The following is a 72,089-nucleotide window of genomic DNA, read 5'->3' on the forward strand; positions in this document are numbered from 1 at the left end:
TGAGAGGAGTGGTCTGTCTGCAGGGCCTGCTGGTGACAGAGCTGGAGGAAATTTGCCTTGGCAGCCAAAGCAGTGAGTCATGGCCTCATGGAATGATTTAGGTTGGAAAAGAAGACAACAACAGCAAAATAAACCCTTCACTTGCAGAAAGGCCTGGAGAACAGCATATGGGTTCAGTCAATTAAAATAAACATGTTTTTCACTTGTTTAAAGAAAAGAAAAAAAAACCAAAGGCAAGCAATCAGTAACCTCCATCCAAAGCAGCCACAAAGTCTATGTCTCTTTCACTAACCACCAACAATGCTAGGCATGTCTTAAAATTCAGGGGATAGCTTTAAAAATCTACAGACTAATTTTTTTTTTCTCTTTCTAGTTTTTAAACCTGTTAAAGGTCAAACTATTAAGCTTTGGTTTTGATTTATTTTAAAAGAGTACCCCTGTAATCAAGAGTCTAACAAACGGCCCCAGCCAAGAGGACTCGAGAGAGATCTTCTCCTAGACTTACGTAGATAAGTAAATATAAAAGGAAAAAGAAATGCAGAAAATGAGAGATGGGTCTATTCCTTCTCCCCTTCTGGCAGGGTGGGGTGGAAGATGATCTTTTATTCCTCGTCACTACCGGCTGTGAATTTGCCACTCTAAAGCAGATTCTCCCCCAGCCATGGAGCGCTTGGCCCACCAGCCTGGTTGGTGGTTTGGCTGTTGCTGTTCCTCATGCAGTTATAAGCTACTGCAAATGGACTAAACAAGTTCTAAAATGAAAAGGAAAAAAACATCAGGTTTTGCATTTGGCAGTTAGAGAACTCACAAGGACTTTGATAACCTCAGGTTTAATCCCCTGACCCAGTTAATATTTAATTATTTATAGAACACAAATTGGCTTCAACGGAGAGTCTGAAAGACTCTTGAAAAGGAGACTTCTGTGACCTGGAAAGAGGTCTTAGAGTCACACACAGTACAAGCAAGTCTCCCCCTCTTTGGGCATCCGTGTTCTCTTTCTTTCCATGGAGAAACCTGAAATGCTGCCTGTGCTGCGCAGACACAACCCACCACCTCGCTCCAGGAGACGGGAGGTCGCGGACATCGGCAAAACCCATTGCGCGTATGCACACATGAAGTTACCGTGTCGTACGTGGCAAAGCTGCTGTCTGTGCCTGAGGTCGTAGCTTCGGCACTTCCTCTGCTGTGAGAAGGCAGAAGACCGAATTTTGGAAGCCGGGCTTGCAGTTACTAAGGGAGGGAGTGACAAATGCAGAGCTGAAGCTGGTGAGCGGGCAAGGCCCAGGGCTTTGTGCAGAGCCACGAGAAGCACGTCTTTCAAGTGACTACAAATCTAAAAATCTCAATTGAGAAGAGCTCAGAGTTGGTAAAAATTGTTCTTCTTGTGACTCGGGTATTCATGGCCAGCCCAGCTTGGTCAGTCCAGGATTTGAAACAGCCTTCCTTATCAAATGCTGTGATTAGTGATATTGAATAATAGAACATTTGTTCACTATGCCTGGGCATGGAACTGGGTCAAACTGGTCGATCCCCAGTCTCAGCCCAAATCAGTGAAAACAATAGCAAGGACCTGCATCTAATCCTGACAAACTCACTCATTCCCTTACACAAGCCATTCCTTTTTATTGTGGTTTTGTTTTGTTTGTTGGTTTTTCTTTTTTTTTTTTTTTTTTAAACAGAATGTAATTCTGGTGCTGATTGTTCAGCTTTGGTTACAGTAGCTCCGTATTTCAATCAGTCACCAAAGTGGAAACCTGCACAGTGTCCACCTAGATTTTTGTTTACGGAGTCTTTCAGTAAAAGCACGTAATTCTGGGGATTCTGCTGGATGGGGAAGTCATAAAAGAATTCCGGGCTTTTGGGTCGCAGAAAGCCAAGGCTGCCTCTTTAGGAGCCTGATTTAAATTCCCTTTCTTCACTTTTTCCTTATGCTTATCAGCACCAACGTTGTAAAATTCAGCATTTTATTTTGTTGGTCAGTCAACAATATGGAGCCAAGAAAACATGCAAATTATCTAAAAGCTTTTCCCATCTGGGGCCGTATCGGTTTCTGAGGCATGATCACGTAAATGTTGGTGGCAAGCTTGCAAGCTTGTACTCCTTGACACAGTATCAAGAACTGCTTGACATAATGGCAAGAACATGACAGAGGCAACCTAAAAAATCCCAAACAAACCCTCCCCTTCCACATCAGTGTAAGTTTTAAGAGTTCCCTTAGCAACCGGCACTGAACTTGCATACCTAATTGCTTCTTCCCAGTGAGGAGAGGAGTCGTGTACAAAAGCACTATAGGCGAGACGGGAGGCACCTCAACCTTGCTCGGATGGAAGATCTTCTGGCGGTCAGCAGATAGCCAAGGAGCTGCGTATTTTTGCCAACAGGAGCACATACCTGTGCCCACCTCACAAAATAAACATCACTCCTGGCTAATGTCACACTGTCGGTTACTGAGGGTATTTGGAGGGGTTTTGTTGTGTCCCCCCTCCAAAGGACGTCTCAGGCAGGACTTACAAGAGGCCAAAACATCATCTGCACTTAGTACTGTCCCTTACCTTACCTGGCTCAGGCGTGGTGATCCTCCTTCTAATTAGGGTTTGTCTTCAAACCCGCTGAAGTTGTAATTAGTCTTTCAGTTGCCTTCCATGGCTGTGAGGCTCAGTCCTGCCCCGGGCTCGCTGGGGAAGCGCGAGAGACTACGCTATAGCGACTGGTGCGAGGAAATCCCTTCCCCAGGTGCCGAAATCCTCGGGAGCACTGCGACAAACGCCAACCCCAGCCCACCGTCTTCGCTGCTTTGTGTCGGGGACTGCCCTGCGCTGGTTCTTACCCTCTCCCAGCACAAACCCGAGACTCCAGCGACCGCCGCTGTGAAGTTTAATGCGAATAAACGTCCTGTTGTGGTGCCAAAACACGCTGTTCGCTGGGGGTGCTGCAGATGAGACGTAATGAGTAAAATTCCCAGCACTTCAGAGGTAGCGTTGGCTGAGATTAGCAAGACTAACTCAATAAAGCACTACGATAATTGCATATTCGCTGGGAACGGGAAAAATAATCAAATGAAAAAGGACAAAACCAGCAGGGAAAGAAAATTTATTTCCAAGCATCTACGAGAGTGCTACAAACAATAGAGACTAAAACTCAAAGCATTTAAAACTATTAAAAAATGTAGTTGACAACGTCCTTCTTAAAAATTAAACATAAAAATGTAGAAAATGCAGTTATTAATTCTAAAACTTGCTCAATAGTGAAATAAACCCAGATAGCATCAATGAGGATGGAGTCCTACAGATGACTGTCTTTTACTTTATTTCCACTTGTTAATTTGTAAATTGATACTCATTTCGTTTTTTAATGTTTATTTAAATTTATAATGGAGAAATGTGCAAATCTAGCAAAATATTCTTTGGATTATAAACAGAGAAAAATCAACAACCAAAGAAATTTGAACCAAGTTAATAATAAACTATAGAATTATATAGAATGCATACAGCTATAATAAAGTGAAATATTACAATAAACATTGTAGAGCAAATCTGCTGATTGAGCAAACTCTGCCTTATAAAACATAGGGATATAATGGGACAAGTGAATATGTTATGAATATAGAGCGGAAACATCATTCGTAATTTTAACGAGTTAAATTTTAATCTAACTACATATACGGGGGTCTTCAGAAAAGCAATACACCGACAAATCAGATTTCCTCTCAGATCAAGCAGTTTGGTACCTGACTGCAAATGAAGGACAGGGTCTGTAAAAGGAACGGTAGAAAAATGTATATCATTTCTATTTATTGCCTCTTCCCATATTGCAGCTGCTGATCTCTGACCCTAAACAGCAAACTATATTAAATTTAGCAGAAGTACAGCTGTACACTGATGCTGAAAATGTTGATGCGCGGAACATATTCCAATCCCTTGCTCATTCTGAACTAATATAAAAAAAGTTATAGATCATTTTTCGATTAAAAACATACATTACAAAGAACAACTCCGAAAGCACTCTGTATTTCTGTCATCACAAATTAAAATGTCTTCCTATCAGTAGACGATGCTATTCTACTGTGGTAAACGGGGGGGGTGGGAATCAAAAGGAAAAAAAAAAAAAAAGAAGTAAGTGCCAGAATCTTAATTACTACTCAGGTAAGGTAATTGTCAGGTAGAACAGTCTTTAGGGAACTTACAGCTAAACTGGGTCAGATTTAAGTCTCTAGAACCCGCAGAAGCTTAGCACAGATACGGAAACTCGCAAGCCTGGAGTAAATTGTAAGTACAGAGTACTCCTGTCCACTTATAAAGTCAGTTCTGAAACCTCTGGAATTTCTAAGATATAAGATAAATGCATATTACATGGGAAATATTGAAAAGTATTACACCTAATTTAATCCAGAAAACACAGTAGTATTATATGAAGATTATTACCGTGTTCTGGGAGCAGCCACAAGCTGTAGATAGAGAGGGTACAAAATGTTCACCAGACATTACATTTTTTTAAATCTAAAAAACATTTTTAAAATGTACTTGATTTTTAAATAATCACTTAACAAGGCAACAAACCAACTACAAACACATAATAAATAAGGCTATTAAAAGGTCACAATTGTAGTAAATTAGTCAGAACTATAAATGGGACATTAGAAACACTATGTTTTTCCTTATATGCTTAATAACCAGAACAAGAATTAAAAAAGAATCAGTTTATTTCAAAGTCTGCTTCTTATATTGAAGCACATATTAAAGCAACAGTACAATGTTCATAAAATATAAGTGTGATGCTGTAACATTTCTTACATGTCAGAATACTGATATTTGTATGTATACTAAAATAAGAATTTTAAAATTGTACAAATAGATACATTAAAAATGACATAGAAATAGGGCGCCTCCCACTGCAACAAGACAGAGTTTTTATATCTGGCACGTATTAGTTCAAGATGAAAGTATAAGCAAAAAGATTTACAAGAATCAGCAGTAACAAGTTTGATGCTCAAGAGACATAATAATTGTACATTGTACTGTACATACATCATATGGGTTTAAGCTGGCTGAATATTATATAGTTCAAGTTTAAAAATGCACTACCATATAGAGTGTCCATAGTTTAAGGCGAAATTACAGCTCAGAACTGTTATCTTTTCTAATTTGTGGAAGCTTCTTTGACATAAAAGATTTAGATGTTCATAATACATAAAAGATTTCCCTTATCTGTAGGTTCGCTTTTAGCATTTTCCTTCATTTAAATATTTTGTATTTCTTAAGTGGGTTTTTTCCTCTAGTGAAGTTGGCAGCCAACTTCTATATTTGCCTTTTGTAGGAAAAGGTACTTCACAGTATTTACCACTTTTATGTCCTTTTTTATCAAAGGAATCCTCTCTGTCAAACTTAAATGTTTAAATGAGATTTTTCTTGATTTTTAAAAAAATACCTGCTTACATTTCTTCTGGATTCTTCAGAACACGGGACACAGTTCTTAAGGCCAAATCTTAAACTCTACTGTTAAGAATCGTCATCGAAAGTGTCTTTGGAGCCATACAAGTCTGCAAGTTTCTTAAATCGAGGTCCCCAGTTTTGTAGATAGTCGTAGTCCAAATCAGAATCTGTTGTCGCTGACTCTAGCGAGCTAAGTGAACCAGCCACTGAGCCTCTCCCTTCGTAGCCATAGATCTGAATAGAGTCATAAGGAGGAGCAGTCGGATCGTTATCGGCCTCCTGTATTCTTGTGTTGATGAAATCATCAACATCAACGCTATTAGGAGCCGGCCGCAGCCCGGGTCTCGGCATGTACTGATACTCAGGTTTTATGTCTTTACGAGGAATAAATCCATTGATGCCATCGGGGTTCTGCAAAGTAGCTATGTCAAAAGCTTCAGTGTCTTCCTCTCCTCCGCCTTCATCATCATAAGTAATAATGTTCTCTCGGACATCTTCTTCTTCAAAAACGATCAGAGGTTCTTTTTTCTGCCTTTTCAGTGTTACAAACAACACTACAATGACTACAGGGAGAAAAAAAACAGGCGAGTTAGACTGCACTCAAGCAGTAGCTGCTTTATAAACAGATTATTGCATTCACCGAAACCTCAGCTTTTGTGCTGCAGTTCATCACGTATTGTTGCTAACATCAGCATTTTTAGCATACCTAGCGAGGTAAAAGCATTGGTGTTTGTTCACAGGACTGAACATACTGATTTGGGGGTTTCTCTTTGTGCTGAATGGCACTGCTCTTTCCAATTGCTCATTACTGAACGACTACTTCATTTGTGGGCTCCCAGTGCTGCAGGAAGGCTGTGGCACCGCCTTCCAGCAGCCCCATCACATGTATACCTGCATCAAACCAAAGATCAAGCTTTACTCTCTCCCGTACGCCCAAAGCTGAACTCTAATTCCATATTTCATTTCCATGAAAATGGAATTTTTCTTAAGCAACGCCTCAAAAAACATGCCTCTGTGGTTGTCTTCCTTCGCACTTCAAGTTTCTACAAAATAACTTTAAAATACATGAGAAAAGAAAGGCTATAAATTACTGTGGGCAAATGAAAACATTTTGTATAAATATTTTCAAATCATCAGGAAATGCTTTACAGCACTGTCTTAAAAGCAGGTCTTCCGAGCCATTCGTTTGTCTTCACTATGAGAGGAGTTGGAGGGAAATAGCTGTCAGGAGCCATTAATCCTGGCTGACCTCAATAAGGAACCTGTCATCCAGGGAAGATCACAAAACTTAAAACTGTATGTCGTGACCTCCTTTAAACAGTGTCCCCGATTAACCGATACCAGGCCGCAAAAGGACATTCTCTGAGCACATCTAGACAAATTCATCGGGGTTTGCTCTTGTGGTTATCATATATTGCATTTCAGCCAGGCAAATTAGTACCGCCTATAAAAATAAAAACTAAGAAATTAAGACTCATTTATCCACCTCGGAGCTGAAGGCAAGGTTAATTTTTGAAGACAAGCAAGTGAAGAGAAACAAGCAAAGAACTTTTTTACCTAACAAAATCACAATGCAAGCCAGAATGGCAATTAAAGCTCCAGTGCTTAATCCAGCATTGAGGATGTAGGCTTCGGCGTTGCAGGAGAGCAAGGAGCCGTTGCTGTCGCAGCCGCAGACCCGAATGGTGAGGGTGTTGGTGCTGCTCATAGGGGGGACTCCACCATCACTTATTACGATAGGAAGAAGGTATAAATCTTGCTTCTGGCGACTAAATCCTTCACGTCTAACAAGAACACTTGCTGTGTTATCTGTTTAAAGAAGGGAGGGAGTCATGGTTATCTTTTCCACAGAGTCATCCTCTTAGTAAATATCGAAAAAATATATCTTGCTACAATTGCTCTGAATTTTCAGATGCTTTAGCATTATTTGCCCAATAAACCAGGACAACGTATCACCTTCCTAATGACCCAAGAGCAATTACAGTATGGTTTTTCATTCATACAGTACCAGACTTCCCTGGACAGCCTCTTCTAATGCATGATAATCCTTTCGGTGAAGAAATTTTTCTTATTTCCAATCTAAACCTCCTCTGGTGCAACTTGAGGCCATTTCCCCTTGTCCTATCGCCTATGGCCTCCCTTTCAGGGAGCTGTAGAGAGTGAGAAGGTCTCCCCTCAGCCTCCTCTTCTCCAGGCTGAACACCCCCAGGTTCCCTCATACACGTGCTGTGTGTTAGCAGATTTGAGCCTCAGTGTTGACCTGTTTCAGTAGGAAACACTAAAGTAAGCAGTATTTCATCAGAACCTGGGTTTCACCCATACTCCCAAAGTCAGAATTCAGAAAGCTTGACCATACGCGTACAGTATGTCTGGGCACGTTTTGAATTGCGTGGAAGAGTTAAAAGCGCTGCTCTAACACCATTTCCCGTTGTTCTGACTGAGCGGTTGCCTGCCATGGGCCTCCTGGCGCAGGAGGTGGAATCCAAGCTGCCATCTCAGCACAGAAGGTCGTTTTGGACAGCCCTTCATGCTTCCTGAGGGAAAGGCATTTGGAAGGGAAGCGTGTGACATGAAAGGCCGGGACAAGAAGGCCAGCGCTTCCCGCTCCCGGCCACCACGGACAAAGGCGAGGAAACACCAACAGCGTTTCTTTGCTGTGCTCCTTGTTTCTCAGTTCGCAGACTGAACCAAAGTTTATAAAATTGTAAACATCCTGAAGTAAAGAAAATGAAACAATCATATCCGTGGCTTTCAGAGCTTCAAAAACCAGTTCAGGATGAGGATTTACTTCACACAACCTTTTCTGCTTTGCCACGTTCTTTATTTTTCACTTTTTAATGGAAAGAAGAAAAAAATAAAAGACTGGTTCTTTTATCTACTAAGGGAGGGCTATTCACCTCCAACGGTACCCATTTTACTGTTGCCTCGGGGTACTGCAGAAGATTAATCATTTTCCTGTTGAAGAGTCAGCATAAATTCCAGCATTTAATAATGCAAATCATAAAACCTCTCTTAATGATCTAATCACTGCTATTTCCATGAAAGTTTGTGAATAAATTATACCAAAGGAGAAGTATTCTTGCCTTATATTAACCGCCCATGCGGGCAGTACCCCTGATGTCAGACAAGGTCTGAAATTGTCCCCAGATTTGGTGGACGCAGATCAATTTATGGGATGAGAAGGATGTTTGCACTAGGGCTCTGCTTATCTGACTCTCCCACTAGGAACGTCTGCAGATCACACCGGAAAGGAGGAAATTTTTTAGGACTGTCCTAGATAGGACCTGTCTGTCACACGCCAAATTAATTCATCTCCCCGCATCTACACCTCTCCTGCCAGGCCCACCACACCTGATTCCCAGTGCGGTCACCTCGGCGTGACAGAACTGTAGGCTTTCTGATACTGACGTCTCACAAAAATAACGTCTGGATAGAAAACAACTTGCTAACTTCTCCTTTATGTGGTGGTCATATTTGCTAAGAACAGAGAAGCTGATAAAGATCTGATTATTTATTGCTTGTGGGTTTTGGAGGTGCTCTTTGTCTCTTTTCAGGGCCTTTCTAACCTCCTGAAGGTTTACATGCCACATTTGCCCAGCTAGGCTTTGAAGCACAATTTTTTAAAGGACCTTAGTGACATCGGTGTCTGTGTGATAGGAATCTTATGTTAGGACTTCAAGTTAATGGGCTCGTAACAATTTGGTATAAATAGAAACGTAACATCTAATATCTATTAACCTACCAACTGATACTTGAACTAATATATATTGATATAGAATAAAACTATTCCACAGGGTTCTCTAAAATGCATTTAATAATTCATTTCCTCAATATGAGAACAAAGATCTGCTCTATTAAATGAAAGATCACAGTAGGACAGATTATTCCTGTGGCAAAAAAATACGAACATTAATAGTGAGCTGAGCTACAACTGCCTAGAGGCTGCAAAGGCAATACGGAAGGAAACACAGGCGATATCATACATTAGTATATTTAGTCTGTTGGCTACGCGTTTTTTAGTTATGTAATATCACGTTGGATTTTTCTTGGATTTTGGCAGCTTAAATAGTATTCCTAACTAGAAATAAGAAACGGATGGCAAATTATTCAGTTATTATACAGACTGGCCAATTCCACTGCAGTTGATTACATTACGCTAAGGCTGAATCTGATCCAAGGGTGGATTTATCTGGTGTAACTTGAAGTGATTTGTAGTTTAATATAATTTTTTTAAAAAGAAAATTCCAATCAATATGCCTGGCTAAAGTTTAAAAAGGACTACCATATATCAACCCTAAAAGGCCTTTTTTTAAACTTTTTTTCTGTTTATGTTCACTTCTCACATTTAGAAGAAACATAATATCCATAAAAGGAAAAAAACTCTTTTACCTAGATAAAAGATAACATATAATCCCAGCTAATATTCTCGTCCTTGCTTTTTCATTATTTTCAAGTCCCAGGAGTACAACTATAATCCAGGTATAATGGCATTTTTTAAGCCAAGAAACAGAAGTTAAATGTCAATACCAGCTTAAAACTATCACTTAACACATATGGGAGGTACTTGACTGACAGTCTTAACGAACACAATGGGGGTTAACACAGGACAGAAGGAAGAAAATAGCCATCTCAACACCATCCAGAAAAATACACACGCTCTCATTTTTCCAGCTATTATTGTCCGGGATATCCAATATCCAAACGTGTTGTAAGTGAAGATTACCTATACTCTCCATGAAATCGTCACAATTACTTTATGGTGATCTTTAGAGTGAACTTCCTCACTTTGATTTTTGTCTTTTTCTCTGGTGGTCTTCTTGATGGTTTTCCAATTTTTCCTCTACCTACAGGCAAATGCAGCTTAGCTTTGGGGGGCTTGTTAACACATATATTGTGGAAGGAGCCTTCTAGATTAAAGCAGCTGACTGCAGCGTGTGGGAGGTGTCCCTGCCCAGGGCAGGGGGGTTGGCACTAGATGATCTTTTAGGTCCCTTCCAACTCAAACTGCTCTATGAGCCTATACGAGAATGTGAGTGCTGATTCAGCAAGAAAACTAACCAATTTCAGGTGCCCAGTCGTCTAAAATCGTTACCGGGCAGTGGCAATTGCTGTGGATAACCCATGGCAAAATCCCATAACTTTATTGTTCACCGGTTTCAAAATGCCGTGATTAAAAGCTCTGAAATCGAGAGCCAGTGGACATGTTTCTAATAAAAAAGTGGATTTTAGTCACTCACAGATTTAATTTCAGCCTTTGTAAAGCCCTAATTTATGTCTCTGAGAACATTGCTCCACCTCGCCTTTGCCGTCGCGGTGTCATTCGCCCTTGCGCAGCACGGCGAAGCGAGGCGCTCGCAACCCTTCCAGCAACGTTGGGTAGGTGCCAGGCCCCCCCACGAGGGGAGCGAGCCCAAGGAAGGGGCATGTCAGTTTGGGATTAAAAACAAGAAATCCATTCGCTAAAAATCCCTCTCTCTGCTGTGAAGTGTCATGAGCCTCTCCTGCTCTTTTGAAGCTCTGACTTCAGTGGGAGTAAAATTGAGCAGAGCCTGGGCAAACACAGGGCTGTTTATTTACGTGCTATAATGTAAGTAAACAGCACAAAAGTAATTCAGCGTTTTATCACAGCATGTGATAAGCCATTATCTCATGTTTTCTATGGAAGATAGTCTCAGCTGAAAAACGTGGTAACACAGTGGGCTATTAATAGGATGTAGAATGTGATTACGTTTTTTGGATTACTGCAATATGTGATTACTTTTAGGAGTTGGTAGAAAGAAACTCTATTAAATGATAATTATAGGACTGTATTCACTTTAAAGTTCTGTAATAGACCCAAACATTGCAGTTTTCATTAACTGTTCTCCACAGTTAATAAAGCCATTTTTCTTTAAAACTAGCAATTCCCTCTGAAAGCCATGGCGTGGTATATAGACTACTCAGATTTACAACTGAAAAAAGAAATTTTAAATGATCATGTAAATTATTTGACTTGCGAACAGTAACACACTCACAGAATTTTTTTTATATGGAAGTACATAGAATTTTAACTTCTTTACCTTGCTCTCTACTATAACTTATTTAAAAAAACAAACACAGAAATAGTTAAATCAACAACATCACTGCACTGAGGATTATGTAAATAGGAGGGAAAGATGGATTGGATGGAAATGGATGGATGTCCTTACACTATTCATTTCCTAAACACGAATTATACAGGGACAAGTCAATCCTCAAATACTGTCTTGTTGAAATAACCTTTTGTAGTATTGTCAGCTACAGTCACTACATTCAACTGACATAATCATTTCCATTACAAAACATTTTTATCTGGGTGCATTCATCATTAAAAAAAAAGCATGATTTGCTGCATATGGAAATGAAGGATTAATGGAATTGGCTGGAGTCAGGAACCATAATACCCCTTGCCTGCAGCTGTATCAAAGGTATCTCAATTTTGACCTATGCTTCCTCTGTTAGATTATAAAATCTAATCCATTTTCAGCTTGATGTGGTGACCATAAAATACCTTCTAAAGAGAACCTTGGCCTCAGGGTCTCAAGCAAAGAATACATTTTTATTTACTTCTCTATAAAAATACATTCATCAATTTTTCAAAAATTGTGTTTTACTACTTTAAAGAGAATAAATATCTGCCCCCTCCACTGAATCCTTTATGAACTGTACAAGTGTCAAGCACCAGGCAACAGTGTTACTTTGATCCCTCAAGAATAACAGAAATTTTGGTTGGGAACTCTGATGATAATTACCCTCACTTCAGATGCGATAGAGATACAAAGCATACCACAACATAACACTTGAGAGAAAGAAGTTGTTACTGAAATCATGTATCTGGATTACGTTGCCTTTTGTACTTCTGGCAATCTGGAAGAAGTCCTTTGGATTTATTATTTAAAGCAGTTCAACAGAGTTCTACATTTCAGAAAACAGCCAAGTTTTCCTTCAAACATTAAAGCTTGCTAATTAAAACCAATTTCTCAGAAGCTGAAGCAGTTTTTTCCCTGTACAGGAAAATAACAAATGAACGCTGAAGTAGAATATCATATTGATTATCATTAAATAAATAGAATAAATATTTATAATGGCTGAGAATAAATATTTATAATGCTGAATATGTCTTTTTTCTGCTTTCCCCCCCCGGCTTCCTCAAACTCTGGCAAGTTAGGTTCACTGATGCTATTATGTTAGATGATCAAATAAGATTTGATGTTCACCTATGCCTGGGGTTTCTTTTGCCTACAAATTTCTTACATCTTAACATCAATCTGAATGCAAGGCTAAACTATATTTCGTGAAGAGAAAATTGGCAAAGGGATCAGGGTACCCATATCCTGAGATTCGCTCAATCTGGGTAAGTTTCACAACAGAAATCCATGTAGGTATTTCCGACACAGGGTTCACGTGGCAGTCATTTTTCCCATTAGGAATCTAGTCCACGTCTCTCATGATCCATAATTTAAAAAACTAGCAAGCAGAGAAAGGTGAACAAAGACAAGCAACCCAACAATTTTCCTGCCTCAGCTAATTTTAGCTTAGCAAGTGAGTTTTCTCTAAACCAAGGAGATCTGCCAATTACATTTAGGGAAAGATTTTGTCAATGTTTTTTACCCTCTTCCTGGGAGATAAAATGGCAGTGGATTTTCCATGTAGGGTGGTATTATGTGATTTAAAATACGCATTCAAGAAAATAAAAGTGCGTTAACAAACATTACATTATTCCAAGAACATCCCCGTATTTCAGCTGTATTTTTCCTGCTTTCCTCCCCTAAATCTCTGGAAAACAGACGCTCTGTCAGAGTTAATGAAAATGCTGTTGCATAACATTATGTTGGCCATTAGTTTTCCTTTGTCATTTCTTTGGACACTAGTGTAGAGGGAATCTTCACACAAACCTCTGTTGTCTCTGAGTGTAAAATTTGGATTATGAATAATTTCAGGTGGTAAACTGAAGATAAATCTTGGTCCATTGGCCGAGTCATCCTTGTCATCAGCACTAATTGTAATAAATTGCTGTAAGAGAAAAGTACTCTGTAAACAAACAGCTCCTTCTCTGGTTACATCACATATAGACAGCGTTCTGAGAAATCCCTTGAATACAAAGAATTTCGATATAGCAGAACCCCCCCAGATACCTCAACAAATGTATGCTATTATAAACACAGCGCACACTCAAAACTAGAGCAGGCAATCTTTATTTGCTATTACATTTAACCAACGCAGAATTATAGATGGAAGAGTGTACACCTATATATACATTCATGTATACAAATATGTGCTAATGATAACTTAGTAGACTAAATAAAATTATGCAGAACATTCAGCAGCTCAGAGGGAGTTAGCGCAACGTCCTACCTCCAAAAGGGCAGATAACGTGTAGAGCATTATTTCTACATGATACTAACCCCTCTTCCTCACAGATAGTTCAGGGGTAAATCTGTAGGCTAAACCCTCCAAGCACTGTACTGTGATTCTTCCCGTGAGATGCTGAGTATGTCTCTAATATCCAAAACTGGCTCCCAACTGGGAAAGCTGCTGCCAAACAGCTTCATCACCCACGTGATGGTGGATACCCACAGTATGGTCTCACTCAATGTGCAAAGTACTGTTATCTATAACCCTTGATAGCAATTCCAAATAAAAAAAAACAGGAAAAGCGCCCTTCTGTGTGCTTTAGGAATTTTGGTCAAAATTTCAAAACAAACATTCATTTACTACAACTCATTTGAGCTGCCAACACCAAACAGGGCTACTGCCCTGAAGAAAGGAATTCCCGCGCAGGGAAGGCGGTGGGCACAGTCATACCTGATTGCTTCGAGCATTCTCGCAGACAAACGCTTCATAGGCTGCTGCAAATTTTGGAGCGTTGTCATTGACATCAACAACCTTAATTGCAACTGGAACTTTGGCTTCCTGGTGTTGTTTGTCTATGGGAATAAGCAAAAGCAAAATGAACTTGAAGTAGGAAAACCCCTCAAAATAAAGAAGATCCCAGCTGTATCCGGGTAAACATTAAATAGGCTAAAGTATTTCTATTAAAATTTACTGCAGCTTATCAAACTGGGACAATTAGAAGACTACAGAATTTATACCATTGATTATGAAATATCTCAGTGTAATACTTACGGACTTCAACTGCAAAGACAGAGATATTATGCCAAGCAATTTCTTCCCTATCCAAAGCTTTTATTGTCTTGATATTGCCATCTTCTGCATTAATCATAAAATATCTTTCAAGGTCAGTGTGACGATCAATTGAATATCTAAAGAAGATTGAAAGTCAGTAATTAGATAAAAGAAGGATTTACCAGTTTCATGCATCCAAATTTGTTCTAGATGGTTGTTATTTTTAAATAAACTTAAGTAATATGCTTATTGTTACCCTTAACACCATTGTCACAGAGACGATATGCGGTTCTTTTAAAAGGAGATTCACCTGGCTGGTTTCTACTTTTGGAAAAAATATTACCTCAGAATGTTTGTAGTAAGTGAAAATTATTGTTCTTTGAAGTCTCTGTATTAAAGCCCCAAAATATTCTTTATTTTCTTCTCTTATAAAACATGATAAAAATATCTACTGAGATATTTATACTTTCTTCTGTTCCGTGTTAATCATGAAGATCTTTTAAGTCTTCTGATCTTTGGATTACTCAGAATGTTAATTGATTGTACCAGATTATTAAATATTATCCATTATCTACACATTTGTACAGCTTTATACAGCTCCGATTTTCCTATCTTTACCTTGCAAGTCTTTGAAACATTAACTATACCCACAAAACAGAGTTTCATAATTTAATCTACACCAAAAACATGACGAACAAAAATAAACGAATAGAAGACTACCCAATGTAACTGCAGAAAGTAGGGAAGTATATGTGCTTGTCATTAACAATTAATACTTAACAATTACCCAACATAATCTCTGATCTATTGCGTAGACTTCTATCATCATTTGAGAAGAAACATGCTGTGATGAGAGCGTAGGATATTTCATAGCAAATATAATTTAGAATAGAGGAGCCTAACACAGATTTCCTGAAGTATGTTTTAGGTAGACACACCTATGGTTTGCTTTCTTGGTGATAAGGGCTTTGAGAAACTAGTAGCTCATGAAACAAGACATAAAAACAACACTGTATAGTTAAAGTTATTAATATTCTGGGTGAATTTAGAATATTACTATGCTAGATCTATCACACTATCTTAATCACTTGCATAACAATTCTAAAAGTTAATGCTTAGGAAGCAAGCGTTTGCTCTAATGAAGCGTACCTTATAGCACTGTTTGCAGCATCGGGGTCTTTGGCATGTACTTTTCCAACCACGGTACCAGATGCTGCGTTTTCTTGTACTTCAAAAATATAACTTGGCTTTAAAAATACAGGTGGCTCATCAGCATCTTCCACTGATATCTTCACCGTCACCGTGTCCTTGAATGGCCCATTGCTGATGAACTTCGGATCAATATGTACATTGGCTGCCTCGACCTTCAGACTGTAGGACTTTTTGGTTTCAAAATCTAAGAGCTGTGAGAAACAAGAAGACAACGCATTCCACAGTTAGGAAGACTAGAGTGTCAAAGCAGTAAGCAGTCCCCTAGTATTCAATGACATAGAACAAATGTGAGCATCTCTCAACAAGCTTGGACTGAAATGTGTGTATTTAAAAACATAAAGACTCAAATGGAAGGAGCTACATTCTATGTATGGAGCAGCATAGGAAGGCACTCAAAATCAGAGAATCACAGAATCTCCTGGATTGGAAAAGACCTGTAAGATCATCAAGTCCAATCTTTAACCTAACACTGACAAGCTCACCCCTAAACCATGTCCCTCAGCACTATATCTACACGACCCTTAAATACCTCCAGGGATGGGGACTAATATCACAACAGAGTCCTTGTCTTGCTCTTTGCTTGCTGTATCACTCGGCAAATCATCCTTACTGGGAAAATTAACCTTTTCTCTTCATGCAGCCTTCCAGGTAGCACAAAAGAGCGATGGATAGGAAAAGGGTTCCACAAAATACCAGACTTGGTCTACCCCAAGCTGGCAGGCATTCCTTGAGAGGTATGGATGTGACCTGAATTGCTACTGGGGGCACCATGAGATAGGACAAAGAGAAGTTAAATAATTTAAGTAGTAGAGGAAGTACTAAGATGGTTTGCAGTGCTTTCACTTCTGCAGTTCTTGACATCCATAGATCTCATAACACTGTACAAAAGGGAGGTGAAATAATGCTCCCTGAGGTAAGCCCTTTTGGGAGCCTGATCAAAGTCACAGCATATCTGCATTGCCATCGACATGAAATGGCTGCGGCGTTGCAGGATTGGTAACTTCACCATGACAATGCCTCTAAACATCTGAGAAGCTGGTGACAACCACAACTCACAAAGTATGGTGACACCATAGACCGAGCGGTGTGACAGTTCACCCACATTTTAAAATACACAAAAATACACTCCCACCTCTAGAACAGATCGAGTAATTGAACCACAGCATAGTTTTGACCAGAGGAGACCTCTGGGTCTCTTCCTGAGAGACCACCCCGGTGTGCAGGGCAGGGCTAACTTTGAAGTTAAGTTGCCTGGGCTTTTCCCTTTAAGGTTTGATTATCTCCAAAGAGATGAATAGCTATAAAGTGCAAAATAATAATGCTTAAATAATGAATAAGACTTATAATTTGTAATTTAAAATTCATGTAATGCCACTATTAAAGATGACACTGGTAGATTGTGTGCGCAGCTGCTTTTTGCATAGCCTGTGACTCCTTCGGAACAATATTGTGGACAATGCAGAGCTGAAGAATTCAAACTATAGGGCATGAGGCTGTTCAGACCGAACATAAAGCAACAGTGAATGTCTGCTACTTATCAGCGCTAGGCAAAACTTCATTAACAATGAAGCTGATGGCATTGTATTTTACCGTGACTTTTTATTATGAATTCATTTAGATTGTGCAATTAATCCACTGTACAGTATTTATGTAACTCTTCTTGGTTATTTTCTTCCATTCCAATTCAGCTAATGGGGAAATGGAATATTAAGAGTTAATCACAGCTTTAGGAACAAATGAAGTGACATTGCATTTACTGATACTTTAGCTTAGGTGGTAATCCATTGTTACCAAATACTCAGTCAGCACCGAAGAATACCACACGTTAGTCGGTACTACTCACCTTCTTAAGCTTTACAACACCTTCCTGAGTCTCATAATCTGTTGTAATTTCAAACATATCCATGCCGTCTCCATCAATGATGCTGTAAGCTACCAAGCCATTTTCCCCAATGTCTGGATCTTTGGCCTTCACTCTTCCTACCTCCTCTCCTGGGACAGCTGCTTCCGACACTGACATCTGGTACACACCTGGTGGAAGAAAAAAAGGCATTCTCCTTAAGTGTGCAGTCTGCTCTCCAGTTGTGTATTTACTCATTTAACTTGTAAGTTCAAAAAAAATGCAATAATTTTTTACATTTTCAAATCCCCTGAAGGAATGTTATGTTCTAAAGAGCTTTGAGAAGCAAGTCATCTGTGAAATCTTAAAACACATTGCTAATCTATATAAAATTACCTCCTCACTGATGTTTTACACAACATCTGTGTGTGTCTCTGTTCTGGGTGGGGTTAAAAATACAACCAATCATTCAGAATGCAGAAGTTGTTGTGACATCAAGGTTATCATTCGTATCTGAAATGTTATTATGAAAATGGAAGGAAAATTCTCTTTTATGTGACTCATGGTATGACCTTCAACTCTGTAGAGTCCAGAAGAATTTCTGCCCTGAATTCAGAATTTCTGAATTCAGGAGCCACAAATTATTTACAACGAATTGGATAAGACCTCACTGCTGTGCTGGCTAAAGAATAAATCTGCTGCTCTCTACAGCTTTAATTTGGAGTGTGAACATATAGTAGTAATGATTATTAAAAATTAGTACAACAGAGAATACACACCGATGGCTTTCCCTCATCAAACTCCAATAGGAAAACAATCCCCAAACATCCCATGGATGTGTTGCTATACATGTTTTTCCTTGCGTAGTCAGGGACACCAGAGGAGAACAATACTGTTCTGGATAAATCTCTCTCTCCAACAGTTCTCCTTTAGGCAGCATTGATTCCAGGACCATCCCAAGCCACTCCAGAGTTCAGATAACATAACCTGATCCTAAGTGTACAAACCCTATGACAGCACTTCCTGCCTCTGCATCACAATTAATGAATTGGAAAAAAAAATCCATGAAAAAATAATCTAATTTATCTCCTCCTCCATAATTGCTCTTTGTTGCTGCACGAGCACCCTAGGAACATCAGGAGACTTACACCAGGCAGGGACTTGGCTCATTACCCATAAAAACAATTGGCACATGTCACTGAAATAGGTCATTAACTCCAGTCACAAAGAACCCAAAATTTAAGCACATAACTCATTAAGGGTTTGAGCAATGAACAAAAAAAAAAAAAAAAGAAAAAAAAAAAAAAATTGATCACTTGGATGATTACATAAACAGGTCAAATCCTGGTTTTGCGTTACAAAGCATTCCAAATTAAGGTTTTAAGTTGGGCGTGAATGATTGAGTAAGTAGAGTAACTGCTATTTGGGATTTCGGATAATTTAAAATATTCTCCCAAAACACTCAGCAAAGTGGCTTGAATTTGGAGAAAAAAAAATCCATTGTGTGATGAAGTGACTTAACGGAATACTATGTGCTGGTGTTCCAGGTTATGATGTGAAGTGAAAAGGTGTGTTTGTGAGATATGTAAAACCTGATATTTTGGGCATTTAATAGTTTTCTATCAGAATGGTATAATATGCTGAGATAGATCTTTACATTTAGGGACTGGCTATGTCATTTCAGCTCTTGTATGAGGGTCCGGGAAGCTGCGACGTTGGAAGAGCAGCTGTCAGAGAGATGGTGGTGCCCGTGAGGTATCAGTGTCATAATGGTTGTTCAGAGGAGAAAGAGGGTGGGCTGGGATGGTGCACACACTGCACTCCAAAAAACCAAAACCCACGCAGAGACGAGATGCAGAACAGATGTGTGGGTCCGTTAATGTACTTCCACCCAACTGTGAAGACTGAATCTGTTAACGTCAGCCCTGATTAATTTTATATGTGAAAAGTAAATAGTAGAGGTATAAAAAATGACTTTATTTGACCACCAGCAACTTCAACCATCAATTTAAAAATGGAATTGTACTAAATTTGGTTTGTATTGCCATGGCAAATATAAGTCTTGAGGAGTATCCAGTCTTAACTTTTATCCTTGGGGACATTCACCGTTCCCTGAGAGTGTTTACAGAAGTAAAAGATGAAGCGTCAACACTTAATATGAAAGGCTATGTGAAATAAAAAATGATGCTCACTCACTTGAAGGTCTGTCAAAGACCTGAAAGGGCATAATCAGGAGCTGTTAATAGATTGTACAACACTTTCATATGGCCAAGAGAAGCAAGAGACTTCAAGCCTGAGAAATACAGCTGTAAGAACGTAAAGTAGATCTCCTTCCTTTTTCCGTCTTTATGAAAAAACAAAGTGGATTTGTTCGTTGAAAATGACCATCAGAACTACGCTTGCAAATCGCTATGAGCTTGGAGTACCAAGAGGCATGACGTGAGGCTGCTTGGAGACTTCTTTCAAACACTGTGGATCTGACTGTGGAGCTTTCTGCTGCGCATCCGCTGCGTCACCACCTCACACCACAACTCTACCAACACAGGAGAGTCTGTGCCTACACAATACACATGGGGAGTTTTGGTTTAACCTCCTCCTATTTCCCCGCAATGATTTCGTACCGTTCTTGTGGTCTGAGCAGAGTAGTAAACGTTGTTTGCTTTTTTTGAAGTGCCTTTTACAGCCACGCTATAGTTATGAAAGTGGGAAAGGAAGTAAACCAGCTTACCCCAGCACTGCTGCAGGGCAGGCACATTTTCTAGGATTTTTGACCAATTTGGTTTAACACTCAAGAAATGGGGCATCTTTCTCCATCGACAGAGAAGTCCAGGCTATGTCTCCTGATCATATCATAGGTATATTTCTAATATAACATGGGCAGGTAGTTTCAAAAATTAAGTGTAGGGTTAGGAAACTTTGTAATCTAATCGTGACCTTGATAAAAGTCTGACTTTGCAACACAAAGCAAATAATCCAGACACTAAAGCTCTATACGTTACTAACGAGAATGTGTAAATAATATTTATCTATTCAGGTGTGTTGTGATAATCCATCAGTTACTGCTTTTTGAAGTTTTGAAAATGTCTGATACTATACGAATACAGGTACTAATAGTAAATGTGGGTAAGGATTTTACTGTTACTTACTCTGTGGGAACTTTGGTGGGTTGTCATTGACATCTGTAAGTGTAATTGTCACTTTGGTTGTTCCTGAGAGGCCTCCCATGTGTCCTCCCATGTCTTTCGCCTGTATTACAACGTGATACTCTTCCTTAGCTTCTCTGTCCATATTCGGAAGGGCAGTTCTGATAATTCCTATAAACGCAAGGAAAATATGGCACACGCAAATTTTCACATCACGAAAAAATTGGATACTGCATTTTTAGTTTGCGTTAAAGTACAGCAATATTTGCAGTGATGGTGCAGATTCTGTTCTCCCTACGCTGTGCATCATGCTATGCAAGGAATGTAGCCCAAATATTCAACACAGTTGAACACGGAGCAACCCTGGAGAATCACAGTTCAGCACGGACACTGCCATTTCTATCATACTGTATCGTACCACAAAAGAAATAGTATCATCTTTCTAGTGTGTACCCAGAAGCTCTACCAAATGCCAGGGGACCAGCCTGCCAAAGCGCTTAGCTAGAATCAAGAGCGAATGAAGGAAGCTTTGCTCAAACACATCAGTAGGTATACCCAGCTGTACTGCCTCGGTCAATATATTTAGTTCTTCATTTTAATGTATTCCAGTTATGAGGTCCTACTCAAATAAACTGCTCAATAATACCTGTTTGAGCTTCCACTGAGAAGTACGGCTGACCTTCAAGAATACTGTAAACCAATTTGGCACTGTTCCCATAGGTAGGATCATCAGCATCTGAAGCTGTTACCTGAATAACTGATGTACCTAAAAATGGAAAGCAAACACAGAAGGAATCCAGTCAGAAGCAAACGTGTCTGTAAGAACCGTGCGGAGGTGCTTTCAGTCATATGGCATAACTATTTCTGAACTTTTTTTATTTCCAGGTTTGGTAAATGAAAAAATTTACTTGGCAATTTATATACGACAAAATAGACTCATACGATCCAAAAAGATTTGTCACCAGCTGTGATGTGGATTAACGTTCTAAACAGTGAAAATATAAAAGTCAGCAGTCACTCTATACCATTATGGGTTTTTTCCTCAGTAGTTTAAGCATTATATTACTTTTGTTGTTAGACAGCCAAACAATAGAGTTTTCTTTTTACATTTTCCTGACTAAGTTTCAGAGAAATCATTGCTGTGGAAGTCTCTGAGACAGACACAAGCTCAAACAGGACATGAAAATGGAATAGATAGTGTGGCAGTAATTCCTTAGCTTTATTACACAGCTCTGCCAGAGGAATGATATTGATGTTTACCCCAGAGGATTCACACTCCATAAATTCCAGGGGACCCTCACATTCCTCCTAGGAGGAAATAGTCCCGTTCTAGGAACCACCTAGAGACATTTCAACCATGACAGTTAGTAGCTGTGCAGGGTTTGATTTGGTCAACAAATTAGACACACTGAGTCACTGGCTGAGCACAAAGTAAATTTTACTTCCCAAAATTCTGGATGAAAAGAATTAAATAAAGCCAACACGTACTGACAATGCAGCATCTTCCACAAGGCCAGGAACAGAAGTGCATTTATGAGTACTTACCTACATTTGATCTCTCTGGCACATTGGCATGGTAGTTTTCATGAAGAAACTCAGGTGGGTTGTCATTTATATCTTGAACTTTAACTATGAATTCAGAAGGTGGTTCCAAAGGTCTGTTAGTGTTCCTGTCTACAGCTTGTGCCGTGAGAGTGTACTGAGCTCTCTCCTCCCGGTCCAGTGTCTTTGTTGCGTGGATGTTCCCTGATTTGTCATCAATAACGAAAATGATTCCTGCTCCTTCACCTGAGAGAATGTATTTAATGTTTCCATCTCCAGAATCAATATCTGAATGAAGCTACAAAATGAGAAACAGACGTAACTTAACAAGATGGTATATATTTCATGTATGTGTTTATGAAACAAAGAAGTTCATGAAATTACATTTCATGTGTGCGTTTATAAAACAAAAAAGTACAGGAAATTACTATCATTTCATAGTTTTCAAAAATCGTGTCCTACATCAGACAATAACGCATGCTCGGCCATGGGCTGTGAGCACATCTGCCCTGCATTCAGAGAAGGTGCCTGCACGGACTTGCATGCTACCACACGTAGGGTGCTACTGAGAGCCAAGCTTTAAGGTTTAAGGAAGAGAACACACGAGAAGATAGTTATAACAGGTTCTTTACACAAATGAAGTTGGAAGGAAGCGTCATTTTTACAAAGATTTTGTGCACTTCATACTCTACTAGGTTACATGTAAAAAGTTGTTAAGTGACAGATGGGATGTAACGAATGAGCCAATCAGTGATTGCCAACTAGTTTTTAATTACAACCTCTTTAATATAAAAGTAACAAATGCTTACTAAATATTCTTACTTTCTCAACCAATGCACACTTCAGTGTGATGAATGAGAGAAACATTGAGCCAAATTACAGATTTACTGATTTTATATTGGCATCTACAAAGTGCACAATACTAACCGTCTTTTAAACCAGATCACCCAGAATGGTATTTGCTATCATTGATCAGAGAATAATTGTGGCTGGAAAAGACCTTTAAGATCATCAGGTCCAACTCTACCAGGCCCACTTCTAAAGCATGTCCCTGAGCACCACATCTAGACAGCTTTTAAGTACATCCAGGGATGGCAATTCAACGTCGTTGCTGGGCATCCTGTTCCAGTCTTTGATAACCCTTTCAGTGTCAAAGTTTTTCCTAATATCTAACCTAAACCTCCCCTGGCTTGAGGCCATTTCCTCTTGTCCTATCGGTTGTAACTTGTGAGAAGAGACCAACACCCACCTCTCCACATACTCCTTTCAGGTAGTTGTAGAGAGCAATAACGTCTCCCCTCAGCCTCTTCTCCAGACTAAACAACCCCAAGTCCCTCAGCCACTCCTCACAAGACTTATTCTCAAGACCCTTCACCAGCTTCGTTGCATGTCTCTGGACCCTCTCCAGCACCTCAATGTCTTTCTTATACTGTGGCGCACAAAACTGAACACAGTTCAGTTTTGACTGAACACTTGAGGTGGGGCCTCACCAGTGCCAAGTACACTGGGACAATCACGTCTCTCGCCCTGCTGGCCACACTAGTCCTGATACAGGCCAGGATGCCGTTGGCCTTCTTGCCCACCTGGGCACACTGCTGGCTCATATTCAGTCGGCTGTCCACCAACACCCCCAGGGCCTTTTCTGCTGAGCAGCTTTCCAGCCACTGCTCCCCAAGCCTGTAGCGTCCATGGGGTTAGTGTGGCCCAAGTGCAGACCTTGGCCTTGTTAAAGCTCACACTATTTGCCCTGGCCCATTGATCCAGCAATCTCCACTCTTTTGCTCTGGGGTTAACTCAACACAATTCTGCTGACCATTTATAAACTGGCAAATGTACTGTTTTGTTTACGTATTTATATTCTGTTTGTGTTAGACGGCAAGAGAATTCAGTCCAGGATGAGTGTACATACACATCTGCACACGGATATGTATCTCACTCTACACACAACCCTCATATGGTAACTTGAAAACAAAATGATGAGGAGATACCTATTGAGCAGTATGCTTTTACTGAGCTGCTGAGTTAGAGATTACATTTTTAATTACTATTTTTAAAGACCTGAGAATGATACCAGATATTCTTGAGACGTATTGTTGCTCAAGTGGTTGCTGTGGTTCGTGCTCTTGTGTGAAATAACAGCCTGTACACCTTCATTCAACGATTGCTGAGGTCAATGGAAAAATTTGTATTCACTTCGGTAGTATTTTGCTTAGCACCTTAATTGAGCTTCAATAAAACGATTAATTCTAGGTGAATAAGTAGCTGCTGAAGAAGCAGCTAATACAACAGAAAAGTAATGGCAAGAAAAAAAGCAACTCACAAAATTATAATATAAATTAATAATATTAATTGATGAATAACAAAGAAATTCTTTCTTACCCTTCCTACTAGTACAGGATCTGGTCCCGTATACTCTTCTATAACAAAGAACTGATTCCACACCCAGCCTCTTTTTGAGCGATGCAGAACTTGTCCTTCTTTTCCTTTTTCATGGTGACCATGAAGCGATGGCCTCAGGTGGTTCAGTTTTTCTGTAGTTACGGCATGGCTGTAATACAGCATGCCCAGGCAGATAAGAGCGGCATGTAAACAATTGTCCTCCTTCATTTTTGGTTATTTTGTAGGCACAGGAGTATCCAAGAATCTACCCCTTCCACCTTGGAAGTCAACAAGTTTGAGGCTGCTGAAAAGTCTCAGATGAAATGTTCTGCACATAGGATGCCACCACACATTAAACACATCACTCAATGCTCTGCAGCTTCCCAACTTAATTCCTGAAAGAAAGTAAAATGGAGAAGATTGTCAGTTCTTTTATGTCTTTGAGGTGCAATATTTTTTTTATTAACCAAAATAAAACTGGGACAGCCTCGGAGAATTTCAAGATAATAAGAAGATTAAAATATATTCATAATTATGAAATACTGAGTAATGAGTATATTTAGTGTTTTGTTACCTGCAACTGCCACCTTGTAAAATCTCCTGACTTGCTGGTTAGAGCATTCGTTTGGAAGTTGAAAGATAGAGAATTGTATTCTCTCATGATCCTTCCAAATGGATTTAGCCCAAGATGCAAGGTAACTGTAGAAATACCTAATTTATATCTAGGCCCTCTTTGGAGCTCAGATATAAGCCTTAGATACAAGCTCTTAAGCCATAGGTTTAGATATAGGATAGATACCAAGATACTTGCTTATCAAGAAGGGAATATTTCTACACATGCCTGGAAAAAGACCTTTTCATGACTAACAGATACTCATGCTGAAAATAACTACCTATATGTTTTCCTAGGCAGAAGCAGTGCCTGACAGAACTCTGAGGACCTACGTTTTCCATTTAGACCCTTGAAGTAGCCCTTCTACCTCCCTCGAAGGATCAAGTCGTCAAAGCGGAGAAGCAGCATTGATTGCCTATTCCACTGTCTTTGTGCTGGTGACGATAAATGCCATAAACCAATAAAAGCATATTCAGATACTTTTGATAATATAACAATTGATTTGGCTATTTATTCCTACGTTCCCTGTGATTTAAATGACCAGAATTAAATTGATTTCTTACTTTCTAATAATTCTTAAAACACTAGGTCAGAATTAATATTTGAAGCAGAAACTGCATAATACAGTGAAACCTGAACTGAGGTCTATACCTCCAGCAGCTAACAATCCATCATAAAGTCCACTTTGACTTATCCCTGGGGTTTCCAATATATTCTCCTTCAATCTTTACAGAACAGCCAATTTTTACAAGGTCTCTACCATGTTTGTTTCAGCTTTCAGCGTAATTCACTTTACCCTGCTGCAAGATTCTAATGAAGCACTCAATGTTATATTCAAACAGGCACATGTATAATATATTCTACCATCTTCTTTAAAACAGGATGATTTTTTTTTTTTTTTATGAGAAATGGGGAGATTTTACACATAGTATTTGTAGCAGACAAAATGTGAATATAGGTAACAGCTTGAACCTATATCACATTCTATAACTCCAGCAACAGATAAACATCTCAGGAGTACCAAACCCACTCATCTTGGGATGGTTTTCCCAAATCCTGAGCAGTCATGTCCTCCCGTCCACGTCCCTTTGCACGGTTACATAAAAGTACACACTCAATGTTGACAGACAGGAGTTTATAAATAAGTAATTCATAAATAAGGAATGAAATACTTGGTTTTATTTCCTCAAAAAAAAAGCTGATTTTTGTTTTTGTTTCATTGAAAATGGACATAATCTCAATTACACCACCACAATGGCTTCAGCACAATGAATTAAATAAAAGTCACACATATAGATGCAAACATAATCTGGCTTTCCTATGCATATTTATTGTGTATGCATTTCCTATGCATATTTATTACATTTAGTGTATCCATTTAATTTTGTATTATTGTTATATGATGTCACATTACAGATAACTCATACCAGCATGGAAGAGATGAAAAAGAACACAATCTCTATTATTTTGGTCAGAAAAATGCTTTTATCTGCCACAATATGTGCGTGTGAAGCGTGGAGCATTCGGTCTGTGGTTTTAGAGCTTATTTTGTATCTCCACTTTATTGGGGTAAAAATAAGGTAGGACTTAAAGGGCATGAAAATTGAGATTTAACCTATTTTGGAAGTGGCTTAAATATGCAAAGCCTTTCAACACTAGTTACTATTATGATAATAGTTAATTCTAAAAGGAAAGGACACTTTTTCCCCCCCAGGTTTGCATAGAAAAAAAAAGGAAAGGACACTTTTTCCCCCCAGTTTTGCACAGAAAAAATAAAATCGAAGCCCCTAGTATGCAGTATTTACTTACCAAGCTTCCCTATCATTTAACTTTACTATACTGTAGTAAGTCTTTTTAAATCCCATCGAATTCTTTACTCATCCCACAGATGTAAACTGAGTCATTCTGTTCTGTTTAGTAAACACCTCTGGATTTACCTCCTTGTTGCAGGTGTCAGTTTTACCCCCCAGCAAGCAGGCTCTGAGGTTACCTCTTCTGGCTGCTTTGTCTACAGAAAAGTGTTGATGTAACAAATTCCACATATTAAGGCCGTTCAGTCTGCTTCATAATTGCATTCAGTTAATCAATGGTACTGCTCTTTGGGATGTAGTTTGCCACCGAGTGCCCTTTGAGCCAAATAGTCTTCAACGCCATGCCCAGTATAGCTAATTACACGGGACAAGGACACTTACTACAGGGATCTATAGTACGTTACTGGTGTGCCGCAGATAGAGGTGTTTGGGCTCTCGGACTGTTGCGTGGGGCCTACGTGCTCCAAAGAGAAATGAAGTAGGAAGTACGCCCCGACAGTTGTGCATTTTCAAACCTGCTGTGAAAAAAAAAATAATCCCTAGGTAAACTGCTTACATTAATAGGTTTTGGACGCGTTTGAAAATTAACCTCACTGATAATTATTCTTCATTAACATCACATAATGATCTCAACAATGAAAATAAGTAAACAAATATGGCCATTATTCCCAAACTTTTCAATACTGCTATGTAAATTAGTAAACACTTTATAAAGATGCTTAACAATAATGGAAGAGCAAGGCTGATACGTACGCTGCATATTATCAGCTATTCAAGTATGAAGTGCTGGAAACGAAACGTTGATCATACATCCATGCTTAATTTACTAATAAGGATTTAAAGCAAAAATTGTTTGCTACCTTTCGTTTTACCCTTTGCATATACATGTACAGAGAGGAAGCAATAAGGCTACAGGTCTTCAAGATAAACTCATCCACTACTTGGGCTACAAAAAAAAAAAAAAAAATCACTAAGGCTGTTTATGGTACTTGCTTCTGCTCTGAGGGATAATGTGAAAGGACTCGACGCTCGTGATACCAAGTTGGCTCTGGAGTAAGTGACCCACCACCGGACAGGCTGCAATTAGAGCTGGAGCTGTTGGCAACGAGGTCCCCTGGCCTCCTCCTGCCCCTCTCCCTTCCTGAGGTTCATGCTCTCGGCTCAGTTACCTAGCGGTTGCCACAGCGGTATGCTCTCTCACTCCTGTTGGCATAAGAAAAGCTAACAGAATAAATCAACAGGGTTCCACCGACGCCTATGAAATTACTTAAATTTCAAACAGATACAGTTGGGCTTTTTCTAAACCATTTTCTTCCTAAAAGGCAAGGTGCACAAGATGCTCTTAAGTTAGAGCTAAAATAAACTTCATTAAAAAGCGAAGCAGTATTATGAACAAGAAAGAATTCTCTCTTTTTTTTTTTTTTCCTCCATTTTTTTTCCAAAACAATCTACTTAAAACCTTTCAAACATTTTAACGGTAACTCAGCTGCTGTAAGCCTACAGTTGCCCACTTCTTCGAGCGGAAAATACGGATAAAGAGCTAAACAATTTATAAAGCAATTCCTTTTCTCTTGTGGAAAAATACCTCATAATCCTGTAAGCGTGGAATACAGGTCTGAGGATGGCAATCGCCAGAGCTGGCCCGACTGCTGCTCCGTGAGTGTCTGCAAATTCTCTGTGTGCAGCACTTCTACTCACACACCGCACAACACTACACAGGCCGCGAACTGTCTGAATCATTTGCTGTGAATGTTTCCAGTCTTTTCCAAAAAAAAAATCTCAATCTTAGCAATATCCTCAACATTACTGTTGTTTCCGCACATAGATTATATTCCTCAGCTACAGCAAAGCAAAGCTCAGTGGGCAGTTGACCAGACTGCAACATCCTGATTTTTTCCACTGTTGTTTAGAATTGCACAACATGTAATTTTGAAATCCTAAGTTTTCCTAAGAAATCTGTTAAAAAAAAATCTGCTTCCCACTTCCTTAGACATAGTGGATGCCAGATTTGAACTAGGATGGACCTTTTTCTCAAAGGGAAGAATTCCATTAACATATTTTAACCGCATGCAAACAAACGTTGGCAATTTTTGGTACTGAATAATGGCTCTATTGTGAATAAAGGGAATACAGGAGTTAACCAGCCACCGCACAAGATCGAACCTCATCCGAGAGGCACGTGAACGCAATGAGGTTCCCAAATGCTGCCCACATATGTTGGTCGGCTGAGGTATGCAGGACTGAGAAATGTTAAAACTATATCTAGTCCACACCCTGAAAAACAACATACACAGTCAGGTGTACACACGAAATGTTTGCATGGACATTGAAGATATCCCTAAATATTTGTGAGAACATGCCTTCGGGGCACTTCTAACTACATAGGTGATACGTCTGTTTTGTACTCGTAGTTCCCGCTTAGTTCTGGAAATGCCAAGCTAGGAAGTTTCAACTTTAACATAAGAAGAGGCTGTTCTGCTACCGTTAGAAAATAACATCCATCAATATTCCTAATGGAAATACGCTATTCAACTAATTAAGAACACATCTATCATAAACCTGCAAAATGCTATAACCACGTCCGCAGACGATGGCAAAGCCGAGCCAGGGTCTGCACCGCTCCACAACACGCCCAGTGCCCTCTCCCTGCGCACCCTCGCCCCGAGAGACCACGAAGGGCAGAGATTCAGCAAAAAGAGGTGGTGTCGGGGGGTTACCCCTGCTCCGAGGGGCTAAGCTAGAAAGTCAGGCTGCTCTATGAAACTTCACACACCAATTTGAATGACTGTTTATAGATGACTAATAGAAAAAAATAAAGAGCCAGCAGAGATTATTTTAATGACAAGACCCGTCACGGAAGTGAAGTCTGGCCAATTTTACATTTCTTTCATTATATTTATAGCAAAAATAACCCCAAACATTCATGCTGACTTCCTGTGCGCTATTAAATGACCATATGCCAAATTATAATAGACTAAACAATTTTTCTGATTTGTCTAGGCCATAACTTCTGGATGATACATTAAAATAGCAATTGTTCTCAGGAATACACTTGGCAGAAAGCAGTCAAGAGCACAGTGTAGCAATATAATAATGGATGATTATGTTCTGAAATGTTTTGCACAAGTATCAAGTAAATATAGCAAACTCCCAGTCCAAATGAGATTTTAGTTGTAATTAGAATTAGCTGAAAAGACGAACGATTTATTTTACAATGATATTATCGTCAGACAAGGAAATGAATAGTTTGTTAATGACAGAATAAAAATCGGATGGTATTAGTTCTGGAGTTCAGAGCGCCCGAGCGCCGGGCAGCGGGCTGGAGCGGCGGCACAGCGGCAGCGCCCGCGCTGCCCAGGGAGGCAGGAGAGCCCTCCGGGGCTCTGCCCCCGGCAATCAGCAATGGCAACGCTAACGAGAACTGGGCATTCCTCTGCTTTAGGGATAGGGCTGTTCTGAGCAGCCTCAGGGCTCATATATTGCGTGGTTTAACTTACGTGGTCGGCTCAGAGACTTTCTTCCTTGAATACCGTAATCGGGGTGGTGAAAAATGAGCAGTTCTCACGGAACGAAGGTAGGAAAAAGTGCAAATAAGCAGTCGAGTCCCACTGAGCCCATACTGGTTAATCTGTAGGGCATATCATGAATTTAACTACTCTGGGAGTTTTTAATAAAAGACATGAATTGAGGGTTGTGGAATAGTTCTGTGCACGACTGTTCCATTACTCATGTGCATTGGTGAAGGTACGCACAGCAGAGCGCAGGCAGGAGTTCAGTCTGGCGTGTATTCTTATCCTCTTACAGATTGCTGTAGTCAAATACCTGATGCATAAGTATTTTCAGGAAATTTATATAAATTAATATGAAAATATTTTTGAAGGATACTAGTTCTTGCTGCAGAAAGCTGTTCAGCCCTAACCAGTAAGTTTCACACATCTTGATAACCTAACGTTTGCTTTTAATTTAATTTTTTCCCATTTAACAAAACTTTGTTCTCTTCCTTGGCTCATTTCAAGAAAATGGTACATCAAGGTAAACAAATAGCCTGGTCCCTTTTGTTTATGGAACAAGATAAAATACCGGGAGAATCAGTGCCTTCCACTTTTAACTTCATTCTCTCAACTACTTTTTGATTTTAAACTGTTCTGCATTATCAGACCAATATTTGAATAGTTTTTAGCTTAGACTCACTGCACAATATACTTGTGCAAAAGAAGGCATCCCATTTTATTTACATGAAATAATGTTATGCAACGTATCAAGATCTACTATACATATGTCTGGTTTGCATTACACATATAGCAAAGCCAGTTCTTAAAATAAATCCTGTAGTACTGAAAAACGCCAAGCTTCCTGTGAGATTCTAGGTACCCTAAATCCAGGCACGACCAGAATTAGGATTATTGCATTTTTCCACTGGAACTAGAACACGCCTGATATTGCCTTGAGAGAGCTACTTATATGATACGCAGAGCTGAGAAAGCTGCAACACTGGCGTATGTATCATCATTTGCAAGGCCTGCTTCAAATGGCACGAGTCGAACTAGAGGAAGAGACAGTATCAGCTTTTTAACTTCCAGCTGCACCCTGGCAGTTAAGGGCTTTATGTGTGTCTTCCCAGTCGGGAAACCATCCCTTTAGGGGATGGAGTTTTGCTTCCTCAAACGAACGCCTTCTCCAAGGGCAGCACTGGGACGTGGAGTTGTATTCAAACACCAGCAGAGTTCCTTCTCTAAGTGCCAGGACCATGGCCCTTACTCATCACACACAAAGTAGGAAAATTAAAAACTAAAGGACTCCATACGCAGCACGCTGACCTTATGACTATGACTAACCCCGCGAGACCAGTCATGCATGTGTCTCTCTACTGGGAGTCAAGCATTAAAGGCCAATATGCAGTAGTCTAACATAAAACATTTTGTTTAAATGACAGGAGCTCTGATCTCTGATACAGGAAAATACTTTCATGCTGTATATGTAACTGGTAAATCTCATTTTTCCCAATGTGTAATTCTAAAACAGACCGCCAGCAACTAACCCCCTGTGAGCCCTTCCGAAACACTGAATCTCTCTTCTTGTTGAAGCATATTTCAGGTCTCACTGGAGCACACAGCAAATAACCCTCATCTGAATGCAAATTGATATAAAGTCTTTTGTGTCATTCACAAAACATAATTAGTCTTAGGAGACAAAAGTATTTAGTCCAGAAAAGGAAATTTTTCGTATTTAAAGATACTTGGGGAAAAAATTCTCTTAGTTATCCCACTGAATACTGAGAGCCTCACACTCCCCCAATTCACATACAGTTCCACAGAGCTAAGTATATATGTAATTTTGCATCATATCATATCCTATTTGTCAGTTCTCACCTCTGTGCCTGGCAAGATCATGGAGCAGATCCTCCTGGAAACCATGCTAAAGCTCATGGAAAATAAGGAGGTGACTGGTAACAGCCAACGTGGTCTCACTTAGGGCAAATCATACCTGACAAATTTGGTGTCTTTCTACAACAAGGCTATAGTGTTGGTGGATAAGGGAAGAGCAACTGACATCATCTACCTGGACTTGTGGAAAGCGTTTGACACTGTCCCACATGACATCCTACTATGGAGGGATTTTAGGTCATGGCAAGACTTGAATGTACTAAATACATAAATAAAATCTTTCCAGAACTGTCCATTTTCATCTTTAGCCATAGAAGTTACCTTAAAAATGCAAAGTAAGTTTTGTAGAATCCTGTTCTGAGTTCTGTAGAATCCTATGAAAGGAAATCTTAATCCTTTGCATTTTTAAATCATGTTTTATAGCACTGTATTGGATTACTGAGATGTTTAAAGCCAATAATCCCCAGCTGCTCCAAAGAATAGTGTTTGAAATGTAGCCATATTTTCCCGTAGCAGCTTTGAGACTCAGTATTAGGAAACCATAGACAAAACCATAAAACGATGGCTCTTTGAAAATAGAAGTCATTTTGCAGGAAAGAGGAAGAAAAATAACCTCCTGACTAATACGATGTGATAGATCCTTCAGTATCCACCTCTGAAATCATCATGGAAGGAAACTATTTTCACCAGGCTTTGATTTAATTTGTACTCATTCAAGAAGAGTGAAATTGCCATTTGGTGTACCTCATACAAAGCAGTAGAAAGTAGGAAGACAACTTAGTACATTAGGAAGTGAATGACACAGAAATAAGCCTGAGAGAGTGATATTAAAAGGCTTGGGAAATGAAAAATGGCTGTAAACAGAGTTTTACATTTACTTGCTGCCCTGGGGAGATCCACTTAAGATAAATGTGACAGAGGCTGTCTGTTTTTAAGCTTAAACTCTACAGGAAAACAACTAGCATAAGAAAGGTAGTCTTATTAAAGAACATGGTGATTGATAGAGTCATTTGAAGTAATGACTAAGCTCTTGGTAGAGTTTATTTTAAATAGTAATTGTGTTCTTGTGCATCTCAGACAAACTGGAATTCTCATAATTTCCCGTATACTCAAAGGCCAGCGTAGCTGCAGCCCATGTCCACCTCAGTTTCAATATAGTTTACTCTTATGTAAGTGGCTCTAAATGACAGCCTGAGGAGGAAATAAATGACAACTAAAGTCAACTTGCTTCCAACTACTAATGCTGTACTTACATGCTAAGCCAACCCTGAATGTTGGGGTTTTTTTTCCTCTACAAAACTATACTTACGAATGGCTAAATAACACTTGTGCTGTGACTGATGATCTTTTAGGTTTATGCCAAAAATGAGACAGAAAGTGAAGATTAAAGAGTGGTAGCTGAAAACCTATCAAAAGCTAATGCCTACAGGCAGGCCTACGCAACTACCAAACCAAACCAGAAGGCATTCCAACAAGCAATCCATTTCTGCTCTGATCTACAACCTCTTGCTGAAGGGCTGACAGCCTCCACGCAACCAGAAATCTAAACTGAATCTGTGGTATTGTACTTACAGCTTCATTTCTAGAGGCAGCTTCAGCAGTGCTGCTGAAATGCCAAACCGTTATAGCATCTTGTGTGGTCTTTATACGACCAATGCGTTCCTCTACAAAATATTTTTCTACTTTGAATATAATTCTACTAGACTACTTCGATCCCCTGGTCCCCTTCAATTTGGCCTCCCTCAAGTAGGAAAGTTTCTGATAAAGAGATTGCCACTTCGGAAGCACACGTAAACTGAGGGCAGTTTGTTTAAATCTAGCAACCATTGCGACTCTCATTTAGAGAGGTTCACATAATTAGATTCTCTGTAACACTTATCTTTAGCAAACTTGACAAGTTAGTGAATTACTAAGAGTCTCTTTCTTTTTCAAATACATTTGCTAGAGAAAGAAAGGTGAGAGCGAAATTTCTAATTGAAGAGCCTTCTCCTTTTCTCAGCTTTCACGGAGCTGCAGAGGGAAGAGTCCAGATCCTTCAGCCTTGCACATGTAAGGTTCTTTTTGACAGTTTGCTCAGCTGTTCCAGATTAGTGCAAATTTCTTCCACAAAGAGCATAAAACCCACTTTGAGATTTTTTTTGAATGAACAATCGAATCAATACTTTTTTCATAGGCAGAGATTGTTTGTGAAGAGACCTATTTTGGCTCAATAGCATGAGATAATAACATCAGAATATTCAAACAAATACAGCATCCATAGCTCTAATAAAGGAGACCGTCACTGTTTAAGTACCTAATGGGGGGCTACAGCTGAAAGGACTAAAACTGCAAATTTAAATTATTATTTACAATCCATTAAACCACAAGATTATAATTCAAACAATATTTGCATTAGTATCTTCTGATATATCTTGTTGTAAGTCGTCACCATAGAATATTTTCGTTTAACTTAAAAAACAAACACACAAATGAACACAAAGAAAACACCATCTCCATTAGATACAACTTCCCTGTGCAACTTGACCTGCTCTGAGCACAAATCAGAGGAACTATCTGTATTTTCAGTGTTCCAAACGTATAAGGACGAAGACACAACTCAAAATATTATGATTCAAACCCAAAACTGCAACAAGAGGTGCTCAGGTGATGCAATTAGATGCTAAGCATATAAATAGCATAAAAAAGACAGCCTTGTCAGCTTGCAATTAGAATTTGTTTTTCATGCAAATGATACATTTGCAAAAAAGGGCAAATGATTCAGTATATTTTGCGTGAACATAATTCATTCGGAGTTAAACCTGTTCATTACATACATCTAACCAATCATGCGAAACACTAATACATCCCAGAGATTCGGGATTGGCACTATTTCTGACCACTAATTACAGATCATTGTGACAAAACGCTTCATTTCTTGTCCCCTGATAGAAACCATTAACAACAATAGTTTTAAGGCAGTCCCTTGCTACAGTTGGGATGATGTTTGGTGCCACGATATCATGCAGAAGAGGCAAAATTTAAATACCATAAACCTATAGCTGTCCTTGCATAAAAGCCCTAGTTCAGAAACCGATGTTCCACAGAAAGCTGGTCATGGCAAACAGGCAAAACTGGGCATTTGTTTAATTAGACTGGTATTCTGGAAGTGCCTTATATGTTTTGGAGATATAAATACTCAACCTTTTGCCACCGTTTCTCTGATGTCAAGGGCAAGTCTTGACCTTTAGAGTGCAATAATCAGGACTTGTGGCATATAACTGCATCTTAGATCACCAATGGCTTTTTTAACCAACGGGACAGCATAAAAGTACTTGAGCGTGAACGAATGTGTGTCTGGTCAGGTAAAGCTTCAAGTTCCAAATCAGGGACAGATCGTTTTTTCCCTAATGAAGACCAGTGAATTGCTACTTAAAAATAAGCTTGTGAAAAAGAAAGAGGAAAAGAACCTGACACTTGGTAGAACTGCTGGATTGCAAACAGTATAATTTTTGGATGGAATGACCTTAATATGATGCAAGTACAGGGGAAAGAAGAAAGAAGATGAAAAGTCTTTCACAGAAGAAAAACAGAGGCCAATAAAAATAATAAAAATAATTAACGTACGCTTATATACATGTATAAAAACACATATATAAAAAAAACCCTGAAAGCTTCAGTCAAAAGAATAGGATTAGGCTTTTTTTTTCTCCACATTAAACACGCCCTTACATTCAGCATATTTTCTACCAAAATGTTCTTTTCAAAAAGTTGCCAGGGTGATATCACTATTTCAATCCAACCAATTTCCTTTGAAGTCTCCCATAATGGTAATTAAATAAATTGCTCTTGGAGTAATTATGTTTTCTCTGGGAAAGGAACTATTAGGGTAAAGAGAGATGAGAGAGTCTGTCACCAAACATAATCTTTCTAAATACTTCGGTACTTGTTACACTTATTGGAAGAAGGATGGAACACTTAGAAACTTTGGACCTTTTAAATTTTTGTAAAGGAAATGTCGACTTGACAGTTGAAATGAGAAATAAACTAAAATGACTGCTGACAGTCCTGGGAGCGCATAGAGAAGGAAAATGGAAGTTGTGTCAATAGAAAGCTTTTAAAGACCACATGTGTTAAGCCCAAGAGAGCCAGTGTGGACTAGAGGCTCAAATTACCACGCTAGAAGCAAGTAGCTGGTGGACAAGATGAAGGTGACTCAGAGCCCAAGACTAATGAGCAAGTGCATTGTATAAAATGGCATTCTCCACGCGAGCACAAATATGTCACGTTTGCAAGAGCATGAGGCTTTGGAGCCCAGGTTACTAGAGCTCTGTTAAGAAGGTTCTGTGTATTCCTCAGATCAAATACTTCTCATCTCTGTGAGTTTTATCATCTTTGATAGAGAGAAACGAGGCTTTCACAGTTCCAAGTTAATTTCCAAATACATAACTTTATGTTTCATCTGTACTTTTCCTCTTGCTTACAAGTCAGGCTAAAGTTGTTGCAGTGTGTTGAGTGTACCATGAGTTTTATGGGTTTTATCGGATTTTTTTTTTTTTTTAACTTTGCTAAAGATTCTCCTGTTATTCGTGGAAACTTGCTACATACCTGCTAAGCAAGCTCTGGCATCCACTGATTTAACCATCAGAACAGACCGACATAACCCTCTACTTTGTTCTCTGGTCTAGTCTGGTATCTCAGACTTCACAGAGTTTAAATGCAATACTGATGCTTGTTGGTTTTGTTCACGTTACAATGAATCTGGAGTTTTTCATTTAAAAGCCTGCGCAAAACCTCAGTTTGTAGGTTTTACTTTGTGTATAATGCCAAACACTCCCATCTTCCTTTTTCCTTTCAATCTCTTCAGTAAATAAGGTAAGGTTGCATAAGGCTAACCCATATAGATTAGTATTTGAATTTCTTTATGGTGTCTTTACAATATCACACCATGGACAGTGATATAGTGCTCTTCTACAACGCTAACCCTATATTTTCTTGCCACTTCAAAGACCACTCAAAAGACAGTGTTTTTAACTCAAAAACTCACAAGAGTGAGCAAAAGGAAAAGGAATGATTTGGTACCATTTGTACTTCACCTACAATCAAAAATAGCTTCCTGGAAATCCAGTGGTCTGAGCAAATAAAGCACCAGACAGGCACCAGCTGGAGAAACTGGATCTGGGGATTCATCCAAGAACTGGGAACATCTTTCTGAACAGACAGACGTATTTCTTCTTCAAATGTAATGGCTGTCAGGGTAAACATTGCCTTAAAAAACTGAACGTTTTTTTTTTTAATCTCTTTGTGCAAGTTTTGTGGCCCCCTTCTGACTTAAGCTTCAGTATGTGAGCTTAGAATCACACCCAAAGAATGTTAGATATATATTATATGCAGGAAGAACTAATTATGAAGGTCATATGCAGGCACTTTTATTATGCTATGTTATTTGTAAACACAGCTATAACTAAACCAAACAATAATACGTGACACAAATAATTATGTAAGAATAAGACTGCTAATACGAATGTTTACCAAATGCTTATTCAATAACGGGGTTTAATTAAATAGGCAGGGGGTCGGAACTAGATGATCTTTAAGGTCCCTTCCAACCTAAACCATTCTGTGATTCTATGATCTTGTTAAAATTGCGGAGCTTTGTAAGCCAGTGTTACCATCGCCTGCAACACGCCAAAGGCTGCGTGTGAAGCTGACGGCGCAGCCCGCGGGACCCAGTGGGACTTGTTAGGCTTCATCACGACTTGTTTTGGCCTGCCCGGGCCTCAGTTTTGGTTAACTTATTTGGCTGTAATAGGTTACCTAAGGACCAGATGACTATTGCCTCATTTGTTTTGCCTTTTGCTTAGCTTTGCATGACCGTATGTTGTAACAGAATCATAGAATGGTTTGGGTTGGAAGGGACCTTAAAGACGGTCCAGTGCCACCCCCTGCCCTGGGCAGGGACACCTCCCACCAGCCCAGGTTGCTCCAGGCCCCGTCCAACCTGGCCTTGAACACCTCCAGGGATGGGGCAGCCACAGCTTCTCGGGGCAACCTGCCCCAGGGGCTCACCACCCGCACAGGAAAGAATTTCCTCCTAATATCTCATCTAATACTGTTGGTTTATGTATATATTTGTAACTAATAGATAACAATAACAATTCGCTGTTTGTATAGAATGCACTGTCTGTGACCCCTGCATAAAATGCAGCATAGACAGAGGTATGAGATGAGATGATATGAGGAGATTTGAAAGTCCGGGTACAAGACGATAGCAGAGGCCCCAGGGCTGTAAACTGCTCAGCAGGGGTCAGCTGCCGGCCACTGAACCAACCTCAGAAGCTGCACAAAACCAATTTTAGAGATAACGCAGAGAACAAAGGACAATATTCAACATACGCAAACCACACCATTGACAGGAAGACGGGATGTGATGTGGAACTACAGACCAATGAAGAAAGTGCACGGTGTGGAGATGCGGAGCATGTTAGGAAACATAAAAATGACTCCAGGTGGACCCTGGAGTGAGGAGGAAGAAGGAACCATCACTGTATGGCTCTGGGATGCAGGGGCCCTTCATCCCCATCCCCGCCTGAAGACATCTGCCTGGGAGGCAGCTGATGGCAAACGTGATACCAGATACTAGAAAGTTTGTGTTAGTTAGTACCCTGACTTGAAAGGAATAGCTCATTAGTGAGCGCTAAATATTTGTGCAAACACATTCCCTCTAAAAATTAAGAGAAATATTCCTCTCTCCAACATACTGCAACTCATACACATTGCCCGCAGTGAAAGTATGAAAACAGGACGAGGTTGAGGGAGAGTCTTTTGGTTGGGTAGTTATTTTTGCTTCAGTGGAGCCTCGGATCACAAAATAGAGCTTATAGCATGAGACTAAGCCAAGACAGCCAGGAGGCCTCGCCGAGTGACCAGACTTTTGAGGTTACGTATTCTGTTTTTCTATTTCGGGAGGAGAGAAGGGAGAATGGGAGGCCAAGTACCCAAGTTCTCTTGTAAAAGTAGGTATAAACCTGTAAAAGTACAAGGGGATCAGATCCCACGGCCATGACTTTTCTGTATTTTAGGCTGTTGTTTCTAAAAGAAGATCGTGTTCATAAAGAGAACCAGAGAATACCCCAGAGGGTCAGTCCTGTATTTAATTCCAAACATCATATTGGCTCAGACTTCCCCTTTTCTGGCCTCTCCTGCTATGCCATTGAATTCATTAGAAGGTTGTGGCCACCAGCCAAAAGAAATGGTTAATGCATCCCAGAGCCCATATTGTTTGAAATATCTTCTGAGACAGGAATTTATAGCATTGCTATAATAAAACTCAGATTTCAACATTAAAGTATAAGTCTGTGTATTTGCCACACATACCAGAATTATACAGAAAATCTGAACCACAAACCTCTGAGGAAATCAGGCAAATATGCAGTAACATCTAGAAAGAGGCCATTAGGACCTGATTATACCTTTAGGAACAACCTTAAGCAAGAGATAAATCACGTATCATGCTACACACGTAGTGGCAAAGGACTCAAAAGAAATGCCATCGACTCACAAATCCTTTGGTTTTGCCACACTGAAGTATCGCAATTTTAGAGTGGGATAGAGCAGTTACCACCTTCAAGGAGAAAAGATGGGACTGAGTCCCGATGCCGCCCTCGCTTTGCCCCTCCACGCTTCTGCCCATCTCCAAGAAGGTTCATTTTTTCTTTGATGTAGCTGTATAGTGTGTTCTATTCTATTCTATTTTATATTATGTATGTTGTTATGTATTCAAAATATAATGAAATATGTGCTTTCCATCCCCAAAGAGTACATATTAATCTTCTGCAGGAATTACAAAGTATTGCTTTTACAGACAAGAAACTGTATAGCTTTTTCCTGTAAAGGAATAGAAGTATAGACTTTGCCTAAAACCTTGGAACAAACCTTCATTTATGAGACAGGGGAATCATTTTTATTCCACTGCATGAATTCAGTGGGCTGCCACAGGCCAGTCATAATCTGTTATTGTTTCCCTGCAACCTTGTACTATTAATTTTTCTTTTTAATGAACTGTCCAGTCTAGTTTAGCTATGGGAACTATGATGGAGCTGCAATATAAATGGTTTATGTCATGCCATTGTCAAAAGGCTTTCCCCTACAGCACTAGAATGTAATTGAAAAGCCATTTTAAAATAAAGTAAGTGAATGGTCACAAATGCAGGTTGTCAGGAATAAAGTGGGAAAATCCTTTGCATTACATTAGATTTTACCAATCACAACTTGTGTGACTTTATTAGTGTTTATACAGATTAGTAAAGCCACATAAATTGCATATGTTTGGTTATATTAGCAAGTATTCCTGAAAGATACCGAAGCCATTTTTAAGAAGTTTTTCTTCAGCTGTGGCTAACAATGCAGTAACTGGTTTAGTTAAATACCTCAAAAGAATTAAATACACTAAATTTTGTTTTATTTTATAGCATACAGACTATGCCCATGTTTGAGAGAGCAGACTAGCTTCTGAGTAGAATTCAAGACAGGTTTTGTTGCGTATGAAACTTTGAATGGCTGAGTACACAGTAATCTTTTTATATATAATACGTATGTGCAAGACACATAATTTAGTTTTCTCTTATGCTTATTTTTTCTAGCCCTGGATGTGTGTTTGTTCTTGGAGACACAATGGTATATGTTTTAATTAACGCTATTACTATTATTGTTATTAATATTAAAGCCCAAAGACAGCAACTATAGAGAGCATTTATAGTTAAAGCTGACATCAGTTGTCTCAATAAATCCCCATCAAAATTGTTTCTGAAAGACTTTGATTTAGCTTTTGGTTCACACTTCTCACCTTGAAGATAACTATGGAAATTTCGTCAGAAATTAATTTTATCAGAACACATAGTCCACAACTAAACCCAAAATACTTGCAGTTGTTTTGACTCACAAGTGATTAGATTTTTGGTGAGTTCTTTTAGTCAACGTATCCATCTTTTCATGCCTGTTTCCCCTTCTCACGGCTCTGCAGGCTGTGCAGTGCAGTCTCTCCTTTGCTCAGGCAGATCTCAGCCTTTGGGGACCCTCGGGCTCAGGGTTCCCCCTTGGGGTTCCCCATGGCTCAGCCCAGCCAGGCTGCTCCAGCCCCCGGGGCAGAGCACACCGCAGCCCACATGGGGCTCAGACTTCCCAGAAAGTTGGGAAAATGCATGATAACTCACTTGTTTCAGAGCCGAAACAAACTTCTTGTCACTTGAGACCTGAATTTCGGTTCAGGTACAAGTTAGTTACTCTTTCAAGGCAACACATTCTTCATAGAAATAATTTTCTATTAAAGAGCAGGTAGGAAAATATAAAATGTCCATATTATGAGGTAGTGAGACGATATAAGATAGGCCAGTATGAACATATTTCCCCACTTGATGTCTTTTAGAAGTCTTTGTAGTTTATAACAAAATAATCATTCCTCTTTGGTATCTGTTTGACCAGGATATATCTCTTACAATTATTCTAACAATATTTCCAAAGGTGTCTTAGTTCAAACAAGTCTTGAAGAGCATGAAGAAAGCAGAAGTAACAAATTCAGACTCCATCTCATTTCTCAGACTATGTGAAATGAGACCAACATGAGCAGATTGCTCTTCTTAACATTTTGCTCTCAGGCCTTACTTTAAGAAGAACCTAAGGATTCAGTGTACTTTGGAGCATCATCATACTAAAATCAAGGCTTTTGCCCTCATATACGAGCCTGTTTCATTTCAACTACCATTATCCATCCAAAAATATATCCAATAAGCTAATCCTGCAGATATGCTAGGTGTTTGCTCTGTGTTGTAGGTCTGTCAGTTTAAGTTGAGAATTCCAAAATTCAGGGTCTTAACACCTATATAAATGGCTACTTGTATAGAAGTGAGGTGAGACGTGTAATACAGGTTAAAGCAGGCAACTGGAGATGTAACACTTTCTGTTCCAATATGTAGGGCTCATTAAATGTGCCAGCACTGTAATAAGGCCTGTAATAAGGGTGATTCTAAGTAACTGAAAATTGATCTTCTTTCCACCCGGCATTAGTGCAGAAACAAAACTATACAGCGATTTCCTTCCAAGATCTACTTTATATGTTGGGAATACCATGTTTTTCCCATTATAGTCGAGGCCTACTGTGTGAGAATTAAAAACAAACAATCAAAAGGATGTTATAAATGAAAGAGGCAAGGTATACATTATATAACACTGGTTTATATAGCCAGTAAGTGAACCTAAGTTTCTCATCATGTGAGAGGGATTGTTAAATATAGCAGTATTCTATATAATGCTTTTCAGAGTAACGTTAATTGAGAAGAAATTTATCTGTTGTGCTTATTCTCACTCCCTTTAGAACTTCAGCATAGAAAATCCAAGCACTATAGGAAGGAAATCTCTAGTCAGGATATTTCCTCTTAATGGAGCTACTGGCCATCACTCTGTGTGACTGAGCGGTCAAGCCTACCTTATAGCTCCAGATGAGATCAGCAGTGCCTTTCTGTCTGCCCTGCTGTTCTTCCTGCCATTAACATTGCTAAACATGAATATTTACCTGCTCAACTGTTTGATTATCTAGATACTATAGCAGGAAATTTGCATTCCTGAACAGGCACAGCTGGAAACAATGTAAGAAAGGAAGATCCTTCAAAAGAAGAGAAGAGAATTTAGGAAGCATACGGCTGCCCAGGTTTACATGATAATCAACAAAAGCGGTGCTTGTTCCTCCTCTTTTGCAGGGAGGCACTTCACACCCCAACCAGAGGAACATCCCACAGTCGCTCTGCAGGAAGCTTTCTTTCAGAAATTATTTGCTTGAACTCTGAAATGTAAAAAAGTCTACGAAAATAGACACAACAGTTTCTCAGATAAGACATGAAAAAGAACTTGAGTAGGGACCCAGTTTGTTAAATTCACTTATCTCATACACTAGTGAGAGTGATGGGCCTTCAAGTTTTCCTTTGAGGTTGTTCCTCACAGTCCTTTAATTTGTAAAAATTAAAGCTACTTGGAAGTGTAGCCCTGAAGTCAAGAACAAGAAGAGCAGAAAGAGGCCTGAACTAAACCTTGAAGTGAGATACAAGAAAATGCCAGAAGAGGCGAACTGAAACAGTGGTGAGAAAGTTCACAGAACTGCGCATGGAGGGGACTCAGAGAAACCGAACGCATGACTAATTTAAGATATTTTTGCTCCGTCTTCTTGATACCATACATGAATTTGAACCCTCGTCAGGAAGTCTTCAGTCAAACCAAACACTCTTTAACTTCATTCTGTCAAAAAGCTGTATCATCTGGACAGGAAGCGAGCATTGTTTGCAAAACTTGGCCCTTGTGTTTGGTGACTGCCAGGGTAAGAATTTCCCGGGCTGAGCTACAGCTCTTCCTAAGCGCAAAGGAGCTTACACATTTCCCACCTAAATTGAATTGAATGCTGTTGGTATCACTGTCAGATACGCTCTGTCTCAGCCTGATAGTAATTGCTGCAGTCTACCTTAACAAGCCGGTGGATACCACAAACACATATCCAAGGATGTTTAAGTATACGGCCCATTTGGCTGCCAGAAATAAGATTATCATCATTCAAGGACATTTCCACAGAAATGAAGCATCTGTCAAGCAGGACTTGAGTGCACTGAATGTAAAAACTGTGAATGAGTCAGCTAGACAAAGAGGTTTAATATCCCGGCTTTGTACTCTTTACCCAAGACAATTCAGATGGGATCGTGCCTTTGATTCTGTAAAAACAATAGTATTTACATATTTAATATCTATTATATTTAATCTCTTTCAGTGTTAATTTTAAGAAAGCACAGATATTCCTGTAAGTGGACAATTCTCACCGCTGTGGAATCAGCAGTTTCAGTAATAGCACAACTGAAAGTCAAAGAAGATATGAAAAATTAAAGGCATCAGAGCAGCAGATATGACTATTTTTAGGTCGAAGGTTTTCCGTACTGCTCTATTTCCACACTTTCCACAGTTGCCTTCTCTGAAGCCTAAGAGTAACCACGAAATTCTTTTTCTAACCCAAGTCTGAGCCGTTATATTAAGGTCAGTGGTATCGCACAAAATACTAGAGAAATAAACCAAATATGAAACTAATCACTAATTTAGGCCTAGAATAAGAAAAATAAGAATAAGAAAAGCATGAATCTTTTTCATAGAATCAAGTTGGAAGCCTAAAGATTAGAAAATTTCTTACATTTCTGTTCTTCAGTGCCACAGTGCTATGAGTTTTCAAGAGGTTCTCTGATGCTTTAACCAAGAAATTTTGTTTTGTTTTAAAAAAGAAATCTTGTGATCCAAAACCCCACCTTACCACACTGTGCTTTACAGACATAGAAGGATGGTCAGTGTCCTACAGCACCAGCTCTCCCGAGGGACAATCACGACCGATGGATAAGCTCTATGGTGCATGAGAAAGACCAGCTGACAGCACACATCAAGCGAGGGATTCGTCATTGCAGAAACGTTCCCTGTATTGCACAAATACTGCAGCCGCTATAGAAACAAGAGACTACCTATGCATCTCTCAGAAGACCATACATTTGGAGGTACTACTTACCTTCACCCACTGGAAACTTGTTGCCAATTTATGTAGCATATTCCACACATTGGAAAAACCACTTCATGAGACTACGATGGCAACGCAGACGTGAGCTTTCCGCTGCCGCTTATCCAGGACTTCAGCTCTGGCTGCAAAGAATGAAAAAGTTCATTTGAAATCCAATACAATGTTGGTGCCATAATAAAAGAAAACTAAAGTCTAGCCTGTAAACTACCACAGCAGCCTAAAGAGAGTTTAAAGAGTAGCAATTAAATAATACTTATAATTCCAAGGAGAAAATTAACAAACAGCTTTTACCTTAACAGACTTACTATTGCAAGAATGTTCCCATAACTAAAATGCTGCAGGCCATATCAAAATTCCTTCGCATCTTTTTTATTATGTCCTGGAAAAACAGAGTTCTATGGAAAAAATATGTTCGGGGAACATTATTCAATACAAGACACACTGTAGGGAAAGGGAAAAAAGTAACAGCTGCAGATACCATTAGCCAACAAGATGTGCTTTGAACACTTCTAAGTGCTCTGAAGGCATATTAGAAAATTAGTGTTTTTACCATTATGATGGAGAAGGGAGTAGATTATTTTAGGAAGCAGAACTACCACTACGGTAGGAAAAAGATACCTAAGATAAGACATTTGAAAGGAGAAAAGGAGCAAGAAGTGCCTCTGCCTGTAAGAAGTCAACCTATGGTTGTTTCAACGGTTAAAATTCTTTCATAAATGGGACAGTGAGTTGAGACAGTCTGTATAAAGGGTGCAGAAATGAAAAGAAACCAGCTGAATCACTTCTTATGAGGTGAGGTAAGTCTTCTCTTGAATTTAAATTAGTAAGTTAAGAATGCTCACAGTTCCACAGAGCAGTCCCTCATCAGCCCCTGTGTCTCAGACAACATGTTCCCACGCAAGTAAAAAACACAGATAATGTGATTGAACGCAAAAGAAATACTCGGTGTGATCTCTTGTTATGTACTGATGTAGACACTGTGCTTCTGATGCTCATTTGATATCCTGACACTCTTAAACAGAGACTAAATGAGCCCTAGGACCAAGATTCATTCTAGCCAAGGAAATCAGGCCAGATTCCCCAGTACTTTCAAATTTATTAATTGAGAATTTCTAGGAAGAATTATTACAGCCTCTGTAATTTGGGTTGATACATTCAAATCAGTACTTTTCTGCAATATTTAACTGTTAAAGCTGTCTCATCTAGATCAATCCTCCATTTTATACCTACTTTTCACCCCTGAAAAGCAATCAAGTTTTACTTGCAAAAAACAGTTCTGCAGCACAGGCCAAGTTTCCAAGTTGCTAGCAAAAGCGTTGAGGAGAAACGAATGGGCATTGACAGCATATTACATACTCAATATTGCAATATTACATGAACATATTTCACACTTAAAAGAAGAAATAAAATCATGTGGCTTCTGCTGCCAGTTGTGACTGCAGATATGTTGACTCACAGTTTTAAAAATGTGACACACGTTCAACGACAAACCCATTCCTAGAAAGTGAATTTTGCTTAAGATAATCAAAAAAGGTATGTTTTGCGTGATGACTGAGTCACTAATATATAAAGCACTTGGTTAACAAAAATACTCTACATATGCAACATATTTTTGCAATTTGCTATGAAGTACATATGGCATTTTAAAACATGCTAATTTTGCAAGCAATTTTTTCTTTTCCACAGAGGACCCCTTTTGAATTAATTCACAATTCATATGACTGAATGAAAACAAAGACTCAAATTGAATAAACTTTCTCATTTTCATAATTTTTCCAATATCTTTATAGATGACAACATCTTTACAGATGACTTTGCAGCTCAAGATTCCTTTTTTCCCCGAGACATCTGAAGTTGCTTAGATAAGTATTTCTCAAAATACCCTCTTACATATCCCTATGGTCTAATTTTTTTAAGATCTGCTTTTGCTTTTAAAAGCAGAAAATAGTTGATAATAGATACTACCAGTTCTCAACCTGACTTGCTACACTATTTAGCTTTTTTCTGTACATGCACCTGACCACCAGACGGTGAAGTGCCCATATACATAATAATTTCACTGTCAAGTAAAGGCTCCGTTTTCCAGTTACGCTGCATTTAAACAGACATCAGAAGCTACAAATCAATACTTTGTGTAGCACTAATCACTATTTGAAGCAAATAAATCTTCATATTAACATCAAGCAAGGAAACTCCTCCAGATAGCAATTTTCCTGAAAACCACATTTTAAGACTGCTGAACCATTTCCATCATTACTATAGCAGAAGTAGTAGTTTAGCTGATTAACTGATACATCGGTATCAGATATTATTTTTACTGCATATTATGTTTTTACCTTCTTCTGTTCTGCTGCAGTTGAATATGGGTTCAGTCCTAAGGTTCTACTACCCCTGACACCTTCACAAAAGGGAGAAAAGCCAAAAGAAAAACAACTGCTGTATTTACAGAAGGCTGTTTCAAAGTCCAATTATAATTACAAGAAAACTCCAAGAAACATCCATTAAACAGTTCCAATGCCCCAAATAGATTTGACACAGTGGCACTTTAAATCAAATCTCCCAACAAGATTTATTTTTTTTTTGTAAAATAAGCCGTGTCTTCAGAGTCGGTTTATACAAAGTGACAACTCCAACAATTTTGAAATGTTGCTAGTTAGAGGAGAAAAAAAAAAACAGCAACCCAAACCCATTGTCACTATGGTAATTATTTCACAATGCTTGATGTTAAATGGGCAGTCCTGTGGCCTAAGAAGCAGCTGAATCCTGCATTGTCCTTGCGTGATAAAAAGATTTGAAAGTCTGAAAAGCAGAGGAACGGAATCTCACAGCTTCTTAGGCTTCCCTCTGAAAGGGCCATTGTAACATCATCATAAATCCTGGGCTCCCCAGGCACTTGACAACTAAAGCAGTGGACAATAGAATTCTTGTGTCGAACAAAACACTCCTTGTCTGCCAAAGGGCTTATCTGCTTCATTTACAAATGTCTTTCATTGTACCAAAATAATTCCCTATTAGAAAAACTATTAGGAACAGAACTAAATAAATATTCACAGCTTTGTGGTCTGTTTGGCAAAATGAATAAACTAATACAATCAAGGAGCATGCAAAATATGAGATTTAAATCAAGGCAGCCCAAACCAACCCCAAACCTCTCTTTATTTTCCTCTCATTTTCCCTTTTCCTGATTGCAGGGAATTACACTGACTACACATTTGTCTCTATAAAAAAAAAGACCTAGGTACATTACACTCACTAAAAGAGCTGAAAAATATTAGAAATCTGCAAAGATCTCAGCTTGGAGAAACATTGTATCCAGTGCACTTTTAAAGTTAAATATTTCCAGAAGAGCAATTACAGAAATAAGCTTGGGAACGTATCTGAGAGTTTAATGAAATAGAGACAAAACACTTACAATCATAAAAGGATTTAAAGTGTGGATTTATAACTACACATGTTTAGCTCCTTCTTACTGACAGATATAAAGGCATCAGGGATCAGTTTCTGAAATTAAATGGTCACCAGATTATTGCAACTTTTTTCAAGCTCAAAGAAAATTCTGGCAGCTGTCATAGAAATGAGTGAGATGAAAATATTAAAAAAAAAAATATATATATATATGTGCCACTTCAAAACGCATTTCTAACTTAGTTAGAATTCCACTGCATCAGGTTTCCACGTAAACAGTTACCTGATTGTAATTTACTAGAAAAGTGCTTATGGAAAGACAATTTACACAATTATTAAGGAAAAACCCTACCAACCTAAAGTATTGCTTGAGCAAACAGTACCGACCGCATTCAAAGTGCCAGAGTAATCTCCATGGCTGAATTAAAACCTGAAGAAATTGAAACTTCTTGACTGGATTATTGATGATAAACCACTTATTCAAATCCAATATGGCAACAATGTTTTTACACAGCCCTGGCAAACGGGCTGAGTGGCTGAATTGCTTTTTATCCTGTGTCTAATTAATACAAGCCTACAAAACATACAGGTATTTCTAACCTGCATATTAAACAGATATTGGAGTGGGAAAATTAAATATTCAGAATGTACACAATAAACAACAACAATACTGTTAAAAATGCAAAAAAAAAAAAAAAAAAGAGTCTAACAGCACTTAAAATAAAAATAACACAGGTTTGAGCTCACAATCACAGGCCAGAATCCAAGATTTAGGAATACGTGAGCTTCCCATGGTTCTGCCGTGAATTTGCAGTCTGACCCTGCCACACACCACTTAACCTTGGAGCCATTTCTAAGAGTGAACAAAGGCACGCTATAAAACGTTTCACCTATCAAAAATGTATAAAAATCAGAGGAAAGAGGCCTGAATTCAGACCTCCCACATGCCAGCCGAGTATCTCTATTGTTTGGGTGCAGAGCTTCACTATTTTTTCTCTCACCTTCTCTCCTCGGAGAATGATTAACCATTCTAAAGACATAGGTATACGTTCTGATTTAACATAAAGTTTAAACTGGACATCTCGTATGCCATTTTGTGCTGTTTGCTATCCTATGCTATGCATCGCCGAAACTCACCGCCTCTTGAAGTTGCATCATCTGTATAAATATAACTTGCATAAAGTTATTCTGATCATTTAGGTACTTCGCAATTCGGGAATACGTCTCCAACAGAATCTGCTCGCTGGCGGCTCTCGTAGTTTTATTCTAGTTCCTACTACATGACACACAACCACGCCACATTTTTATATAGTCAGCAGTCTCTGTTTCGGTATAAAAAAAATGGATCCGCACTGAAGTTTAAGTCTCTTAGTGCAAAACCAGCATTTAACCCTGCTAGAGAACATCTATCTGGGTGCCGGCAGCCTCTTTGGCTATGGATAAATTTCCTCTGCGAGCTATTATCTTAGCATCTAAATAAGCTTATGCTCCAAATCACCTTCCAGGAGAATCTATCTTTCCCCACTCACTACAGGCAGCAAAGTCAAGTCACGCGAATCCCCACATGCGGCAACCAATATAGCATCCCAGAATAATTTAGGTGGGAAGGGACCTCTGGAGGTCATCTGGCCCAACTCCACCACTGAAAGCAGCACTGATTTCAAAGTTACTTTGGGTAATTAAGACTGTCGCTTCATCAATGTTAATAGCTGAAATTAGCAGCATGACCAAGGTCTCTCTGTGTGGACACGAACGCTTTAAGGACTTACTATCTCATACCGAATGACGGTCACAGGAGAAGTACGGGAACAAAACAAAGGGCGAGCATTGCATCAGAAAGAACAGAAAGGCAATCTCGTATAATTTGCCTTATAAATACATACGTATGTTACATACATATGCAATTACAGGGTCTATGGGCAGGTCAGGGCCAATGACTTCGACGACTGATGGCATTTCGGGGTCTGGGGGATGTTTGCACCGCTCCGTGTGTGCTCCTGAGCACCCAGAGCACCTGCAGCACGCCTAAGGTGCACCCCATGTCCAGCAGCGGTGACAGAGGAGCACACAGTTCCTCTGTTACTGGCCTCCACCACCACAATACTTGAACACTTCAGATTGGTTTTATTACCTCCTGGTTGGGAGGTAGGAAAGTGTGACTATCTGTATTTTACAGCAGAGAGTTCAGTCCCGGAGGAGCTAAGTTTTCAACGCATGATTCTCATAAGTAACCTGTCATAAAATGAGGTTTGGAAACAGATTTTGAACCACACAGTTGTACCGCCCTCCAGAAGGAAAGAAGGACCTTGCCAGCCAGGGGGATGCCCTGCGGAAGGCAGGACACGCGAGAAAGGGAGGGCACGCAAGGAAAGGACAAAGCCCAAGAGCTGCAGAGGAGTTTTCGGACAAACAAGGTTCTGTTCAAAGCAGGTAGACAGCCTGTCGCTCTTCCTCAGGAACTATTCTGACCTTATATTGCACTCTCTACCAAAACATTTCCCCTCGGTGCTCCCATCCCTCCCCACCGCTGTTGCGCACTGGGTGACATTCAGCGGGTCGTGACGCCGCGGGCAGGGAATGGGTGAGCCTGAGGGCTTCCAAGCGCTGCGCGTGGAGACGTACTCCACCATCCTGAATATTAAGCTGTTAGATGTGAAGGCCACGAACGATGGCAGAAATGAACAAACTGAAGAGCAGAAAAGCTGTATGCTCTCACCAGAGACAAAAATCCATCTCAACGCTTTTCAGAATATTAACAGATGGCAGAGTAAAGCCCAAATCTCATCTGTCCGAGGCCAAATTAAATGGCAGTAAGAGAAAAGGTTCATGGGGGCTCACAAGGAACAAATTAGCCCCCCTCAACAAAGCTCTTTACAGATCACATGAGCGCCCAGGCCCTGTGCTCACCCAATACAATATGACTTGTTCAGTTTCTTCTTGCTTTTGGGTCACAAGTGCCTGAAGGTAGACGATAGGCCCTTGAGGATAAAGTCTGTACTAATTAGCCTCATGCTGCTCCAGTCCCATCCTATCCAGGTACTAAGAATACAAGTGGATCGGGAGGCCTGAAGGCAGGTATGTTCTGTCATTTTAAATATCATAAATCGAGCCCTCCACCTCGATGTTTCCAACTTCTCTGAGTTTCTTCTAAAAACTAAATTTGGAAAAAGAAGATCCACAGCAAGTAGATACATACTTTTTATACATATGTGCCTGTATAGAAATATATGCACGTAAATAAATCTTAATAAAAATATTTTATGCAACTTTCTCACACATTAACAAATATTTCTGTGTACCACACTGTATATAATTTGACTTCCTGCATTTGGAAAAAGTCTTCATTTTTCCTCTAAAAGCTTGACTTCTTATATTTTCTGTCTAACAGATTAACTTAAACGTATGTTCTTGAACCACCACCAGAAAAAGGCTCATATATATTCTCTCTTGGATAAACATATTATACATGCAAAGCATACAAAATCAGTTTCTACCATTGCAAGAGGCATACAGAATTGCTCTAAAGGCTTCTAACTCATGCTGGAACACAGTTTCCACCGGCAGCAGATGTCAGAGACTACCAGAGTGGAATCTTGTAATCACTGAAATATTTTTATGGCAAATTTTCCCTGCAGATTATTTTTCCCCTGTTTTTCCCCCCCTCCCCCCTTTCCATTTCCCTATTCATATTCCTTGGTGCTTTTCTTCCATTAAACACAAATGGTCGGATCCTTCCTCTAGAGCAAAGCTACAGCAAAGGCTGTCTTCACTCGCATTTGGAGCTCTATTTATTTTATCTTTCTCTGCTGCCAATTTCAGTAGGCTGCTCTCTGTTTCTTTCCTCTGGCTTTCTTCTGCTCTCTTTTATCAATCTCTTCTAGTGACCTGAAAGGAAAACCTAAAAATTGAGAGCCACTGAAGTATATGCTGAATGCCCCCATTAGTCAAGCTGTAGGGGACACTCAGCACAGAAAAAAAATAATTCGACTAACCTTTCAAAAAAATCTTTATACAAAAGTTCTACAAAATCATCCTGCTGGTTCCAGGTCCACTGGAGACACCCAAGAAAGAATAATTCTGGGGCATCAGAGATACCATGAAGGAGAATAGCTCAGAATTTGTCCAGAAGACTCAAGAGAGATGGAGTTCTTTGGTCTTAGGGACATTTTTTCCTACCTTCTCCCTTTTATTAATAAATAAAGAAAAGGGGAGTTGTTCAAAGTCACCACAGAGATCTGACGTTCCTGAATTTCTGTGTGCCTCATTCAACTCACTGAATATCTCTGTCATCCCAGAAAGGTACATGATTCATTCTAGGAAGCCTATTGCAAACCCAGCAATGACTCCTCAAACATTTGTAAAGCTCTTTTAAAAAGTTTAATTCAGTCTTATTTCTGGACCGAATACACTGCTTTCCCTATTTCCCCCCATCTTCCGCCCCAGCTCCCACCGGTCGTAGCTTGTCTACATCTGGGGAGGGTGGAAGGAAGGGAAAATGGATACCGAACTCATTATAGGTCAACCAAAAGGCATTCGGTCTCTGTCTTTCCTGGTTGTCTTTTCCTCATTTCCTTTTGTGTTTTCTCAAAGGACATTACACAGTTGGCTTCTCAGTCAAGGACAAGGCAATGTCAAACACATTAATTTGTCCGTGAAACAGTCTTTAAGTGTTGACAAAACGAAGCTTAAAAAATGAAGACAGACAAGGTAAACATTACTGATTTGAAAACCAAGCCTCTTCAAATGACACGTTTTGGGCTTCAGGACTGAACAATACCGACCAACTGATACTTTGACACTATCCTCAACAGTACATAATTTTTAAGAAATGGTGATTAAAGATACAGCAAAATATCAATGAGTACGTATAGAACACGGAAGACACGCACGCACAAAGAGCATTTCATGATGCCCGGTGTGCAGTTTCTACTCACAACTAATGCAACTTCCCAGAATTTCAGCAATGTTTACAGCAAGGATGGTATGATTTTCCACCACCTATTATTTCAGGCTATTCCACTCTAGAAGTTACAATATGCTTCTACCTTTTACGGATTTATTTTGCTATTTGGTAACGTGCCTACCGAGCCGTTCTGGAGAGCTGAAACATAAACACAGATCTGTACTTCTGCTGCATCATGTAATGAAGTGCTCATAACACTGAAGTTCACAGCCAAAATTAACCAAAATATTCAGCAATATTAATATTTAACATTTGTCTGCTATTCATTATGCCTCCCAAATACCACCGAGACTTTAATTTTCTGTAGTGTAATTATTATAAGCTATGAGCAAGTGCATTATGAGGTTTCTTCAAAACAATGATTGTGAAATAGAAATATGCATAACCAAATAATAACAGAGCAAGTGCTCTGCATATTCAGGAGGAACTGCATAATTAGGAAAGAATTCCTACTGATATCAATGGGACTTTTGCTTGATGGCGATTGCCCTAGGTGCTATAAAGGTATTTGCTTTAAATAACAATAGATGAGCTCCAGAGTACTATACCACCAGCAATCATCTAGTAAACTCATATTCAGCCAACCAAGAAGATATATTAATGAAATAATAAGGACAACAAAAAAGATAAAAACAAACAGATAAACAACCCCCCCCAGTTGGTTGAAAGCTGAGAACCTATTTCCACTATTTTAAATGATTTCAGAAATGCAGCTACTCTCTAAGTCCCAGTTGCTTTCTTTCGGACTCAGCCAGGAGTGCCCAACGTTAACACACCAACACAAAAAGGAAGACTGCATATGGAAATAACCTAATGCCTAATAAAACTCAAAGATAACTTCACAATAATGAAAGAAGTCGTTTTGCCAACTGTGCAGAAATGTGACTCTTCAGCAAAAGCATGGAAAGGTCTATTTGCCAAAAACTTATCTAAAACCACCTAAGTGGAACAATTTCCATACGGCAGTAACTTAGTTCCTTTTAAACCGAATTGGACAATGATGGAAGAACATTCCAGGCCATAACTTCAGTCTCCTGGGTGGCCTTGGGCAGATTTGCTGGGAGTATCTACACAGTATATTGCTGGCAGATGTGAGCTTTTTCCACCCAAGTTCCAAGCTGAGTTGAAGCTGAATAAATGCGGTTAGCGCAGCACTGTGCCCAACCCACCACGTCCTACTGCGAGCCCAGGCATGTGAGCTTGAGATCAGACCTGCTAATTCAGATTTGGCACGGTGATAAACATGTTTGTGTAGCTCCGGTGGGCTGAGATTCCATCTGCCAACAATAGACGTTGTCGACATGCCCTCTGCTCCTCAGCTCCATCACTAAACTGGAGACAATAATTAACGCCTGTATCTGAAAGGGATATTGTGAAGGCAAGTTAATTTACTCTCACGATGAATGTTAAGATGCTCTAAAACTAGAATCGTACAGCCATGTAGTTATTACTTAAGGGAGCAAAGCTTTTTCCACATGTATGCTGTGGAACTGAGCCAAGATAAGGCTATGTACACACTTAACATTCAATTTGGTGAGCTCTCCACTTGGAAAATATAAATAGATACCCAACGTCTTTGGTCTTATCTTCAGGTTCATGAGACTTACGAGGATTTGACAACTCAACATATCTAAACAAACGTAGTATTTTGTTTTCAGAAAGTCTCAGCCTAAATGAGCCATACGGAAACAAATCACCTAATAAGTTTACCTCGGAGTGTGGACGACCTTGCTGCAACACCTTGCTGATTCTACACTCAGTACTCCCAGCAATTGTAATTACAATGTAGTCCTTTTTACCAGACAGCATTCTGCATGCTAAATTACGGCTGAACACTTCAAAAGGTTCATTTGAGACGTTTCAAATGACAATAATAAGCTTCCCCACTCCCTTTTTAAAAAGAAATCTAATTATTCATTCTGTCAATCTCATACAAAATGCTCATTGTTTTTACATTATTGTTTACTTATTACTGTAACTGTAGTGCACAGAGAAAGAGAGAGGATGAGGAATAAACCCAGAAACTCCACTAAATGTGGGATTTTTCCTTTTATATTTTGTGTTTTATTCATGTGCTGGTTTTATGCTTTTATTTTTCAGAGCACAGGAACTTCCCCGACCACATTTGAGAAAATAAACCACAGCAATCCCCCACATCAAGACAGTACAATTTTTGTGAGTGCTTCCATAAATTATCCTCCAAAATACTTGGTGAAGAAATGCCTTGTGGTATTGAGAAATACACAATGCTGTGACTCCCAAGGTCAAGACTGCACGGTTTGAAACACGGCGCATCCACAAATGTGATACCCCCTTCTCTCAGTGTACGATAATCCACCCGTTCACCCAAGCTTGTGTGCTGCCAGTGCGGTCCTTACAGCCCCTGGAAACACACAAACCTGCAAAGCTGTACTTTAAGCTCCACAGATGTTAATAAGCGCCTTAGGAAGAAGAAGTAAAATTGCATGTTATCAGAGAGACGAAACACAGACAGTTGGAAGTGGAGTTGCTGAGCTGTACTTTTTTCCCTTACAGATTTCTTTGTGCCCTGAGTTTCCAGTACTAAAGTTACCTCATTCCAGCACAGAAATCTTGCAATTGATTAAAAATCATAATTGCGGGAAAGGATACTCGCAGGGAAGAAAAAAACAATCCACAAGCATCAAAGAGATTTAGCAGCATAACCGCTATTGAAAGTCTTAACTTCTTACATGATTAAATCACGCTGACTTCGAAAAAACTTGTGATCCTGTGCATCTGCAGATCTTCCCCCATAACAGCAAACTCAAACCTCACAGTTAAATGTCATAAACCCACACGTGCAATGAAACCTAAGCGCAACCTTTCAGCGAACGTCATTTACTTTAACTCCCCAAATCAGAGCCAGCATCAGGTTTATGCTGTAAAGAGTACACTTTCCCAGAAACTATCCAGGTCGGGAGGAGATGGCTATCCATCTCAGCTCTTGTGTGCAGAGGGCGAGTGACTGCCTGAAGACACTTCAGGGCTGTGCCAGACTGGGGAGCGGGCTCCAGGGACGCCGCGTGGCACCGTACCCGTGTTTCCCAACCCGCCACCCCCGGGAACAGACGGACTTGCTCTCCCACCGCAGGTTGGGGCCGTCCAGGACCCCGGGCTTGCTAAACTCGGTGTTGAGTAGAACAGAGCAACTTGTGAAATAGAAAGACAAGTTTAGCTGACTTGAAGGGGGGGAAAAAAAAAAAAGAAAAAAAGAAAAGGAGCCTCAAGAATGAAGCCAGCAAGCTTTGAAGAGCCAGCAGGCTCCCATGTTAGCCATATGCCTTCATATGTCTGTTCTGTGGGAGTGTTACAGCTCCTGCTGTTCCATTCTTCACTTTTTAAAGAAAATGTTACAAGGCCACAAGGACTCACAAACATTTGTTGACATTTCTTCTGGGTCAGCCTTAGGAGGCCTGCAAGAATTTAAACATATGGCAGTATTTAGTTGCATGAGGGAATGGGTTGCTTCAGAGAAATGCAGTATTTAGTTGCAAAACAGATTAATCCACCATAAAGGTTTTAATTTTTTTGGCCCGAATCCCAACTTTTCTCATTATATTTTTCACATCATATTTTTAAAGCAACAGCAGCTTCTCAGTTCAGCTGGTATTAAGAACTATTTCACAATATTTTCTACTATCCTCTGCACAAATAATATCTTGATCTGGGGTTCCAAGTCAAACAGATTTGACGTGTGTTTACATTTGAAAAGGGGAAAAAAAAAGAAGGGACCAACTGATCACTGACATGAAGATTATTTCCCAAACCTGTCAAAGGACACAGTACTGGTGCCACCTTGAACCACGAGATTACGTGAATTGGGTTCTCAGCGTGTTTCAGTAGCAGTGCGTATGCATTTGCAAGACAGAAAAATGGGATTTCCAAGGCTTTATCTTGTTATTCACATGACATTGTTCTAAGTCAGTTGGTAGTAAACGCACAGTAGCTCACTTGCTGCCATTCTTTATATCTTGCTGTTAAAAAAATTACATTGCACGCGACGATCTGAGCTGAGGTTTGTCTCAAGCCGCGAATAAGGGGCAGCACAATCTTAAACTTACTCAAAACCACACTGGGAACACACCTGATACAGCTGTACCAAGCGGGCTGCAGCATCAGCTGTGGATCATAGCAACCGAGCGCACGAGTAAAGGTAAAAGCCCTTTGCAGACTGGTTTTTCTTCAACACTTAATTCCTTCAATATCACAGCACACTAACGAAAGAGCTCCTGCCACCCTTTTCACTTGCATGACATTAAATAGGCCACAATCTTGTCTATTAATTGTATAGCCCAGTACTTAAAATCAGTAATTTAAGCTGCTGAAATGGAAGGTCTTGTGAGATGCGAGAGGATGGGAGAGGATGGGAGAGGATGGGAGGATGCAAGAGCCATTCGCTGTTAAAAAAATATAGTGTTATTTTTTCCAAACTATACAGCAGATGTGGTTTTTAAAAGGTAGACCTGATCCAGAAATTATGCTTTTCCTAAAATCTTCTGTTAAGTAATATCTAATCTAACACAATCATAGAATCACAGAATGGTTTGGGTTGGAAGGGACCTAAAAGAACATCTCGTTCCAACCCCCTGCCATGGGAGGGCCACCTCCCACCAGCCCAGGTTGCTCCAAGCCCCATCCAACCTGGCCTTGAACACCTCCAGGGATGCTAATATGAACCAGGAGTTGTCAAACAAGCTACCCGTTCTCGCAAGCAGCCACAGGCGTGAGGAGGACTCGCGTGTGTCCCTGCACTCGTCCCTCTGTGCCGGTGCCGGGCAGAGCCGAGCCATGCCCTGCTCCAGGCAGGGGCAGGAGAGCAGGGGAGGGCTGCTGGGGGACACCGTGCTGCCTCTGCGGTGGCAAAGCCTTTGCCCCAGCAGACACCTCCTTAAAAGCTAACATCAACATCGGGGAGACCATGGATTTTGGTAGGATTTCTGTGCAAGCAAGCAGGCTGCGGAGTTTTGATATGAGGCTCCCGTTTAGCAAACCCCTCTGGTTTCGAACAACGTTTTGAAGCCTGAAAAGCAACCCGAGATTATTTTGGTGAAAATGTTTGTGAGAAATTCATTTATGAGTGACTGAGATGGACAAAGAAGTTTTATAGACATTGTAAGGGAAAAGCAAATTTCCCGAATTTTAACAGGTATATTGCACGAGTAAATACAACATCTGGATGAGGAAGTTTAAGAGATACACGTAGTACACTTTTTGTATTAAGTTCCTTGGGAATGTATTAGCTGGCAGCAGGCAGGGCTAGGTGCGTTATCTGTGTTGTGAGCCGGAATAATGAAACTTGCTTATATGTGGTATTTTAACCCAGTTATAGACTGGAAAAGCATCAAACATTCAGAAATCTAAAATGAGTCAGAGGATAAAACTTTGTCATTACAAATTGTGTGAACATACAAATGATGTGAATAAAATTTCGAGTCAAGTTACTTTTAGCTAACTTTCATACTCCCACCAAAACTATCACCCAAATTTGGTTAGAGAGATAGTTGTCCAAAATGTTGCAGACTTTACAGTGCTTAAAAACCAGAGCACGTTACATCTCATAAAGCTTTGCAAAAAGGAGTTTTTATAATTTTGCTAAAATTAATTTGACATTTCCTGAAAGTTATCCACCTACATTTAACCTTTATCCAAAAGTACCTTTTATTCTTAACTGTTCAGTAATAAACCGCATAAGGCTCTCTGCTAGGAAGGGAAGGTAAAACTGAGTTTCTGAATGCAGTTATCAGCAATGATCACAGCCAGGCAAACAACGATTACCGTGAGTAAGAACCACTAACTTCAGAGGAAACGGTAAATCAAACAAAACCTGATTGTTAGTCACCACGTAACAAATCCTGATGACTTGGGGATGGGCAGCTTTGTGCTCAAAAGCTGAATTTGGCCATGATGGAAGGTCCCAACTCTACAGCAGATGTGTTGCACAGTATGCAGAAGCTGGTGTCCTCGCTGGAAATGAGCTGCAAAGGTTTTAATCAAATGCACACTCGATGCAGTAAATAAAGATCAGTAGTTGAAAACAAACGCAGTAGTGTAACGCAGTAGTGCCCAACCTTGCTGCTGAATTCAAAACTTAGGGATACGGGAGCCAGACGGATCAAAAGATGTATCAGCAGCATGGGGAAAACAACAAAACAATGAATAAAAGGGACTGTATGACTCACCCAAATGTCAGCAAGAAAATGGCATCAGAGAGCTGAAGCCATCAGCTTGTAACAATAACTAAAAGGTTAAAAATAAGTTTTATGTATTCAGAGTAGCAGGAGGACTTAACGGCAAACTTTTCATTGCCTTCAGGGGCAAGGCTGTAAAGCAATTAAAGCTGGGAATTGTAAAGAAATTTTGGTAATGAGATTTTTATACAGCACATGGCATTAAAATCACATTCTTGCCAACAGTATGGTGGAAGGCAAGGCACACAAGTCCATTTTTATCTTTGAGTAAGGCAAACAATAGAAATAAAATTTTTAAGTACCCCAGTGTGAGGGAAAATGACATGTTAGATGCGTGAGTCTACAAATCCAAGACATTTTTCAAGGAAAAAAAAAAAAAAAAAGAAGATGGATTCAGTTCTGAATCTGGACAGAACATAAACACATGTAAAACTAACAGCAAGCAGCCTGGACCAGCAAGGCTGTGTTGCGTGGGGGTTCCTACAGCAGTGACAATTTCTCGTAGGACGCTGGTGGTAAGCTGAGGGTTTTCTCAAAGGTGCCGGTCCAGAGCAGCGTGCGGAGCGGTGCAGTGCCCGGGCGGACGGGCTGCTGCAGTGCCCCGCGGACCCCGCTCTGCTCCGGCACGACAGCCCGCATCGCGCCCCGCTGCAGGACCTGCGCTATTTATCACGGGGTTTGCTATGGCGGGCCTTTGTCTTAGGAAGATGAGCCGTTGTGCTTTGGACTCTTGGATATAAGTCTAGCTGTCAGGTGTGTTGAGAAGAACCCACTTCCAATTATCTGAAAGGAGAGAAGAGTTTGTATCTGTGCTTGGCTACTTGCCCCTATCTAATTCATTCCCCTTTTACACGATAAGAAATCGAAGATACTCTGATACACCCGTGAGCAATTATAAAAGCTTTGCAAATATTGCCAGTGTAGCTATAAATATTCATTTCATATTAAATCTTTCTGATCAGATTCACACACTTTCAGATTCTATTTCTGCAAATATTTCCCTGAATTCAGATTATCAAGCATGTTTGCTGAAACAGCATATTTTAAGTAAGTATTCACAGCAGACTTTCAACTTGTAATTGCTAATATTCATGTCAGAAATCTAACTCAAAGAGCTACACTTACCCATTTAGGAAACTGAAGGTTACATTACTGATGCACATTACTTGTACATCCCATCAACACGGCTCAAAATGCATCAAACGGCTCACAAAAATTACCAGAGTAAGATACGATTATGCTAACAACGCATGTTAGTGACCTTGTGCAAGCGGTCTACTGAGATGAGGAAAGCTGTTGACATACACAAGTATTTGCTGAATATTTTGCTGAAATTAACTAATTTTCAATGAATATATTAGGACATAACTATTGCATGAACATACTGCAAATGGAAAAGAAAGATGACCCTCATTTAATGAATTCTTTGCTACAAATTAACTACCCTCCTCTAAAAAACCACTTTAAAATCTCAGCTGTAGATACACAAGATGTTTCCATGGTCAATGGATTCATAATGCTTTATTAAAAGATACAATTCTAGAATAAACAACTGAAAATTAAGTTGATGTGGTTTAATATTGGTCTTTGTAGACCTGATGTACCTCCAGCTGAAATCAATGCAAGCCAGTTAAATAAATGCTCTTGGCTGCTCCTTGTTTGTGCCTTAACATATTAGCCATTCGCTTGAAGAAATCAATATTTATTAATGATTTTTTTCACTTTTAAAAACACTGCAACTCTTTCTGAAAGTCACCAAATGTATACTGTCTTCTGCACAAACTTGTAGACAAAACCCCCTTTAACTATCACGTTCATAATTACAACACATCAACACGTTTTCAGCTCCTACACTTCTATGTTATTCTTTGGTCAATAATCGCATTCCTTTGCCTGCTCGGCACGAGACAGTGCCTCAGCTACTTGCAGAGACTCTCATCCAGCAAAGCCACCTCTGGGGCAGCGTTTGCTCTTATTGCTTTGTTTTCTTAACATAACCCATTCAGCTGAACATGCTTCCATACTCCATCATCGTTAACACAACCATGATGAATCCAAAATCTCGGAAAGCATTGTACTGTATCTACTCTTATCTTTCATCTCTAGGAAGGGTTATGAAACACTCAAAGGCCTACCGAATATTAGATTGTTGTAAAGCTTCCTTAGCTGTCTCTTTTCATTTCATCCGTTTGTAATAAACATCCCAAGATTTTTTTAAGGCAGACTCTCGGTGGCACAATATGTGCTAACCTCTGTTCCAACCTTTCATACCACGGCTGATACATGTTGTGAGCCAGATACTGTGGAGATATACAGCTACTGAGGAATGTCACAATAAAAAACACGCAAAGCTCCGTGGCACGTGAGATTAAATGTTACATCCATTTGTTTAATTTTAACTTATAAACTCTGAGGAAAGGAGAATACATGACAAAGATTTCATGGCAAGTGAGGAGCATCTGTTAGAATAAACCATAATAATCATAGATAGCATTCCTCATTATCTACGTCCAGTTGAATGCCCAACGCTTTTGGATGTTGTCAAATCTAAACAAACTGCAGCCCAATTTTCAGCAATAATTAGCTACAATTAACAAACTTGATGGCTGCCTCAATCAAAACCATCACAAGTGAGATTTTGTAATTCCCACTACTTGGGCTGAAATACAGATTTGGTCAAGATAATTTCCATGGATACAAAGCCTAATAAAATATATCAGCTCAAGCAACTACTATTTTTATTATCCAACAATATAAATGGCTTTGCTGCACTGAAACAACAAACATGATGAGAGCTTTTCAGATGACGTCTGATTTATACTAAAAATGTAGCCCCACATAATTAGGAAAAAGTAGATAAGCCAAGCACAAGTTCAACTCACTACTAGAGCTTTTAAGAGATCAAGCCATCCTGATGTATTATCAGACCTACTCTGTAATCCTGGCAAAATACTAGCAGAAGCTTGGTTTGATGCCTGCATTCTTATAGGAGCATCTCTGCAGTATTTAGCAAGCACTTCATCCTCCTTCATTACCATTTAGTACAATCCCAAATAAATTGCATACAGTTCAAGAGTAAATTTCTCCTGCTCTTGGGAAGGAAGAACTCCAATTCAAGAAATTGATATTAACCTTTTTACTGTCTCGCATGAAATGCTAGCGTGTTTTCGGTAACAGTTTCAGTTCAGGTTTTTCTTGGGTAGTTTTTGGCTGGAGATAAACCACCTTGTAGCCACTGTTTAACGAGAGCTAAGGATTAACTGGCTCCAGATGGGAGGAAGGCAAGATGAAGTTGACTGTTTCTTTAAGAGCACAACTTCTTCTGGATGGCCAAAATGCCATTGATAGGATGTCTTCAGTACAGCCGCTGGGCCAATATTTCACCCTCCTTTTGTCCCAAGCTGAGCTGGTTTTATATGCTTTAAAATATATGTATTCTTTTAATTTGTCCTTTTTGCTACCTTAAATATCTTCCTAACATCTGCATTGGTCATTTTTTTCCTGTTTTGGCCTAACTCGCCTTCTTATTCCTAAATCCCAAAAGCAAAGAACATGTTTGTCTTAATTCATGGGATTTTTGTAGGTGGGAAAGGGGACAAAAATAATAAAATTTAAAGCAGTCTATTAAATAGAGAGCAGTAATGAAAATATGGAACATATCAAATTCAGTCAGAACTCTGTCTCACATATACACAAAGAAGAAACCAAATCTGCACCCCATTTTCATTAAATGTAATTTTTGGAGAAAGAAGAACCAAAAAACCCCCCAGTAATTAATGCTAAAGGACAATACTATCAAAAAGAAGGTGTTTGCCAAGCACTTTTCTCAGCCTACCGGCAAAGAAAGGCTCGAGCGTCAGCTGATTCTCACTCTCTGTATTTCATTTTGATTTGTACTAAATCCCCATAGCACAAACTCACAGATGCACCGCATATAAACCAATAATGGTGGGGAGGAAACAACCCCACGAAGACTTCCATAGAAAGGAACACTCCTAATATTTGGATCTTATGCCGCTCACATCTTTTCTCTACTTGAGCATCTTCTGTAGCGTCTCATTTCTGCGTAGCAACTCTAGCAAACCCGAACCGAAGACAACCCGGGACGGCTCCGACCTACAGAAACACCAGCCAGTCGGTTTTGGAAGAACAAGAACTTGGCATTGATAGTTCCTCAGTTATCAGCAATAACTTTTTGCACAGCAGAAAAGCGCCAGACCACCACGTGTGCTGCAGTAACATTAGCTTTCTCAGTGGACAAGAAGCAAAAGAGCTGTACCCATTTAGTGGTTTTATCCTCCTGTAACTGCTATTGACGTACCCAAAGACTGATCTGTAACAAAGGGGTTTGAGAGCTTTTTTTTCACTTATTTTTTTGTCCTACTCCTCCTTAAACAATCATACCTTCAGACACAGAGAAAAACACCCCAGGTCTGGAGTAAATAAGTTTTGCCCTGATAAGCTTATACACAGAGGAACGGAAAATGGTGCATAAGCATTAAGGATTGTATCATACTGCACATGAATGACACGTGTCATCCCACCAGCCATCTATTAGTGATGTCTCCAAGCTAACAAGTGCTTAATTTTGCTAATTGAATGCGGATGTGTATAGTTAAGTATAACTCCTTCTGCAGGTCCTCAAGGCCACTGTTGGCCATATTGAGTTGTACTCAGGCTATGTCACATCCACGGGTTTTTAGTCTCCTGCACAAGGTTTTTACAGGGGAAAACTTTTCAGACATTTCAGATTACTTAGATTGGAAATGATTCCTGGTTTGACAGTAGGACCTATTTCCCTAAAGGCTCGTGATTTCTGAAACCATGTGCAAACATATTATAAGAGACAGACACGGCCATCTGGGAAGGTGTAAAGAGACAAATGACCTGGATAAAGGCCATAAAACAAGTCATTAAAGAATCCACAATGGTAGGAGAAGAACCCACATTTTTTACTAAGATCCCTCTAGATTAGGAAATGTGACATTAAGTCATGTACTCTATCTATCAATCTTTTTCGTCATTTTTTTACAGGACCTAAAATCCCTTTCAACTGACGCCTTTTGTCTGTTGGTAATTTCAGTGTTTCTTTAAAATTGTGACTTTAGAAATATTTTTTTTAAAAAAAAATAGCACAAATTTTAGAGATGTCTACAACAGCAATGTCTCACTTTCTCTGGCACCCTGAAAATATGTGTCCAGCCTACACCAGTCAGATATGTGTGGTTTCAGCCCCTCCTCACTGACAGCGGTGTAAGACAAAAACTGTAGAACAGAAGTATTTCAGCTGGCAAAGATAAGTCATTTCTACTGGATGAGTTTAATTCATGAACTGATAAAAGCATTCCTTTGCCAACACATGCTGTGCTTAAAGTAAGGATCGTTATTGATCTACATAACCTGGCATAACTATATCAGCAAACACTTTCTACTGCAGAACAAGACCAAAAATGTATTTTCTCCACTAGAAAAATGTTCATTTTTAAATTTTGAACCACTAAAACCTTTAAACTTGGAGCATAAGGTTTGGAGGGAGTAAATTTCTTTAAAAGGTAACATATTTGACTTTTGAAGCAAATTTTGTTTTCTACTACTGTCCTGACCTAAAACTAATCACAAATACTAATATAAAAAAGAAGTGATTTCAGACCTCTTACCGGTAAATGCTGCCTCCATATTGTGTAGTTCCATGAGTCTGATCTAGTGGATTTTCCCTGTTCTCATCATGCTAAACAGAAGCAGCTACTACTGACGTGACACAAAACAGAAGACTTTCCCACTAACTATGGATACTTTTCCATGTATCCATATGGCTTCGGATATACCCATATATTCTGTCCTATACAGAAGTGAGAGGCAGACAAAGAAATGAATTTGGAAACTAGTTTCAGTTGAGTCCAACTGATGTGACGTGGGAGCTAGCAATTCCTCGTAAGTTCAATCTTCCATCTTAGTGAAAGAAAGATTTGGTAATGACTTTGAAAACTCTTACATGAGTCATTTGCTAAGAATACTAAAAGGATGGAATTAATATTCCTCTGAATTAAAAATTCTAGATTTTTTTTTTTTATTCCAGGAAAGAAGTATCTAAAATCACAGCAAGTCTGTTGCTTTATGATTTTTCCCTATTTTAGCATCTGAGAAACAGTAACTTCAAGGTAGTAAATGCCCTTTCTTTTCTGCATAAAGAATTGCCATTATTTGGTGTATGAGTGAAACAGATATTTGGTAACATTACTCTAAAAAAAAAGCTGGAGAAAATAATAATAGTTCAAGAATAAGGAAAAAATCTATTGAAATTCTGGACTATAATATCTGGAGAAAATACTTGGAAGAAATTACTAGCCTGCGTTGATTTGATGCTCTTTCTTTTGAAACCCTCAACAGTTCCTTGGGAGACTATTACAGCCAGATTTATCTGAATTTTGTCTCATTCTGTGGTACTCTCATCACCTCCTTGAGGAACACTTTACCTCAGAAATAAAATATTTACATTTCCTCCATTTTAAATCTAAGGGAAAAATAATCAGAACTCAATTAGGCACTGAATTTCTTGAAAAAAAGAATTGGAAAAGAGCAGATTAAATATAGGGAAGGTTTTGTGACCTGATATACTGTAAAGAATTTTCACAAAATTTGTTTTTCAATGGTAAGGACAAGACTATCAATTTCGATAGAGGTCAATTATTCAAATATCTGCTCCTTGTTTTTCTCAGGCTCTGCGAGAATATAGCAATTATGTAACACTTAATTTGAAAGAGCACAAGAGTTATTTGATACAGAAAAATCCCTGAAAACAGAGGTAGTCTTCTCTGAGATGAAAGATGTTGAATAAATCTGAAAACGGTAATTGTAACAACTTTAATTTCACTCTTTGCTTACTTATTATCAGAATATTTTAAGAAAAGTGTTGCTCTTCCCTTGTTCAAAGACCCCTATTCCAATAGTGTTTCTTCCAACTGACTTCAGAAGCAACAACTCACACCAGGACGATATTGGGGTAAGTTATTTAATGCCTGTCAGAAGAACCAGACTGATTTGGTGGGTTCAGTCCAGGTTTAGGTAATTAAAGCTTGTACAGCTGAATAAGTTGGAAGGACCGGAGCAGCTTTATCTTGATCATTCAACAGGAGAAACTCTTCTGACAACCATTTAGGCACAGTGCCATGTAAATATTCTGGCGTAAGTAATTCAATCCTCTTCACTCAGCTTCCTTGCAGCAATCTATGGCCTCTTCAAAAGTCTACTAATACTATTTGCCTCTGAGGATGGTAAGATGCATACAATCTGCCTGTTATGGTGTTTTGCAGATCATTTCGTACTCCCAAAATTTTGAAGTACATAATTGTGGTTGAAATAATTAAAATCACAGTTTAAAAAAAAAAAAAAGGAGGGGGAGGGGATCCCTGTAGTAAGTGTGCTGGAAAATTTGAACTGAGTTTGGGACTCCACTGTATGTGGCACTCTGAACACTTAGACCTGACCCAATAAAGTTCAGCAGTAAAAAATCTCATTGAGTTCAAGAATGTGGAAAGGGAATCCGCAGTATTAGTATATTTAAAAATAGGCAATGGAGACGTAGGTTAAAAGAAGCATCCAGGCACTGAAAAGATGAAAGACTGAGCAATATGGGGGTGAAAAGTCAAGAATAAGGATGCATTTTATCTCTGTCTCCTTTAATGCAAGAGGAATAAAAAGAAATTTTATTTGACAGAGTGCATATGGAGCAAAGAAGATCCATGTTCTTCCCGGCTCTGGCGCTGCTTACTCTATCTTTTATTTCAGCTCTCACGATGGAGCTCATAAACACAGCTTGCTGCAGAATAAAACTTAACATGAAGCAGAAATCTTAAATACAATACCTCCATGATCTTTCCCTTTGCCTATATTGAAGGATATTAATCCATCCTCAAAAGTACCGACACCTTCCAGACAAATACGGGCTAAGATTCCTTTTATATCCAAGAATACATAAAGTTGCTTATCATCGCCTATCACAACGCTATACCCTGTCCAAAATTCACTGATAGCGCTTCAGAAAAAGAAAACCCAAGAAACCGATGTTGGTAATACCCCTGCGTTAGTCATATTTGGCGTCAAGGGTCCCTTTCCCACAAACACTTAGAAATTGCAGTTCCACAGATAAATTCTTTGGAAATTTCTCGAAGGAGCACTGATGCATGTCCTGTATTCAGTGACATAAAGCAAAGCTGAGAGATAATTATCCTGTGAGCACGGAGTCAGTGCAGTGTAAAAAAGGTGCCAAAAATTCCAATGCTGTCATTAAGTGCTGCTGGCTGCTTGTCATCTGAGAGTGGAGGACAGCCCATCAGCCTGTACGGGTAGATGGGGAGATGAGAACATACCTGTACACAGCAGGATAGTTATAAAATCTAATCATGCAGGGAAAAAAAATACAGAAATTGCCTCACAAAGAGTTGTAGCACTTATTTCGGTTACATGACATTTCATTTTTCCTCTAGAGCTGGCGATGTCATACTGCCGATCTTTCCCTGATTTAAAACTAAGTTTCCAAAAACCTATTAAATACTGATTTTTTGTATAGTCCCTGAATCGAAACAGGATCAAGGAGGGAAAGAAACACTAAGTTAGTGGAATATTTTGTCTGTTTGAAGCTGGTCTATTTCCTTTGAAAGCTGTCAACGTTAACATTTTTAACTTTTTTTAAAGCACCAGTCAATATTAGCACTTAAAACAAGGGGGTTCTGCTCTCGCTTCTGTGGTACCATGCAAATAAGCAAAGAAATTCCCCCTATGCCTATGGTGTTGTACTACCAAATAAAAAAGAAGGGGGGCAGCAGACATTTTTAGTCTCTGACTCCAGCCACCTCCAGCAGGCACAGCAGAGGTGCTGTAGAAAGGTGTACCCACCCAAAACATGGTCATACGCACACAGCGTACAGAACCACAGAGTCCCAAAATCCCAGAACCCCAGACTGGTGGGGGTGGGCAGGGCCCTCTGGAGCTCCCCCATCCCACCCCCCGCCAGAGCAGGGGCACCTCCAGCAGTGGCACAGGACGGCGTCCAGGCGGGTTTGGGATGGCTCCAGAGGGGGAGACTCCCCCACCTCTCTGGGCAGCCTCTGCCACTGCTCTGCCGCCCTCAAAGGAAAGAAGTTCCTCCTCATGTTAAGATGGAACTTCCTATATCCAAGTTTGTGCCCGTTCCCTCTTCTCCTGTCACTGGGCACCACTGAAAACAGACTGTTCCCATCCCCCGGCACCTCCCTTTAAGGATTGATAAGCATTGACAGGGTCAATGCATGCTACAGTAAACAAGACATGCAATACAAGACCAGAAACCCATAAGTATAATGTGCCACAAGAAGCGAGCTTGAGAAATCAAAAGGTTTCACTATTGGCATAGGTCCTGGAAGAGGAACACATTTGTTATATAAAAGCCCCAGATGATACCATAAAAAAAATAAAACCATATTCCATGTTACAGAAGAAGAAAAGTACAAACTGAAAAACAATCCCAGGAGCCTGATCTGAGCCTGCCTAAGTCCTGCCCAAACTGCAACATCTAAGAGCAAGGTGAACCACTCCCCTACCCTCCTGCCTGGAAGCCAAACTATCCCTCAGGAAGTTAGAAAGGAAGTGCTGTTGGTCTTGCAATTACTGTACTCAGGCATTTCTCTCACTGGATTACCTATAGCCTTTTCAAACAAAGCTAAGTTTTCGAGTTGATAGCGAAACTGTATTCTGGTTTGCATGAAAAAGTATTCCTGTTTATTTGTAGCATCGCTGTATTTACAATAAATACTTTAATCTGCTATTCCAACTGATTAATGTACATTTTATTTGATTTTACTGACCGGCCAAGTTGTGTAACCATTTCAAGAGACAACTTGCTAAACTACTAAACCATTTTAACTTTATCTGATTTCTCTTTCATCTCTCGTATTGAGTTGTAAAACACATTTTTCTTATTCATAGAGGGTGCCACAAACACAGATTTCAGCTGAAGTCTGATCTACATGACAGCTGCTGAAGCCACGGACAAGAAAAACTATATATCAAATTGAATGAAGCAGGATATAAACGATAGCACCTTCCGCAGTAAGCGCGCTGCTGAACATCGCATCAGCAGAGCTGGTTAAGATATATTGCTTTGACTATTATATTTTATTCGTGTGCAACAGCAGATTGAGTCCTTCTGTTTAGACTTCAGCAGGTCTGACTCTCCTCGAAAGCTCACAGCGGCAGGACTAAGCCAACTCCGAGGTGCTACTGCATGAAGCGAAGTTTCCCAAACTGAACTCGTTAAGTTGAATTCATCTGTGTGAGGTGTAAACACAGAGCTTCACCTGGTTCCATCAACCTCCAGGTGCAATTCCCCCGGAGAGCGCACATCCTCAGAGAGCGTGAACGGGCATCTCGCACCTAACTCTTCGTTATTTCCACCTTTCCCCTTTTCTTCTTGGGCTTTCAGGAACATCCATTCTCACCTAGGCAGGAAGGCAGGCTCCCCGCGACGGCCCAGCCCAGCTCAAAGAAAGAAGAGCTTTGGTGACATTTCCAACTGGCGCCGTTTCAACTGATGCTTAATCAACAGCAAAACGCGCTGACGCCGGGAAACGTCAGCGTCCAAACCCAGGTGCAGTCCAAGCGCGGCTTCAGCGCGACAAGAATATTCAGCAAAGCTCACCAGATCGGTTTGGGCTTCACACAGCTCTCACGCACTGGGTATAAAAAGGAAGTCATTTAAAAACCGCAGGCCGTTCCCTCACCCCCTTGGCGACAGTGCACCCCATCGGAACGGGCTCACGGTAGGAATATGAATACTGAGCACATGTGTTGTTTAACTCCGGGAATATGTCTGGGCAAACAGACAACCGTCAGCACGTTACCTGCCCTTCCTCCGCGCCTCTCTCTATAAAGTTTCCCCTCTCGAGAGTTCAGTGCAGATTTTTAAACAATATTCAACGGATGTGGAGAGACGGTAGGAAAAGAGGGAAGGAAGAAAAAGGATGGCAGGCAGGCTGGCAAAACACTCCTCGTCGGAGGAGCTGGAGGGCGGAACGAGATGGCATTTTCAAGGACTGCGCAGCACATGCGGTAACTTCTGCGAGGGAGCGGCCAGTGTTACAGCTTCATGATCACTTTAAGAGGCCCTTTTATTTGCGAGTTCCGTTGCAAAACGTGTCTCCCCTTTCCTTGGATTTCCTCTTGCTCTCAAAGGTGAACTGGCTTTACATTTGTCTTTTGCACCTCTCTCAACCTACTGAGCACTATCTGACTAAGTATTAACCTTATAACTTTGGTGATGTGAATTTATGGTGTTCTCTCTCATTTTTATGTATGCAGTTGTCGCATCTACATTGACATAACACTGTTTAGAAGCATTTTGGCACACGTTGGATGTCAACAGTTACTATATAAACCAAAGTTTCATTGCAATTTCATACAGAGATTGAAATATCCACAAATGTCAGATTTGTGTCTGCTCCTGTACTTATATAACTTGAAAATACAAGTCATCATCCATGTAATACGCCCACACACCCTTTTCTTAGCATGGACTAAAATACAATTCAGATACAATACACTATGATGGTTTTAAAGGCTTAATATCAGGTTAGGGATTTAATTATGTATTAATAAAATTATTTGTATTAATGTTTCAGAGGGCACTGCAACACCTTGTCCATATAGCATCTCACTAAGACCATGACTGTCAACATCTAAATATATTCTGCATTTCTGTTAAGAGGTTCTACAGAGATTTTCTTTGATCAAAGGTAGATAAATCTTGAATTTCTCTGAAATTCTCCCTCTGAATTTCTGTACATGCTAGGACATGGAATGTATTTGTTTATACTGTTGCATTATAGGATAGTATGACACAATAAAAATAAATGCATATTCCTACATTTTAGCCTGAATATCCTTACTTGGGCAGTAAAAGAGAGAGGGGAAGCGTCTGATGCTTGCCACATATAAAACTCGTTAATTCAGAGATCTAAATGCTAAATCTTATGGTCCAGTGGCTCTGTGACACTCTGTAGAGGACCTATATACTTAAACCAATAGAGGCATTACATTCCTCATTTAGATAATATTTTTAGCTGCTATAAACGTTATCAAAATCCTCTATTTTTTTCTCTATTTACTAAAATGTAATAATTCTCTATCAAAAAATTCTTGTTAATCACTTTTATTTTCATAAAGCAACGGTTGGCCTTAGCAGGCAACAATCAATGAGGGAGGTTTTCATTTACAGCATCCTAATTTCTTAATTGCTTTTTAGTCCCTAAGTTAGTTTTGAAGATGTTCATGGAATAGACTCCATAACAGTAATTTCCACTAAACAAACAAAAAAGTACCTTTTCCATTCAACGTGTGAACGTTTACCTCTGGCATAGAGCAAGAGCACACACTGCAGTGGTTTTACACCAGTTTTCTCCCAAAATGAGGAACCACAGCCCA

At 39.6% G+C, this 72,089-nt stretch overlaps 1 protein-coding gene across 1 annotated transcript; it reads right to left on the reverse strand.

Moving 5' to 3' along the window:
• Window positions 1-3,082: 3,082 nt before the first annotated feature.
• CDH11 (cadherin 11, type 2, OB-cadherin (osteoblast)) lies at window positions 3,083-45,185 on the reverse strand. The gene is made up of 12 exons (XM_009881371.1): window positions 45,051-45,185; window positions 24,690-25,084; window positions 22,314-22,608; window positions 21,415-21,534; window positions 20,772-20,939; window positions 17,629-17,816; window positions 15,723-15,976; window positions 14,574-14,710; window positions 14,253-14,374; window positions 13,343-13,460; window positions 6,987-7,238; window positions 3,083-5,992 (listed from the first exon to the last, which is right to left on the reverse strand). The coding sequence occupies exons 2-12, from the start codon at window positions 24,915-24,917 to the stop codon at window positions 5,496-5,498; spliced, it is 2,379 nt and encodes a 792-aa protein (XP_009879673.1). The 5' UTR covers window positions 24,918-25,084; window positions 45,051-45,185; the 3' UTR covers window positions 3,083-5,495.
• Window positions 45,186-72,089: the final 26,904 nt, after the last annotated feature.

Source organism: Charadrius vociferus, unplaced genomic scaffold, assembly GCF_000708025.1.
Source record: "Charadrius vociferus isolate BGI_N301 unplaced genomic scaffold, ASM70802v2 scaffold553, whole genome shotgun sequence".
NCBI lineage: Eukaryota > Metazoa > Chordata > Aves > Charadriiformes > Charadriidae > Charadrius > Charadrius vociferus.

Coding starts and splice junctions, on each gene's coding strand:
- CDH11 (XM_009881371.1), bottom strand. CDS start 24,917: ATGAAGGAGGACAATTGTTTACATGCCGCTCTTATCTGCCTGGGCATG. Junction 17,817..20,771: donor CCCACCAAAGTTCCCACAGA/GTAAGTAACAGT, acceptor TTCTTCCACCAG/GTGTGTACCAGATGTCAGTG. Junction 5,993..6,986: donor TTGCATTGTGATTTTGTTAG/GTAAAAAAGTTC, acceptor TTCTCCCTGTAG/TCATTGTAGTGTTGTTTGTA.